Genomic DNA, 72,089 nt, shown 5'->3' with positions numbered 1-72,089 from the left:
TTGGCTAATAAGGAGGTTAAAAAAGTAGTGAGAGAGGCTAAGTTGAAAGCTTATGATGACCTATACACTAAATTAGATAGTAAGGAGGGAGAGAAGCGGGTATACGAACTTGCTAAGATACGGGAGCGGAAAACAAGAAATTTTAATCAAGTTAAGTGCATCAAGAGTGAGGATTCTAAGGTATTGGTGAAGGATGAAGACATTAAGGAAAGATGGAAGAACTATTTTGAGAAACTATTAAATGAGGAATATGGAAATACGACAATAGGGGAAAAAGTAGTCAGTAATACGATAAACCAAGACTATAGGTTCTATCGCAGGATTAGGAACTTTAAAATGAAAATTACACTTAAGAAGATGAAATCAAATAAGGCTTTAGGACCCGATGATATCCCTATTGAAGCTTGGAAGTGTTTGGGTAAAAAGGGGGTTGCTTGATTGACTAGGTTGTTTAGCAAAACTTTGTTGACTATGTACAGGCCAGATGAGTGGAAGAATAGTATTTTAGTGCCAATCTATAAGAATAAAGGAGATGTTCAAAATTGCAACAACTATAGAGGAATCAAGTTAATGTGTCATATAATGAAAGTGTGGGAGAGGGTGATGGAGCGCCGATTGCAAGATATAACAGAGGAGTCAGAAAGTCAATTTAGATTTATGCATGGCAGGTTAACAATGGAGGCGATTTATCTTTTGAGGAGAGTAATAGAAAAGTATAGAGAAAAGAAAAGAGGCATTCATATGGTGTTTATCGACCTTGAGAAAGCATATGATAGAGTGTCCCGGAATATAATATGGTGGGTGTTAGAGAAGAAATAGGTGACAAAAGATTACATTGATGTAATTAGGGACATGTATAAAGAGGTGGTGACCACTATTAGATCGCTTGCTGGAGAGACAAATGAATTCCTATCATGTAGGGTTACACTAAGGATCTACCTTAAATCTTTATCTTTTTGCTTTTGACGAGAAATATTCAGGATGACGTGCCATGGTGTATGCTTTTTACAGACGATATTGTGCTAGTGGATGAGACTAGAGAAAGAGTTAACACAAAGTTGGAGATTTGGAGAAAAGCTCTTGAATCTAAAGGATTCCAGATAGGCAGAACTAAGACAGAATACATGGAGTGTAAATTTAGTAACAGTAACAATGAAAGCAGAGGAGAAGTGAAGATTGAGAACCAAGAACTCCCTAAGAGTGAACATTTTCATTATTTATGGTCAATTATCACAACAGTGGGGGAGATTGATGTAGATGTAGCCCATAGGATTAAGGCGGGATGGTGTAAGTGGAGAAGTGCGTCTCAGGTTCTGTGCGATAAACAAATACCCACTAGACTAAAAGGTAAGTTCTATAGAATGGCTATTAGACCAGCGATGTTGTATAGAACGAAATGTTGGGCAACCAAGAAACAACATGTAGATAAAATGAGTGTGGCTAAGATGAGGATGCTAAGATGGATATGTGACAAGACTAGACAAGACAGAATTAGGATTGAGTGTATTCGGGAATAGGTAGGAGTAATATCGATAGAAGATAAGTCGAAAGAGAATCGATTGAGATGATTTGGTCACATTCCACGAAGACCAACAGAGGCAGTAGTGAAAAGATGCGATGCTGTAACAGTAGATGGGAGTATTAGGAGACGATGTAGACCTAGATTGACGTTGGCTAGCGTTGTAAATAGAGATATAGATCTACTTAATTTGACTAAAGAAATAGTCTTTGATAGGGCCGCGTGGAAAAGAAGGATTCATGTAGCAAACCCCATTTGATGGGACTTAAAACTTGGTTTAGTTTGGTTTAGTTATTTGTCTCTCTTTTTTATAATAATTTTTTATAAGGACTTTTTAGACGTGTTTTGTGTTTGTAGAATGATTATTTGGTACTAGTCATGATACAAGTAAATTTATCTCATAAATGATTGAGATATTTTGACTTTTGTTTGTGAGTTTAAATTAATTTTTAGTTTATTTGTGTTAGTTAGTATTAAAATATGATGGAGGAACTATAAGTAGTTGAATCGTATGTTTGAAAAAAAAAATTATAGTGAAAGTTTGAGTAAGACTTTTTGATAAATAAGTCTAGTTCACATGACCTGCTTGTAATTAGTTCACATGACCTGCTTGTAATTGCTTCCAAAATTAATCGACAATGTAAACTAGGATTAGTGAAAAAAGTAAATGTGTTTTGAACCATAGAGGCCTTTTCAAGAAGTTGACAAATTTGATCTGGCCCAATAATGATGCGCACCTTGGGCCTTCAGTTTATTAAATAAATTTGGGTCACGGAAGAAGTTGATGGGTTGTCATGCCACTGGAACTTTGGGGTTTTCCTTTTCCCTTTTTAAATAGACTAGCTCTCTTCTTCTTCTTCTTCTTCTTCTTCTTCTGCTTCTTTTTCTTTTTTTCTCAATGCTTTAGATTTGTCAAGAGAAAGTAAAGTTAAATGAAAATAAAATTATTTTACTAGTAACTAAACAAAAAAACAATTTTTTGACAAATATCGATTCATTTTCTTCACCTAAACAAAAGAAGAAAAATAATCCCCTTAATTTTCTATTCATATATTTTCTTTATCCTTTTCTTTTCTCTAAGCAAATCTACGATTCAAACACCACTTTTGTTGCAATTCTTCTTTTGTACACCCCTAAAGCATTCACCCAAGAAATATGACATATTCGAAAGAAAACTCTTTAAAAAAAAAAAAATACTGTTTATTACCTGACTACCATGCTAATTTTGACTGTCTAATCAAACTAGTTGTTGCTGTGAAAATGGTGCACGTTTGGCAATTGCTCTTGGGCCAGTTTTTCCAGCTTTTTTTAATTAATTAATAATTATTAAGTATGACAATAAGATTATGAAGAAAGAGATTTTAATCCTGTTTGTTTATCATGTTAATTCTTCCTCCAATTACATAATTCAGTCGGTTACTAATCACACCATATATACATTTTAGGTGCATGACATCATGAATACAAGTAAAAAATATATATTTTTTACTTGGAGCTTAAACCAAGTTATCTAGAAGCCACATAAAGAATTTGCAATTAGGATATAAGTTGTCATTTTAGGGAGGGGAAGGACAAAAAATAATATTTACTATCCCTAGCTTAGCTCACAAGGCTTGAAATTGTAATTGTAGACATTTTCTAACTGTTAGTTCTTTCAGTATGTATTATCTGGAATTTGGATAAATCTCCATTATCAACCTGTATTTAGGCCCGGATGAGTCAAATGATTCGTCCAGATTGTTACAGTAGTTATAACATTGTGCCAAAGCTAACTATACAACTGTCGATTTTCTTACCAATAAAAAACATGACTTGATCATACCATAGTGTAAATCAAAACAAAAAACACAGAATATGCAGCGGATTAAAATGATCAGATCATACCTTCTTGATGATAGAACCTTCTTGGATAAATCACGTGCTTCCAGGAAACTTCTTGATGAACCAACCCAGCAGTGGAGTGATATCACAGATTGAATATCACCCACACTAACCACAGTGTCAAAGACTTGATCGTTGTGTTTTTGGGAGAGAGTCAGTGTATGGGTTGAAACAGACTCAACGTTGTTTTTCTCTTAGATTACCCATAACCATATATCAAATATTTAATATATTATAATATCTATCCATATCAGTTAAGATACAGATAATATCTAATATATATTATATCTATCTATATCAGTTCAAACTGATAACGTCTGTTTCAAGAGTGGTTATCCTAAATAGGTTTGATTTCAAAATCAAAACCTATTTGGATAAGGATTCAAAATCAAATTTAATGGTCATGCCACATGGGCGCCCATTACTAACATCTCCCACTCGCACATGAGTTGGCATGACACTGCCACATCTCTATCTCAATCTCCCCAAAAACGAACAATCTCATACTAGCCAATGCACCGTGCGACCGCTGAGAACACCTGCATGTGGGAGCTCTATACTAGAAACTCAAAATGAGCCAGCATAGAGACATCAACCCAAAAAAGAAAAGAAATAGTGTCTCATATACCCCAGACCCATCTAATTACACCGGTCCAAAAAACATCTCTAATCCCTCAAAAAGAGCATGTTTGACCCTCTAAATTCTTGCAATATATTCACACTCAATTCGTCTCTCATACAGAGCGATATGAGTTGCCGGCAGTGAATATACAACAGTGGTGTAATACTAGATGATCTTCCCTTTGCACTCATGCCATTTAGTTTAGAATTGACCGCTTTCCCAGTGATGTCCCTTAAGGCCGAATCATGCATGACCGCAGGCAACATACCAAAGTAGCAGAACATCAACCCCTTACCTTATGACATAGTCAAAAGTCACAAAAGGGTACATAAATGAAAGTCATATCAATAATGACACGTAAGACTCACACGGTGAGGAAGCAGGGATCCATTCTCTCACCTCATTACTCGGTCGCCAAGCACATATAGTATGAATACATGCTACGGTGGAGTAACTCTTCCATAAAGAGTGACGTCATACTCGATACACCGTACAGATATTAGTCTAGTCGCTTTCTAGCGTCTAACCCGAATTCTCTATTTGCTCGCCTTCTAGGCGCCAAATGAGATCTCGCATCTGGCTAATCATAACAGGCACAACATGGAAAGTGGGTACTAACATCCATGTTTGGTCCTTAACACGACCTCATCTTGGTTATAACCAAGGCGACATACATAGTGGATGATTTAAGCCTCTCTTGGCTCCAAATAAAAATAAACCACCAGTCTCATCCTTGCTCGCTCCCAAGCGCCAAGGGCGATTGCTCGTGTGAGTGAGCCAATCTTGCCTGCTGACATCATCATTTGCTAATCATTATGACACAAACCATAATAGTGTCAACATCCCATCATCTCAAAATAAGTGATCGATTTTAAAAAAAAATTGACCACAGCTTGCGCAATTATGGATTTCAAACATAAGCCTTATCAGCACCTCTTGCGATAAGTATACACAACGGAATCCACCATGTGCGCCTCACATGAAATGATTTAAGATCACTACCTCTTGCGCAATAACCTCTCTAAAGATATTTTTGGTGACCAATTTGCGTTTATTCTTAATGCGCCCAACTAGCGCAGATGCGCCCAACTAGCGCATTGAATTTTACAAGGAGCAAATTAAAATGCTTCTAATATAGCATTTTATCCACAGTCTAATGAGCAAGGTCAATGTCTAAACAACTCAGTTGACCATTTACCAAAGATAACACTTATCATGCCGAATACGCCCACATAGCGTACTTTAGGCTCCCATTACAAAGAAAATCAAGGAATATAGGTCCTCCCAAAGACAATCCGAGGATTCACTCAATAGCTAAGGCTCTGGCTTTTACCGATAGGTAAGTCAATGGATTTGCAATTTTGCATCTAGAATCATTCTAGGATATTCTCTATGTAAGTCATCGAAGACAAACCGAGAATTTTCCTAAAACAATCCCTAAGGATCGTACATCCGAGCATATAAATTACATCACCCATGTCCATCATATCTAAAATAGAGGACTGCCCACCCTAGATGGCGACTACCTTATAAATTCCTGGCTCATAATGACTAAGTAAGGAAAAATTTCTTTTGGACCATTGATCATGCCTCAGTGGTCTTCATCGATCATCGTTGCCCTATCATGGCTTGACGAAATCTAAGAACCACTGTTTGGATAACTGTTTTAGGCTGTAAAAGATTTATTGGAACCAGCAACCTTTTTGCGCTCCTAACTTTTCACCATAAAAGCAGAAGGTAAATCCTTACGGATCTACTTATCCAATTCTCTAATGAAAAAACGGGTCACAATGTCCACAAATCAATGTTCCGAACTTATGTCAATCATAGCCTAAGTCAAAATAACCTCACTCCCCAGGAGGAAGTCTTCTCATGGTCAACACTTTCCTCAATGGTGCGACCATTCGGTATCTAGCGAGCCTTATGCCTCAACAATGACTATCCAAATTACGCATAACTTTATAACAGTTTTGCGTCATAATGGAAAGTCAACCAAATTATAAAAATGGTTAATCCTCAAAGACTTTGTCTTAAACTGCGCAACATTGATCCACTTTCTAAAAACAGGGGACTAGAGCCTTTGGCATTATCCTAGGCTCTTTATCATCTTGCGGAGCAATCATGAATGTTTCCCTCTCAATCACCCAGTGATGACGTGGAAAATTTTCACATTTGCTACCACGCAACTAAGAATGTAGAGTATTCTGCTCTAATGGAGTAATCCATTAGTAGACACATCGCTCCCACTGTCCCTAGGATATTGGAAATTTCTTTCCATTCTCAACTAGGCTACATAGAGCGCTATGCTTGGAATTCTCCATCTTATAGAGTTCCGAAAACTCTATTCACGTCACCTTTACTAATAAAACTTTATGTGACTTAGTTACACTACCACAAAGCTGCTTACCTATATGCACATGACCCGGAGGGTTTGCATGACCGCATACAATAATGCGCCACACGACCCTTTGTGTTTACAAGACAGCATACAATAATGCGCTATAGAACCCTAGGTCTTAACTTCGCAATCTTATGAGAAGTAGAATAAAGATAAGCTGCTTAATGGTTACAGATCGCCCATAGATGGCTCTCTGCTAACCCATTACTCAAAAATGGAGTGTAAAATCTGATATGGAGGGCACTTAGTTAGGGATATAGGCAACAAACTAGTGCAATTCCCAATTGGGAAACATTTGCGCCATTATCTACCTAACATTAACAATATTTAATTCCTTATCTCTACTACACCAGTGTGTTGTTGAGTACTAGGAATAATCAATGTTCTAAGCATCCATCTCTCTTCACAGAGTTTTTCTGAAAAAATAACTCAAATAGATACTCGCCACCTTGGTCAAAACTAAAAGCACAAAAAACTCTTATCTAATTGATCTCGACCTCATATGTGCAATGTCAAAAATCATCTCAAAACTTTTGACTTATGGGAGATCAAATAGTCTTGACTCAGATGCGTATCGTAATCTATAAATGTGTCGAGATTGAGGCTTAGCTATTGTACCCTCACACATATCTAGTCACAAAATATCATAGTGGACTAAATGCGCCAAAACAAATGACCTTCTGCGGCTTTCCTACTTACTTGTGCGCACCCATTGCGAACAAAGTTACACATTCACATGAGAGCAGGATGTCATAAGCGAGTGGGCCCGAGAAGGCCTACTCAAACCATCGTGTCATCATCTCATTAATGTGATTAAGTATAATAAGCCACTGGTTCATGACCAATGTCATAAACTAATTCCAATCATCTTAATGTGTGAGTTCTCGAAGACAAGTTTTAAAGGTTTAGGCCCAACTAGGTAATGACTCACGACTAAGTCATATTCACTAGATCATAAAAAGGATGTCATGGAGATATCAACTGCGCCTAAGTCGCAAATTTAACTAGTAAGTGCTAATCCCCTGCACCTTCAAGTCAATTTTATTCTCCATACACTTTAATACATCTAGTTGAAAGATGACGATACTCCTGTTGCCATCTCTATTTCTCGTTTCATAGTTACTTGCAATTAATTCTACTATCCACAAGAAGGAGAGAATAAGCTATCAACTATGATAGCTCCTGAAGTAACTTAAGCGCGAATTAGGCTAAAGAGTCTAATTCAACACAATGCTCTTACAAGTGATGCGTTAAATTCTTAGAGTCATAACAACCTTGTCTGCCTTAACCTTTTCATTACTATGCTGCAACGTTTGCGCTTAGTGGTAAATGTTATTCAAAACGTTAGCCTAGTAAAGGAATCACACAAAGAAGCACCTCATCCATGTTTCACACTCAAGTGTGGAAACAGTAAGTGTCCACACTTAGACAAGTTGGCAATGCTAATAGATTTTGCAGCCACTAAGCGCTAATCTTTTCACTCAGTGTTAATAGATTTTGCAGCTTCTAAGCGCTAATCTTTTAACTTCATGTGATATTTCAACGCACACTATTATAGTGCATGAAATTTCGCTCAATCCACTCCCAATAATTGGGTAGAGAGCAAAACACTGCTCGTACTGGCTACTCGTCTTACACTTAATGACTAATTTATTTAAGCTCGCATTTCTTGGATGACGTGACTCTTGAATGTTACTTCATCCAATGATGTAACATTATTTACAAGTCAAATTACAAAGTCAATCCGCGCAGCTCATTAGTCAAGATCATATACAGATCTATTGAGGGCTTACTAATTTCATAACTCCAAAACTCGCCAACCAAAACTATGTAGCGTGCCGCTAACTATAGCGCACACATTAGTTTTTGTTGTGCCAAACAAGGCAACAAAAACACGGCGACTTTGAGTCATGTTTCCTTACTTTGGCTCAATTAAGGTTTGACCTAAAGTCTCCAAGACTTTTTCTCATCTAAAGAATGGGATTAGTTTGTTCACATTTGAACATCTCTACTAAGTCTAGGTCAACCAAATTAACTTCCATAAGCTAAATCAATTTAGAGAGAAATTCGCATTGGGATTAATTTGATTAGCATAATATAATTTTGCCGCAAAAATCTAAATTAAATAGTGACAATATTACACAAGTCGCAAGATCGAAAATCCGCTATGCTCGTAATCATCTCTTGCGCCACAAGTGACAATTATCCAAAATTTAGTTTAATTTATGCGCAAAATATTGGTTTTCGGGAGTTAATCTACAAAGATTTCTCTCAACCGAATAACCTCCCACTGACTATGGCATATACAAAGCATGATAAATTCCATACAATAGCATTTTAATGTAAATCTACAAATAACTCATGCTATATTTATTTAATAATGGAATTCTAATAAATAAATAAATAATCATGCTCTTCTAATTACAACATATTACAAACCCAAAAAAAATATGCTGTATTCAATATTTAAATTATGCCATAACAGAAAGTACATCATCCTGAAATTTTCTGGAATTTTCTGGTATTTTCTGGAATTTTAAATAACTAATTAAACACACATAAAATTAGAAATAAAAAATCCAGAAACTAGTAAACAGAAACAATATTCAGATTATGCCATAATTAAAATGTACATTGTTCTGAAATATTCTGAAATTTTTCTGAAATATTCTGGAATTTTAAATGACTAATAAATACACATAAAATTAGAAATAAAAAATCCAGAAACTGATAAAATGAGACAATATTACCAGTAGATATTAAAACATTTCAGAAGTACACAATAAAAATTTCAACCCCAGAAAATTAATCATGCAACACCAGATGCATTTTAAAGCAAAAAAAAAATGCATTATTAACACAGGAAAAATATTACATATTTTTGTAAAATTTTCAAAATTTTACATAATATAGAAAATTAATTCTGAGTCTAAGGGTACCAACTATGCTTAAAACAAAGCTATAACGAATAAATTATGGCCAATTAACGCAATTCAGAATTAAAAAACAAACAAACAGAGCCTTAGAGCCAAGCCAGCGCGGAAAAACGGCTCGGCTCGGCTCGGCGCCGCTCAGCGCAAGTCGGCTCAAGGATCGGCTCGGCGCGCGGCTCAGCCTCGGCTCGGCGCGCGGCTCCAGCACGCGGCGCGCGTGCGGGCGCGGACGGCGCGCGTGCGTGGACAGCACCGCCGACGCGCGCGTGATAGCGCGTGCAGGCGCGTCAGCATGGCATCCCGCGCGTGTAGGCGCGTGGAAGCGCGTGGGCGCGCGTGTCTTCGGCGTGGTGGCGCGTGAAAGCCACGCGCCGCCTTCCAGTGTGCTGACTGTTCCGATTTTTGTACTGCCGGACTCCTTTTTCCAAAATAAAATCATTTATGCTCTTAAAAATGACATTAATGATCATAAAAATAAAATATTTTGGATCTCCACATCTTTTATAAATATACACATGATAAAAGAAAGCACGAAAATATCCATTATTTGCTCTGATACCAATGTAAATCAAAACAAAAAACACAGAATATGCAGCGGATTAAAATGATCAGATCATACCTTCTTGATGATAGAACCTTCTTGGATAAATCACGTGCTTCCAGGAAACTTCTTGATGAACCAACCCAGCAGTGGAGTGATATCACAGATTGAATATCACCCACACTAACCACAGTGTCAAAGACTTGATCGTTGTGTTTTTGGGAGAGAGTCAGTGTATGGGTTGAAACAGACTCAACGTTGTTTTTCTCTTAGATTACCCATAACCATATATCAAATATTTAATATATTATAATATCTATCCATATCAGTTAAGATACAGATAATATCTAATATATATTATATCTATCTATATCAGTTCAAACTGATAACGTCTGTTTCAAGAGTGGTTATCCTAAATAGGTTTGATTTCAAAATCAAAACCTATTTGGATAAGGATTCAAAATCAAATTTAATGGTCATGCCACATGGGCGCCCATTACTAACACATAGCATCTACCTTTTCCTTACTAAAACACGTGTTTGTGTGTCTGTTTATCAGTTTATAAACAGGATTTCATTATATGCTTTTCAAAGAGAAGGTTGAAACATAGTTACTAGTTTGTGGGTGGGTGAGATGCCATGGATCTGAAATGGCAAAACCTCTTACTAAACTATGTGAAATTCAATAGTCTTATCTGTTCGTGGTGACTTAATTCATAGAGATAATTGAAAAACATCCTAAAAAGTTTAAGCAGATGGAAACAGTTGAGTTACATATAATTGCTTTGTGATTTCCATTTATGATGCTATGAAAAAAAATGTACATCAAAATGATATGAATTATATAAAATCTTGAGAGACATAAAGTAAACCTTGATGATTTCACTTATTTCTCATGGATAAAATGTTCAAATACTGAGTTCCATCTTTCATTTGTGGCTTTGAACCATCTTCTGTCTCTTAAGAAGTGCAATGAGGTTCAAAATTTCAAATTAAAAATTATTTGGAAATAATGGCTCTTCCTTCTTGTCCTTTTTCTTAAATATTGATGGCGGCCTGTAACTGTTCCAAAGTTCTCCCTTTCGTTTCAGGAACCACCATAACAATGAACAAGATAGCCAGTAGGTTGATTGCACCATAAAGGATGAAGGTACCTGATAAACACTTAATCAAGCATAAGTCCACATCTCCTATATATGCTTCATCAAAATAACCTTAATTTGTGTTGGAATGATTCTTATTGAGCAGAATGCATAGTTAGTCCTAGTGTTTATCTGAAAACACAAATACCCTAGCGAATCACGCTTTGGAACACATGTTTCAAAACATGGAATATTATCATTCCAAAATGGTGAATTTAGTGATCCGAATTTCAAAGCGATCCCAAAACTTTTTTCCAATGTATTTCCTTAAATGTTTCCTTAGGAGGAAAAAAAATCAAACATAACGAATTAAAATCTAAGGTCAGTCAAGTTTTGATAGGAGAAAATGTCAAAAATGGGTCATGATGCTCATAGAAATGTGTTGCTATATAATTAATTTGGGAAAAAATTATATTTTATTAGATGCTTAATTGTTAAAAGAATATTACTCTAAAAGTGCCTTAAATTGTATAATGTAATCTATTAAAGTCTACACCTATCATACCATATTTTAGAGCATGTGGCGTATTACGTTCCCTTTCCAGTTCAATTGAAAAGGCCAGCTCACACTTTCATCAATATTTCGGTTAACAACTGTGCTTATTTCCTCTCCAGGGACAAGCTCTGCCACACCTTCATCAATGGTTGGGCCTGTGATTGGTGTGCCGTTTGTCTGGCTACAGTATGTTGTGGTCTAGGAAGGTGTGTTGGAACGTGTTCCACATCGCCTCGAGTTGCCCATCTGTGCTGGTTATAAGGCTCCAGTTTCACTCTCCTAAATACTTGGGTTTTAAGAAGTGTGGGCTGGACTTTTCTTGTGCCAAACAAGTTGCTGGATTCTGCTTAAGGTATATTATCTTGATTTTGTTCTGCTCTTTTAGCAAAGATACACAAATTTTATTTTCTTATAATTTATGTTAAAAAATATGTTGGATTGGAAATGGTAGCTGTTAAATTTCCGTACCATAAGAGCTCCAGGTCATGAGATAATTAAAAGTGTAGGACACCAACCATGCAATGAACCAATTCACCAGTGTTGCTAAGCTTCCACCTACCCCTTTTACATTTATAGGGAATATCTACAATAAGAGGAAACTCTCAGCTTGATGAAATCTTCAAATCATAGATGGAAATGATGATTCTGCAGTTTTACATACCTCAGACATTATAACCCAAGGAACTGCTCCCATTCCTACTGAAAATGCTCCTATGTATACCTGACCAAGAAAAACAGTTGTCGTATAGAAAAAATTGATATTGGTGAAAATTTTGGTTTTAGAGAGTTGATAGTATTACCAGTATGCCAGTTACAGCAAGAATTGGTGATGCATTGACTGCTATTTCATGGTCCTGGTCCACACGATGATCATTGCAGTTCAAAATTAAAACCAAAAAAAAAAAAAAAAAAAAAAGAAAAGAAAAAAAAAATTTAGCGAAGCTCTTACTATTAATTGTTTGGAAATTACCTCTAGATAGAATGAAATCGCTGTTAGTGCACAACCTATGACCATTCCTGATCCAGAAACCTAGAACGAAAAAAAATCTGACCTTACTTGAGGAGGAAGTGGAATGGCATATTTGAAGCTAATAGTACTTCATACTAGAATTTACCAATAAAAGGGGTTTTCTTCCAGCTTTGTCGATTAAGGTTGCACCTAGAGCAGCAATAGGAACCTAAAAGAAGGACACTAGAACCAATTCATTGTAAGAAGAGATATCTGGATCTCCAGGGAACTGAGGGAGTGAACGTTGATAACCTGAATACACGCATAGATTATAGTTCCAGTGCTGGAAGGAAATCCTGTGAGATTAGATATGCAATTATTGAAGTTATTGATTATAAATTAAACTAATGTTAACTTAATATTCAGAGTTGAACAGTCGAATTAGCTGTGTAGGAGCTGGAAAATAGAGGTTTAGTGAAGTTATGAACACTACGAAACGTTTAGTAAAGATTCAAAAAAGAATACGGATAGAATCAAGATTTATAACTTCCACAATTTTCTTTCCCCCCTTTCATGTCATAAGGGGCTTGCACCAGGCTGCCATATCTTCTTTTTCTTTTTTCCTTTCGTTCTATTTTTTCATGAGAATTATAAAATCCATTTACCTGCTGTGTCGAAAATACTGGCAACTTTTTCATGAGAATTATAAAATCCATTTACCTGCTGTGTCGAAAATACTGGCAACATAGAAAGAGATTCCACTGAGTCCCCCCAATTGTTGACAAACCATCAGTCCAACTCCAATCTGGTGAAAGGAAACAGTGATAAAAAAATTAGGTGGGAAAAATGATTACAGCTGAGTATCAAACTTTACAGAATGAAAGGTATCAGCTAGGCAATGAAGAAAGATAATTTGTAATAGGTTCAAGAAAAAGAAATAAATTACAAAGACCGAGCGCAAGTATCTTCTTTGAAACAAATCCAGCAGTTTGGCCTTTGGGAGCAGTTGAAGGGTTTTTATGTAATCCTGTCAAGCAATGACATAACCCTGCTTATCATTTTCCAAATTATCTGAAACATTTTCAATGAAGACTGAAGTTTTAGAGTTTAGAAGTATGAACTTGGATTTCAGCTGCCTCCTCAGATATATCAGCATCCTTGCCACGGAGTCTCTGTAGTGCAGCTTCAAAATCTTTCTGACGTCCTATCTTTGCCTGTTTTCATGTTAGGATCATTATCAACCTTTGCCTCTCTGTATTCTCTATAACGATGCCATCATAATAATTCAATTTTTTTTTAGTTCTTACCAACCATCTGGGAGACTCTGGAATCAAAAAGAGACCCAATAGCAGAATGGCACATGGAATTAGCCCTGCAAGCACTTACCAAGTCAGTACCTTGGTATTTGACAGTCGCTCTAATATTCTCTAGTTTTGAATTTGTTTTTCTATGCATATTTTGCCAAGTGCCAGGATTTCACCTATTAATGCTAAAACTCTCCATGTCAGCACTGTTCCAATTATGTAGGAAACAGAGACACCAGCAACAATCATGACCTGTAGAGTATGTTGCGGATCGTGGGCACACCAGGGGACACTCACAAGCAAAAACACAAGAGTTTTAACGTGGTTCGGCAAACCGGCCTACGTCCACGGGAGCGATGTTGTTATATATCAACAAATGGAGGAGATTACACACTCTCAACTCACTGTCTCTCTATATAACACACTCACTCACACTCTCTGACAAACAGAAAATAACTCTCACTAGCTCTCTCTGTTTTGTGCCTTTCTCTCAGCAATGTGTTTTGCCATTTGCCCTGTCTACAACTCACCATCACCATTCCATTTTATACACCTTGGAGTAGGTGGGAGTGCCATTGGGTAGCCTCCATGCTTGACTTCGGCAGCCTCCTTCTTTGACATGGTTGGTAGCCTACTTCCTTGTTGACCAACCAAGGTGTGTTCACAAGACAATTTCCCCTTCACATGGGGTGAATTCAACAAATCACCCCCTCAACCCATGTGAGGTGATCCACTGCACACACTGCTGCTAATCTTGTCACGCCCAAATTCAAAAAAGTCTGCATCTCTTCACTGAGATGCTTGCACCCCCTTGCCTGGAGTGCCCGGCACCCCCTCACTGGGGTGCCATGCAAAGCTTTACTTTGCAACTCTTTGAGATGGCATCTCTCCCTTCCATCCAGTCTTGGAGAGATCCCAATATGTCTCTAATTCAGGAGCAAAAGAAACTTTCTTTCCTGGGACATGCTTTGCTGTCTTGGTCTCTTTGCTCTGAGCTGTCTTTAGAATTGGCCGCAATGGCTCCGTCTTGTGCACCTCCGAACTGCCTCCATGCGTTCTTGTACACTTTGGTTGCCATGTCTGCTGGGCCCTATGTCTCTTCTGTGCATGTCTTGTACGACTTGCCCGGTAAGTGACAGTAGCTCCGTCTGTCACAACCTTCTCCACAAGCCTGTACAGATTCCCCTCCAGTCGTCCATGTAGCATCACCGTATCTCCATGGATGACTTTGAGATTTCCTTTGCTAGATGTGAAGCTATAACCTTTCATGTCTAGCATACTTAAGGAAATTAGATTCTTCTTCAGTCTTGGCACGTGTCGGACTCCATCCAACGTGAAAATTTTTCCATCTTCCATTCTCAGCCGTACTGTTCCCATGCCAACAATCTTACTCACAGTGTTGTTAGCCACTCGAACAATACCTCCATCCTTGGCTTGGTAGGTAGAAAAAAGTTTCTTATCCATGCATATATGATATGTGCTTCCGGAATCTAAGATCCAGTCAGGTTTCGTCATACTCGACGAAACTGTAAATGCATACTCATCCTTAGCATTTACTGCAGCAGCGACATTTGATGAGCTCGCCTGTTCCTTTTGTGCTTTGTCCTCCTTGAGCTTTGCACAGTCTTTTATGAGGTGATCCTCCTGATCACAGTAATAACACTTTCTCCTGAAGCCTGACCTTGATTGCGAACGTCCTCTTGATTTGGATCTACCCCGTCTATCATTGGACCTACCTCTGCCTTGCTCATTTTCTGAGGCAACCATGGCATTTCCTTCTGGGTGTTTGCTACTGCTACCTTCCTGTTTCTTCATCGACTCATGAGAAATGAGCGTAGCAATCACCTCATCAAGTCCAAGAGCATCCTTCCCGTACAATAGAGTTGTCCTGAGATGCTCATATGATGCAGGTAGAGAGACCAGCAAGATCATAGCCCTATCTTCCTCCTGGGTCTTGTCTCCAATGGTGTCCAATTCCATTGTGATCCTATTGAACTCGTCCAGATGTTCTGTGAGGTTCGCACCTTCTGGCATTCTAAGTGTATATAGCTGCCTCTTTAGAGATAACCGGTTTGTCAAAGATTTTGACTTGTACCTCATCTCTAACTTTGCCCATAGCTCCGCCGGATCTACTTCACTGATGACTTCCCGGAGTGTGTTGTTCCCGAGATACAACTGAATTGTACTGTTTGCCAATTCCCTCAACTCCTCCCACTTGTCATCCTTTATGTCTTCCGGTTTGTTGGACTTTTTGAGAAGAGCTTTCACCAGACCTTCTCGTGTTAAAATGTTTTTCACCCTTTGCTGCCACAGGGTAAAGTCATTACTACCATTAAAAGGCTCAATCATGAAACTTGCGCCTTTTCCTGCCATTGTAAATTTCTTCCCTTTTTAAAGAAATTTCGATGTAAGAATCTGACCGTACAGATGGGTCCGGAATATTTCAAATAGTTGGAACGCACTATTGGGTCGCCAAAAACGGACTCCGAATGGCCTAGATCTAGCCAAAACAGTTTCAACGGTTCAGATTTGCTGAATCTGGTGCGCCTGAGAAGCACCAGATAATTCCTCCGGATTGGCAGGTCAACGGCTCGGTCAACGGCGCAGGCGGCGCGGTCAACGGCGGCTTGACGGCTGGTCAACCCGGCTTGGTCAGCGGCTCAGGCTGACTGGGCTGACACGTGTCTGACACGTGTCTGACACGTGGCTGACGTGTCGGCTGACGTGGTACGCGCGTGTATTACACGCGCCTTCCCCCACTCGTCTTCTTCCTCCGTCAGCGCGTGTGGCGCGTGGATGAGAGTGGGACCACGCGCCGGGTGCCTTAACGGCGCGTGTGGGCGCGTGTCGAGACTGTGACTCACGCGCCAACTTCTAGGAGCGCGTGAGGGCGCGTGGAGAGGCTTCTGGGCTCTGTTTTTGCTGTTCTGGACTCCTCTCCTCCTGACCTTCCTCCTGGTATGCTCAAAAGTGGATTTCAACCACTTCGAAATCTGGACACTTTCGGAAAAAACTCGATTTTTCTCCACCCGGGCTCTGATACCAATTGTTGCGGATCGTGGGCACACCAGGGGACACTCACAAGCAAAAACACAAGAGTTTTAACGTGGTTCGGCAAACCGGCCTACGTCCACGGGAGCGATGTTGTTATATATCAACAAATGGAGGAGATTACACACTCTCAACTCACTGTCTCTCTATATAACACACTCACTCACACTCTCTGACAAACAGAAAATAACTCTCACTAGCTCTCTCTGTTTTGTGCCTTTCTCTCAGCAATGTGTTTTGCCATTTGCCCTGTCTACAACTCACCATCACCATTCCATTTTATACACCTTGGAGTAGGTGGGAGTGCCATTGGGTAGCCTCCATGCTTGACTTCGGCAGCCTCCTTCTTTGACATGGTTGGTAGCCTACTTCCTTGTTGACCAACCAAGGTGTGTTCACAAGACAATTTCCCCTTCACATGGGGTGAATTCAACAGAGTAAGAATAAATTAGGTATGGTATTCATTAATTTCTTTTTCTTATTAAGCTGTCAATTTTTATTATTATTTTATTATATAATTTATTTGCTCTACTTTACACATGAGAATGCATACTCAAAAAATCATCGGTGTTTGTCTCTTCCCATGTCCAATATCAAACAGAGTTGTTTCTTGTATTTGTTCAGGTGTGTGAATTTACCTGATTTAGGGTTGTCAACGCTCCTCGCAGACTCGTGGGTGCTATTTCAGCTATAAATACAGGTACCTTGTTACCAATAATACATTGGTGTCAGCAAAGTAAATATTATACATCAGCTCATAAAAATTCTTGTGAATCAAGTAACATGAAGTGACTTATTAGAAAAAGAAAGTGAAATGTACCACATAGGAAAAGACTCCCATTGCATATCCCGTTGCTAGTCTTCCAATGTCCAAAACTAAAGCCCCCTTTTGTAACAACGAAGAAAGAAATATCTGGTTACTGTGTTCTGTGAAATAAGGTCTCATAATGACTTAAAAGAGTAAGATGATACAAACCTCAGCAAAGTATATGGCTAGCCAGCCAGCAACGCAGAAACCGCTAGATACTCTCATTGCCTGCTCTCATTTCATATTTGGCACATCATTACTACTGGTATTTTCAAAGATGCAGGAAGTTCTAGACTGTATAGTGGTTGATAGATCATGGCTTACCCATTTGCGACCAATGAAATCAGCTATGGGTCCACTTGTAATTGCACCAATCATCGCACCAAAAGTCGATATGGAACCAAACAATGAGTACTGCAAAAGGAGAGTTGCAAAATGAAGTTTCAAGTTAAGATTTGAGTGGCTTGCCTTGTGTTGACTTATTCTGAAGGAACAGAAACTAGGTATGACCATTTATCATCCTCATCTATGAATATTGTTTCACTAGCCTTTGTGATTTATGGTTTTTCTGATAGGATATGTGAATAATGGAAATATGTGATGATTATACATCCAGGATAACCTCTTTCACAGGAAGGAAAATTAATGTTTAACAAACCTCTGCTAGTGATAGATCGAGATCGTCCATGATGGCCGACTCAGTAGGTGATGAATAACCTGCCTGAAAACCAACAAATTATGACACCTCAGAATTGCCACCAAAAAATTCTACTTTCCTAAGAAACTTGTTCTGAATTTGTGCTTTAGTTTGTAATGACTTCAACTATTTCTTTCAGCTTTAGTGAACATGAAATGAAGTTTGATTAAATGATTGGCACCTACACAGGTTCCAAATGCATAAGAACCACACACTGCGACAAAGGTACTAAGGTAAACCATCCATTCATGCTCCATAGTACTGCTTTTGTGGCTCTGATCTTTGGCACCATAGCCATCTTCTTCATCAGCTCGAGTCTTGTCTTCTGGTATAAGTGGCTCCCTTATCTCTTCTTGCAAGCTGTTCTCACCTTGCTCTACCTCCTGCCTGTTGTCCATCCTTCCTATCTGGTACGCTTATTTCTATGGCTAAATGTGACCAAGCTAGTAGAAGAAAATTTTTTCTCGTATGTTTAAGAACTAAGGAAGTACATGTGGAAGACTAGTGGATGAAACTTCTTTGTAGGACAAAAAGACAAAAAGAGACGAAGAACCTTTTAAAATTTCTACATTGATTTCTACTCTCTTATCTAATAGTGTCTTGATTTTAGTTAGTTGGCCAAGTGAGCAAAAAAATAAAGTTTGAGACCCATTAAAAAAAAACCAAAAGACGGTCCCACTGCATAAGGCTGCTGTCCTTGATATATTTTAAATATTAATATTAAGATAAATTACAAATATATCTTTTCAGATTTACTTAAAATATAAATTATTTTTTATAATTTGAAAAATTATAAATATTTATCTGTCAGAATTTTTTATTTAACAGAATTAATTAAAAAAGTGAAATTTCTAATTGTTCACCTATATAATAATAAAATTATCTGAATTATTAATTAAAATAAAATTTTAACATTATTAAAAACTGTTAATTAACTTGATAATTTATTAATAAAAGAACTTATTTATTATAAAATTAAAAATCTTAAAAAATATAATATAATTTTTAAAATTATAAAAAATAATTTATAATTTAAATAAATCTCAAGAAGTGTGTTTATCATTTACCCGTAATATTAATACTCATTTGTTCATGTAATCTCTATCTTCAGACTCCCAACTTACCTTTGTCGTCTGTGCATGTCTTAATGTGTCATATTCATTCATTTAATTGTTTGTTTAGTTATATTGATTGTTTGTTTAGTTATATTGAGGTGGTGAAGTATTTTATCAATCCAACTGCTTAGGGAGGTACTGTTTGCTTTGATTTTTATAACATGATTTTGATAAAAAAAAGTGAAAAGTTTGTTTCGTTAATTAGTTTTTAAAATACTATTCAAAACTTAGGTATGTTTGGTTTAATTTTCAAAACTCAATTCTATTTTCGAATTACGATTTGAATCAAAATTTATAATCAAACAAATTTTTAAAATATAATTCAAAATTATTTTCAAAACTCCTTTCTTCTCTTTTTATTTTTATGAAAAATGTTATAGGTCCTAAATTTTCTACTAAATAAAAAACTAAATATCTCACATAGGTGTGACGTCTACAAATTGCAGATCTCACACCCCATGTGAGACATTTGGTCATTTGTTTGGTAAAAAATTTAGTATTTCTAGCATTATCCTTCAAAAACTTAAAACTCAAAACTCAAAACACAATTTTACACTCAAATCATAATTTTAAAATTAAACCAAACGGACCCTTAATGTTCTCTCTCCTCTCTCTCTCTGTCTTTTTTTTTATTATTATTATTATTAATAAATCAATCAACCATTTTTTTCTCTCAATCTCTCCTCTCTCATTCTCTCACATTCTATATATCAACCAATCAATTTTTTTCTTACATCCATCTATTCAACTAAAAAACAAAATTACAAATCATCTAAAAACTATTTTCAAAACTCATAACCAAATAAATTTTCAACTTTCAAAACTCTTTTCAACAATTCATCTTTCAAAATATGATTCAAAACTTATTTTAAAAATTAAACCAAATGGATGACACAGAAAATTAGATAACATACTTTTTACACACTACAACAAAAAGTGTCTTTGGAGACGAAAACTAATGACGAAAATAAATTTTGTCACGAGAGACTTACCTTTTAGTGAAGAAAATAATATTTCGTCTCTAATTGTACCATTTTTAGAGAGAAAAATAAATTTTCGTCACCAATACACATACATAATAAAAAATTAGGTGACTGTAACGCCCTCAAAATAAGACATAATCCAATCATTCAATAAATCCATAAAACATAATAGAAATATCATATTTTCATTCATCAGAGTTTGTATTACGATGGATATTACATGATCGCAACAAAATGAATGCCCTAGGGCTTACAGCTTTCGAAGTCATCGCTTGGTTACAACAAAAGAGTCCTAGCTCTATACATAAAAAGCCCTAGGCTTGAATATACATTTAACATCAAAACGAATAACAAAAGGGAGTCTTCAACTCCAAAATCTCCCAAGCTAAGATCTCGAAGGCGGCATATCACTTGTACTTGAAAAATGGTGTCTCAAGCAGGGAGAGTCAAAGCCCAGTAGAGATATGCTAAACAACATATGAAAATTAACTAAAACATTAGCATCCGATAAATGTTTAATACTTGTAAACCAACTTACACCAAATCCACTACAAATCAACATTGATATCCTAATCAATCCACTCCCCTCTATTTATCAAAATTAATTTATTTACATAGCTCATTGTTATTCAAACAATTTGAAACGAGACTACAACTCATTTATCAACACTTCAATTATAAACATCATTCATACACTTCCATTCACTTGCCATATTACGGAACTACGTCCGAGGGAACCGGCACCCAAATATATATAAGATTTCGGGATTTTCACCCTGAACACTCCAGCCAACTTAATTATCAATGGAGTCCATCCCCGATCTCCTCCCAAACAAGATACATATACAATGTATTTAAACATGTTGTCATATACAATGACCAATTAAATCACATATTCAATGTGTTAATCCAACCGTCATATTCAATGACATAATCCAATTAATTTGTTTCAATTTACCTAATCATCATGCATCTTCTATAACAATCATGGCTGTCCTCCACCGATAGCTCAAAACAGTTATTTCTAAACAGATAAATAAATAGGTGAGTGATTTATCAATTCAACTACACCATTTAATCACATTTTTCCCCAATCTCATAATTTCCAAACCAATTTCATATTTCCACACTTGATTTCATTAATCATATAAATAATTTATTTAATTCAAATTAGGGCATTTTCCCCTTTTAGCTTACATGGTACCCAAGACCCAATTTCACCAGTTATCCCCAAGCAATAACATGTTCAAGACCTCTCATACCCATAGGGAACCCAAATTAGAAAACCCCTCATTCAAACATTTCAATTTCAAACCCTAACTTCACCCAAACTTCCCAAATCCCACCATTTATACCAAATGACAAATATCTATGTTAAAACCCATATAGGAGAGTAAAATATCCCTACCTCAAGTGTAGAAGCCCAAGGGAGAAGAGCCAAGCGCGAGATAAACTTCGAAAGTGATGAAACCAACTTTTACTTGGTTGAAAATGGAGATCTTGAAGAGCTCAATCTTTTTATCAAAGGAAGGAGGGTGAAGAGATCACTAGATCTAGGTCAAGATGTAGAGAAAGAGAGTATTTTAGAGAGAGAGGCTCTCAACTTAGGGTTTTGGAAAGTTTTAGAGAGAGAAAGGATAGAAAAAGTGATTTAAAAAGTCACTTTCGCGATCTGATATACACACAGTTCGCTCGAGCGGAGAGTTTGACGCTCAAGCGTCAGACACATAAATTCAACCCGCTCGAGCGCAATAAAGGCCGCTTGAGCGCCAAGACACAACAGCAAGGCACTACCCGCTTGAGCGCAATGAGACCCACTCGAGCGTAGAATACACTTGCCCACTATTTTACAGACTTTAGACAGTTGCTCAAGCGCCAGAGAGGCCACTCGAGCTCAGACTCCCTCGAGCGTAAGAAACTTCGCTTGAGCATGAAAAACACTTCTGTAGTATTTTTGCAGATGCACAAAGTACTAAATGATTGCAAACCCCGCTCGAGCAGAAGACCAAAATTATGGGCAACAAGGTTCTAAACCAAGTAGTAACCAACCTGTTCTAAACATGCCCAAAACATTCAAAAACCTAAATTCAAAGGGTAAGAAGTGGAAAAGGCATAAACAACAACATTAAACCACAAGAACCTAGTCTGGAACGCCATAAAAGTCGAGTCAAAAATCGGGATTGCTATAACTTCCCCCCCTTAAAGAATTTCGTCCCCGAAATTACAAATTAAGTTCAAAATCAACGTTTGGTCATTCCCAACCATGTTATTCTTACAAATCCAATACCATGACCCATCATTCGGCCATTCATTCACACCGACTCGATACATGAGCCCCACATTGAAACGAAATTCACAATTTCCAAAACATTAACAATGTTTAATCAAAATTCAAATTTTCAAGAAATGTACATGGCATATACAATGCTCCCAAGGTAATACAATACACGTGATATTCCATATTCCCAAACATATGCAATGTGTACAATAAACTCATGTTTCCAAGATGTCTATAACATATACAATGTTCTCATACTTTAAAACATATACAATGCTCATACTTTTCTTTAACAACAATTATAATCTCAATACAAAGTCATACATTAGAAAACAAGTCCGGATACTTCTCTCGGACTTCCATTTCACGCTCCCAAGTCACTTCCTCAACTCCGTGATGTTTCCACAATACCTTGACCAAGGGAATCGTCTGGCCTCGCAAGACTTGGTCCCGTCTATCCAAGACCCTCACCGGTCTCTCCTCATACAAAGCATCCTCATCTACTTCTAAGTCGATCCAATCCAGTACATGTGATGGATCCGGCTCATATTTCCGAAGCATACTAACATGAAACGCATCATGTACTCCGGACAGTTGTGGCGGCAACGCCAAACGGTAGGCAACCTCCCCAACCCGCTCAAGGATCTCAAAAGGGCCAATAAACCGAGGGGACAACTTCTCACTCTTTCCAAATCTCATCAAACCCCGTTGAAGTGATATTTTCAAAAAGACGTGATCTCCCACCTCAAATGACAACAGCCTCCTCCTACAGTCGGCATAACTCTTTTGGCGACTCTGGGCTGTAATCAACCTTTTACGGATAAGTGCCACTTTCTCCGTCGTTTTCCTAACCAACTCTGGACCTAACAAAGGTGCATTACCCACCTTGGCCCAACACACTGGAGATCAACACAGTCGGCCATACAAGGCCTCAAATGGTGCCATGCCAATATTCGATTGGAAACTGTTGTTGTAGGCAAACTCCACTAATGGTAGGTGTCTCTCCCACGACCCGTTAAAGTCAAGGACACAGCCTCGAAGCATATCCTCAAGGATCTGAATAGTGCGCTCGGACTGCCCGTCAGTCTAAGAATGGTAAGCCGTGCGAAAGGTCAATCTAGTGCCCAAGGCACTCTGCAAGCTCTGCCACAACCGGGCAGTGAAACGTAGATCTCTATCTGAGATAAACGACACTGGGACCCCGTGCAACCTCACTATGTCCCGAATATACAAGTCAGCAAGGTAATCTACTGAATCTCTTACGTGCATAGAAATAAAATGCGCTGACTTGGTCAACCAGTCAACTACCACCCAAATGGCATTACTGCCCCGTTGAGTCTTCGGAAGACCCACCACAAAATCTATCGTGACATGCTCCTATTTCCACTCGGCTATGGACAAGGGCTGTAACAAACCCGCTGGCCTCTGATGTTCGGCCTTCACTTGCTGACAAATAAGGCACCTTGATACAAACACCGCCACATCCTTCTTCATACCCCTTCACCAAAACTGGCGACTCAGATCATGATACATCTTTGTGCCTCCCGGATGCACCGCAAGGCGTGAATGATGGAACTCTCGAAGTACTTTGTCATGACCCGAACCTGTCCCTATGGATTAAGGTCATAACCGGCCAGTAATCAAGGGATTACCTATGGCCTCAAACCAAATAAAACATGTTTCATCAGAGTTAAGGGGCCAAAATGGAAGCAAGCTAAGAAAAATTGTCCATAGAGCTGTGCTTACATGGCACATCAAAACATCACAAAAATATACTCATTAATAACCCATACCAAAAAGGAAATAGTTTAAGGTTCTATACACACAGGATCATTCAAGTCTTAGTCAGCCAAACTCAAAGCATATGTGTACAAAGGTGATTCAACATTACCGCCAACATAGTAAAATTATAACAAAAGAACAAAAGGGTAAAACGAAGTCTCATACATGAGACGTTTGGGCTGACTCCTCAAAACTTTGACTGTTCCTCACATACTTCACGAAGGCTGGGTTTGGACATCTCTTGGCTCACCTACAGACATATGAATGAGAGTGAGCGAAAGCCCAGTGAATAATATCAAATAAAGAGAGTACATGAATGAAATTTGAAACAGATATATCAAACGGTCTTAGACCCATTCATGTTTCCAAATGGTGCGTTACACGGCTTCGAGCTTGAACATATCAAACGGCCTTTGGCCCACTTGTTTTTAACCAACGGCCTCGGGCCCAATTCATTCATATCAAACGGCCTCTGGCCCAATCATTCTTATCCAACAGTCTTTGGCCCAATCATTCATGTCCAACGGCCTCTGGCCTAATCATTCATGTCCAACAGCCTCTGGCCCAATCATTCATGTCAAACGTCCTCTGGCCCAATCATTCATGTCCAACGGCCTCTGACCCAATCATTCAGCATGACGAATGTTGTCTACCTTTCAAATTAACAAACTCATAAAACTCGAATATGAGTAAACAATTGGACAAAAGACATACTTCAAATATCTTTACTAAGATATTACTCAGAGTGTTCGGCTGGTGGATTTGCCCTTGAGCTCGACCCTACACATTACATAACATATATGGGTCACAAACGATTCAATCCGTTCTTAATTCACATATTCTTCTTAGGCCTCTTTCTTATCTTCTACATCTATTTATAATGCTTAATGCATGCTTGAGAGTGCTTAGAAATGAAAGGGAACGGAAAATGAAGCACAAAACATCCTTTCAAAGTTTCAGAAACAGGACTCCCCGCTCGAGCGCGGTTTCTGACGCTCGAGTGGACCCATCTGGTCTGCAAAAGTACTGGTTGCCTCATTTTTGCACTCGAGCGTAACTTTGGACGCTCAAGCTGAGAGTCGAAACATGTGACTGACGCTCAAACGTGACTCTCCCCGCTCGAGCGGACATTAATGCCTGCAAAAGTTTTTGGGAACTAACATTTTACGCTCAAGCGACGCTTTCCCCGCTCGAGCAGACATGCCAAATTCTGAAATTTCCAGAATTGTTCTTGAAGCTCAAACTTAACATTCAAAAGCCCAAAACTCGTGTTCTTGGCTCAAAAACGTGGAAACACATCATATATCATGAGTACATAAGCAATATGAGGCCAATTGTTCAAAATCATGATTTAATTCTCAAATCATCTCAATAAAACACATAGCTTCATGATTAAACTTCAATATACATATAACCAAACTCCATAACTTCATGATTTACACATGCATGTGTAATATAGACTTCAATACCATTTCAAATGGCACAAGTGATGTTTATACTCATGAAGCTCAACAAAACCATGCTTGCATGTATGATTCAACACTCAATTTCTCATAATTGACATGCTACATGTTAAATTATGCAAATTCTTGGCAATTCTCTTCATGCATGTACATATCAACTTCAATTTCATCACAATCAATTCAATTCATGTTCTTGATTACCATTTGATTTTGAATTCACAAAATTACAAACTCAAACTCATGAATTTAGTTACCTAGGAGCTCCAATCTTCTATAATGTAGTTAAATCTTGGGTTAATCTTCAAGATCACCAAGCTCCTTGATCAATTCTCTATTTTGAGTTCCCTCTCTCTCTAAATTCAGCACTCTCACTCTCTCTAGAGTGTAATCTCAGCCAAATGAGAGAAATGAGCTCAAAACAATGCTAAAAAATGTAAATAGACGACCTATATATGTTGGCCTAATCAAGTTTGATTAAGGCTAAGTAATTAATCCCAATTTAATCATTCTGAATCTAATTATTTTGATCCAAATCAATTTCTAATTAAATTTCACCGTAGGCTCTAAAAATTATGATAATCACAATGGCGTAATCAATTTTAGTTTCTATGGTCGATAAGGCCTTTAATTTAAATCTTAAAGTAGAAAATCAAACAGATTTTCTTACGGTAAACAGATAGAAATACAAAAACACATATAATCACATAATTATCACACAAGACCACACCAAACATATAATCATAATCATAATCAAGATCAATTAGCATAATACGGAACAGGGTTATCTCATACTTCCTCTCGGCACAACTCTGGCACAAACAAGCGGTCTCGGTATCTCACACTCAGGTCGGGATACACAGTCAAACCTTTCTCTACCTTCCCACTGGAGATATTCTCCCGGAGGGATTCTACCTCAAAGTCACCCTTCTGTGCTTCTAACACTCGATTCACAATCGTAGGTTGTGCAACCACAGAAAACAAGACTATAGATTCAACAGACTCGCCTAGATGCACGTCAAACTCACCAAGAGCACGCAATATCTCTTATTCTTGGATAACAATACAAGCTACATCACTAATGGACTTCCTACTTAGGGCATCAGCCACAACATTGACCTTTCCTGAATGATAATGCAACTCAAAGTCATAATCTTCTATGAACTCCATCCACCTTCTCTGCCTCAAATTCAAGTCTGTGTAAACAGATACTTCAGACTCTTATGATCCGAGAATACCTCAAATCTCTCACCATAAAGATAGTGCCTCTAAATCTTCAAGGCAAATATCATAGTCGCTAACTCTAGGTCGTGAGTAAGGTAGTTCCTCTCGTGTGTTTTCAACTGACGTGAGCCATAGGCTATTACTTTCCTCTCTTACATCAATACCCAATCCAAACCCTCTCGTGAGGCATCACAATACACTGCATAGCCCAAACCCCTCTCTGGAATAATCAAGACTGGAGCGGTGGTAAGCTCTTGGAACGACTTTTCGCAAGTCTCACTCCACACAAATTTGACCCATTTCCGCATCAATCTAGTCAAAGGCGAAGCTAGCCTGGAGAAATCCTTCACAAACCGACGGTAATACCTGGCCAACCCCAAGAAAATACAGATCTCGAAGACATTCTTAGGTTGTGCCCAATCTTGCACTGCCTCTATCTTGAATGAATCTACGGTCACCCCTTCCCTAGATACCACATGGCCTAAGAACTTAACCTCTCTTAGCCAGAACTCACACTTTCCAAACTTAGCATATAGCTTATGGGCTCTAAGCAACTCAAGAACCACTCGCAAGTGTTCCTCGTGCTCCCCCTCAGAAGGTGAATAAATCAGAATGTCATCCACAAAGACGACCACGAAACGATCTAAGAATTCTCAGAAGATTCGGTTCATCAAATCCATGAACACAACCGGTGCATTGGTAAACCCAAAAGCCATCACCAGAAACTCATAATGGCCATACCGCGTACGGAATGCCGTCTTCGGGATATCCTCCTCCCTGACCCTCAACTGATGGTAACCTGATCTCAAGTCTATCTTGGAGAAACAAAGAGATCCCTTCAACTGATCAGACAAATCATCTATATGAGGCATAGGGTACTTGTTCTTAATCATAACCCGGTTCAATTTTCAATAATCAATGCAAAGTCTCAAAGCCCCATCTTTCTTTTTAGCAAAGAGGGTCGGTGCTCCCCAAGGCGAAGTACTAGGGCGAATAAAACCCTTGTCTAGTAACTCTGGGAGTTGAATCTTCAACTCACTCAACTCAGCTGGGGCAAAACGATAAGGTGCCATGGAAATCAGTGTCGTGCCAGGCACTAAGTCAATAGAGAACTCGATCTCTCGATGGGGTAGTAAACTAATAAGATCCTCAGGAAAGACGTCCAAGTACTCACAAACCACTCTTGGCAACTCAATCCGAGTCTCATCACACTCACTACTCATAAAGCTAGCGAGAAGACAACTAAGCTCACTCCGCCCTAGTGGATCATACACCGGCGGTAAAACCCTACCAACCCGATCTCCCAAGAAATGGAAACACTCGTCGCTCAAGGTACATACAGTAACCCTCTAGTGGTAACAATCTATAACAGTCCGGTATGACGATAACCAGTCCATACCCAAAATTACATCAAACCCAAACATATCCATCAACACAAAAGAAAAAGGAAGCCAACGATCGGCGACCTCTATATCACAGCCCCGACACCCCTGTTTCAAAACCATCTCACCCCCAATAGGTGATACCACACAAATAGGAGATACTAACTGCGTCAACTCCAATCTCAAAACAGATGCAAATGTAGAAGATATAAAATAATGGGATGCACCCGTATCAATCAACATATTAGCAATCGAGTTACAAAATAAAAAGGTACCTCTCACAACAGATGGAGCCGGTACAAGATTCGGCGTTGTAACAGCATACACGCGCCCTTAAGGTCTTTGATCTACTTGCTCACCTCTCAGAGCATAAGACTGCTACACAGACTGAGCCAAAGAGGCTCCCTGATTGGCCCTTGAGGCCTGAACTGACTGCACTGGCTGGTAACTCTGTGTCTGCCTCGAACCAAACGCACCAGATGTGCCACTCAACTGCGGGCAAAACCTCTTCAAGTGCCCCGCCTGCCCACACTAATAACAAATAAGCGGCTGGCCTCTGCCCTGACCCTGGCCTTGAGAACGAGCCGAAGATGATGCTGCACGCTGCCTTCCTCTCCTCTGTGGGCAAACTGGAGACTTGTGGCCCATCTAACCACATTTGTAACAGGTGATGTCTCCCTGACCGCCTTTCCTAGAACCCAAACTCGGTACTGGAAAGGTAGACCTCAAATGCGCTCTCTGGGACTGCTGAGGATTAGAACCCCTTTGCCTCTTACCGTCCCCCTGGCCATCCTGACTCCTCCTAGAGCCCCTCATCCTCTCCTCCTCCGCATGCATAATGGTCTCAAGATGGGCTGCAACCTCCACGAGGCGTCCATAATCCCTAATCATGGACCCGGCAACTCTGAACATGAGTCTGGTCCTCAGTTTCTTCTCGAACTCCAAACAACAGCGTTCCTCAGTCGCCACTAATTCTGGTGCAAACTTAGACAAGCTAGTAAAGGTGGCCTCAAACTCAGCCACTGGTGTGTTCAACTGTTTGAGCTGCAAAAATTGATCCCTTAGCTTCTCTCTCACTGTAGCAGGCAAGAACTTGTCCTGGAAAGCTTCAACAAAGGCCTCCCAAGTCCCTCTGATGCGCCCCTGCGCATACTTCTACCACTGACCCGCGTCTCCCTTCAGTTGGAAGGACGCCAAGGTCACTCGCAAGACCCCGTCTTCAATGCCAAGCATCTCAAACGTCTTCGTCATCTGCTCAAGCCACTCATCTGCCTTCAGGGGCTCCTTAGGATCACCCAAAAATTCATCCGGATTCGACCGGAAGAACTCCCTCTTCAAAAAAGACGGCCTTGCCTTAGCTATTTGGGCCTGAACTTGATTCTCAACCTTGAGAATGTCCATAGATTCCCTCAATCCTCTGGCCATTTCACGGGCTAAGGCGCCCATGGCTTACTGACCTACTGGCTCGACCACGTTAGCCTGACCAACTCCCTTCTCTTGTGCTGGAATCTCATCTGGTATAGACATCTCCTGCCTCCAAGGCCTACTACGCCTACCACCACGACCTCGTCCTGACATCCTAATAAAGATAACAAAGGAATTAGCACATTCACAAATGTGCCGAAACTATTTCACTCATGTCCTAACACAATGAACAACAGTAATTCACTCCACATAAGCACATAATCACATAAACACTTACAAATTTCATTTCCGGATAATGATCTCATGTGGCGTTGCTAGAGTTCTAGTTAGAAACGATAGTGATCAAGTGCCTTTCCAACAGGACTCTCAGAAACCCATGGACCCGATCAACATCCTAGAAACTAAATCTCATACCCATATAGTCACATAAACATGTTATCATATCAGCACATAACATTATACTTAAGTCTCCAACAAGCGAGAAAAACCCATTGTGATACTAATCACTTCCCGCGTACCCAAAGTATTCAAACCTGGTACGCTCTGATACCAAGTTATAACGTCCTCAAAATAAGACATAATCCAACCATTTAATAAATCCATAAAACATAATAGAAATATCATCTTTTCATTCATCAGAGTTTGTATTACGATGGATATTACATGATCGCAACAAAATGAATGCCCTACGGGCTTACAGCTTTCGAAGTCATCGCTTGGTTACAACAAAAGAGTCCTAGCTCTATACATAAAAAGCCCTAGGCTTGAATATACATTTAACATCAAAACGAATAACAAAAGGGAGTCTTCAACTCCAAAATCTCCCAAGCTAGGATCTCGGAGGCGGCATATCACTTGTACCTGAAAAATGGTGTCTCAAGCAGGGTGAGCCAAAGCCCAGTAGAGATATGCTACACAACATATGAGAATTAACTAAAACATTAGCATCCGATAAATGTTTAACACTTGTAAACCAACTTACACCAAATCCACTACAAATCAACATTGATATCCTAATCAATCCACTCCGCTTTATTTATCAAAATTAATTTATTTACATAGCTCATTGTTATTCAAAAAATTTGAAACGAGACTACAACTCATTTATCAACACTTCAATCATAAACATCATTCATACATTTCCATTTACTTGCCATTTTACGGAACTATGTCCGAGGGAACCGGCACCCAAATATATATAAGATTTCGGGACTTTTACCCTGGATACTCCGGCAAACTTAATTATCAATGGAGTCTATCCCTTATCTCCTCCCAAACAAGATACATATACAATGTATTTAAACACGCTGTCATATACAATGACCAATTAAATCACATATTTAATGTGTTAATCCAACCGTCATATTCAATGACATAATCCAATTGATTTGTTTCAATTTACCTAATCATCATGCATCTTCTACAACAATCATGGCTATCCTCCATCGATAGCCCAAAACAGTTATTTCTAAACAGATAAATAAATCTATCAAACAGATGATTTATCAACTTTACCATAGGTGAGTGATTTATCAATTCAACTACACCATTTAATCACATTTTTCCCCAATCTCATAATTTCCAAACCAATTTCATATTTCCACACTTGATTTCATTAATCATACAAATAATTTATTTAATTCAAATTAGGGCATTTTCCCCCTTTAGCTTACATGGTACCCAAGACCCAATTTCACCAGTTATCCCCAAGCAATAACATGTTCAAGACCTCTCATACCCATAGGGAACCCAAATTAGAAAACCCCTCATTCAAACATTTCAATTTCAAACCCTAACTTCACTCAAACTTCCCAAATCTCACCATTTATACCAAATGACAAATATCTATGTTAAAACCCATATAGGAGAGTAAAATATCCCTACCTCAAGTGTAGAAGCCCAAGGGAGAAGAGCCAAGCACGAGATAAACTTCAAAAGTGATGAAACCAACTTTTACTTGGTTGAAAATGGAGATCTTAAGAGCTCAATCCTTTTATCAAAGGAAGGAGGGTGAAGAGATCACTAGATCTAGGTCAAAATGTAGAGACGGAGTCTCTCAACTTAGGGTTTTGAAAAGTTTTAGAGAGAGAAAGGATAGAAAAAATGATTTATAAAGTCACTTTCGCGATCTGATATACGCACAGTCCGCTCGAGCAGAGAGTTTGACGCTCGAGCGTCAGACACATAAATTCGACCTGCTCAATTGCAATAAAGGCTGCTCGAGCGCCAAGACACAACAGCAAGGCACTACCCGCTCGAGCGCAATGAGACCCACTCGAGCATAGAATACACTCGCCTAGTATTTTACAGACTTCAGACAGTCGCTCGAGCTCCAGAGGAGCCGCTCGAGCATAAGAAACTCCGCTCGAGCGTGAAAAACACTTATGTAGTATTTTCGCAGACGCACAAAGTACTGAATGATTGTAAACCCCACTCGAGCGCAAGAAGGCCCGCTCGAGCGGAAGACCAAAATTCTGGGCAATGAGGTTCTAAACCAAGTAGCAAGCAACTTGTTCTAAACATGCCCAAGACATTCAAAGACCCAAATTCAAAGGGTAAGAAGAGGAAAAGACATAAACAACAACATTAAACCACAAGACCCAAGTCCAAAACGCCATAAAAATCGGGTCAAAAACCGGGATCGCTGTAGTGACGAAATTATTTTTGGTCATAATTTTTATTTTTTTCGTCACTAAAATTTTTTCCCGCCATTGAAAAATTTGGAGGGAATTATTTCACCAAATTAGTGACAAAAAATTTCGACTCTATTAAAAAATATTATTAGTGAGGATAAATATTTGTCACCAAATACTTCAATATATAAAATTACATAATTTTATGTTTTGGAGACAAAAATCTATTCCTCACCAAATCCATTCTCTTAACCCAAATATGGCACTCATTCACAAATCTTAGGGCTATGAACGGCAGGGTTTCCTTTCGGTTCTCCTCGCTCTCTTTTGGGTGTTGTAGACACTCCATTTTTGACCGTCCTGAAGACTTGGACGTCACCGTTTGAACACCCAGTGATCATCCCTTGTTTGTGTTCGTTTGGAGTTCCCGGAGCTCTCGGCTACACGCCTTGCCTCAGGATCTCCGAACTTGACTGTTTAGTGTCTGGTTTTGCACCAAACACTTGTGTTTTGCCTTGGAGGGGCAGGGAATGCCTTGTGAGGCATCCCCACACATCACCGGCCATGGCCAGAGGCCACCGGCTGGTGTTTTGTTGCCATCGGCAATCTATATTGCCGGTCGGCACTATTTGTTGCCGGTCGGCACTCAATTTTGTCAAAATGACATTTTTGGGCAGCCGACTACTGTTCATCTGCTTTTGTAGATATTTTATTGCAGATGTCTTGCATTTGGCTCCCCTCCATACACGTGTATGGAGGGATCTCTCTCTTTAGAAGCTTGTCTTGTAAGCTTTACAAGACAAAAAGCTCTATAAGAGGAGCCCTCCTCCCCCTTGTTTAGGTTAGAGATTTTAGACAGCCATATTAGGGTTTTGAGTTCTAGGGTTAGGATTGATACACATTCTATCTCTATATCTCTCTCTCTTTTACCTTTGTGTGTGTTTAAGTGTGTTTGTGTCTTACTATTGCACACAAACACATAGTGTTTCACCTTTCCTTGGTTCCTTGAAAAACCAGAGGTTGTTCTTGGTGTTCTTGGGTGGTTTTGAGCTTGAAGAACCAGCTGGTCCACCATTTGTGAAGAAAGTCAACAAGGGTAAGAACCTAGTCCATTTATTCCCCATTTTTGCATTGTATTTTTACCTATCTTAAAATTGTTTTTGAGCTTGGTGTATAATATAAAAAAGTTCTGTTTTTAGGCCCTCTAAATAGTTTGTTTAGAGTGTTTTGTGGTTTGGAGGTGTTTGACCCCTCTTAGGCCTTGAGAGGCCCCATTTTGTGCTATTTTGAGTGAGCTCCGAGACCTTGGTGTTTGGGCCACCTCACCACTGAAATCTTAAGGGATTTCAGAGGTGAGGATGGTGCCTTGAGGTCCCAAGAAGGAGAGGGCCACCCCCTCTCCTTATTGTCCTTGAAATGAACCATTTTTGGCCTCTTGAGGGAGCATCTAGCTAGGCTTCATGTTGACCATGCCTTGGCTATTTTTTGTGCCTATTATATCATAATATGCCTCTGTTTATTGTTGGTTTTGGTACACCATGCATGCTTAGCATACCTATCTTGTAATGCCATGTTTAGGCCTTAACATGCCTTAGGTTGTAAACCTTTGTTCAAGCTTGTTTTAGGTCTAGTTTTGTGAAGCTTCTATGCTTATTTTAACATGCTAGAGGTCTGTCCATAGTTATTTGGGTCGGCCATGGCATGCATTGTATAGCCCCTTTGCATTTTTGGCTTGTTGGCCTTAAGTGTGTGAATGTATAGCATGCATCCTTGCCTTAATTTAGTGGGTTGGGACCATTTGTCATGTAATTTCAGTCCCTTTGACATGCTTGTATGCTTGCCTTGGACACCTCTTTAATGCTTTGAAAGCTTGTGTAGCATGTTCCATGTTTTGGCCATTGTACATGCCTTTGAATTTGAGCCACTTAGATGCCATCTAGGGGGTCCCCTTTGCATGGTCTAGGTCTGCCTTGAACCTATTTTAAGTCCTCTTAGCCTTGTGAGGCTTGGTTGGCTTGGTCATGGTTCAAGCCCCTTTGACTTGCTTCAAGTACTTGGGCCATTTATTGCATGCTTAGTCTATTTTGTTTGCTTGGTTTGGCACCATCTTTACATGATTTTCAATGCTTACCTTGCATGCCATATGTCCATGATTACCCTCTTTCAAATGTGTTTGAGAGTTGTCCCATTTGTGCCTAAGTGTTGGCCCTTAATCATGTGCATGTGTGCATGTGTATTTGGTCTTTTATTTTGGTCACTTTGGCCACTGTTTTGGGCCTTATTAGAGCTGCCCAAATCATGTTAGTCCATCTTTTTGTTTGTTGCATGTACTCCTTGTATGTTGTAGCATATTAGTGAGTTGTTGAATAATTGAACTTGCATGATTGAATGAAGTCACATGTTTGTTTACATGCTTAAACACCCACATTGTGCCTTGCATGCTTGTTGGTTGCGTTATCTCATGCCTTGTATGCTTGTTTGCGTAGTTTGTGTGCCGAGTGTACATCACTCACATTGCATTGCTATGTCGCATGCTAGCTCGCATGATTAGGATTGCATTGCATTAGCATGCATACTCTACCTCTTGACCAAGTCATGATGGAGGTCGAGTCCCATTGGTTTGTTGGTTTGCATTGCATTTGACATCAAAACGTGCACACTTGGTCTTTTGGGCCATCACGCATGGAAATACACGATTGATGGTCCGAGAACCAAGGAACATGTTCCTTTGATTCATTAACATGATAAGGGACATGATTGGTGCATATATGCCTTGAATTGTATTGTCATGCTCTGCCTTGCCCTCTGTTGCTGTCAATTGCAGATTCTGCAGGAGCTTTCTGCCGACCGGCAGTTCTAAGTGCCGACCGGCAATCCTCCCTCTGCCGATAGCTTTACCAATGGCCGGTGATCACATGCCACTGCCGGTGAGCATTCTACCCAGCCGATGGCATTCTCCAGTATCCAGAGAAGCAATCTGAAGTTTTGGCAGCCTCCAGAGGAGTAAAGAAAGGAAAACAGAGGCAGCCTATGCATGGCGGTGCACTTCCGAGCAAGACCCAAGCACACATTGCATTGGGTTCTCTTCCCGAGGCAGTTTACTGTTTTTCCTAGCTTAGTTAGTTTGTTAGCTAATTAGGCAATTTGTAATATTTAATTAGCTTGTAGGTTAATTATCTGTATTATTCTTTTGGTCCCTCCGAGCGAGGACGAATCTGTAATAAGTGTGGGTGAGTGTGTGAATGTCTTCCAACCCCCACTTCTTTCTTCCCTTTTATTTACCTGCTTATGATGGTAGATTAGGGCATGTTTAAATTAGCATACCTTATGCTATGCATGCGTGCATTCATACATTTGTCCCGCATGCACCGGGCTCGGTACATCATTCTAACTGTATTTGTACTTCAATTTCAAATTGAATACGTGATAGTTGTAGCATTTCACATACCATGTTTAGGTTAGCCGAGCCTATCTAATTGCATCTTGTATGTGCTGCATTAGTCAATTTAACATGAACTAGGATCACGCATGTTTGCTAACTAGTTTATTGTTTTGGCACGGAGTACATTGTAAGTATTTATGCTTTAGCATACCGCATGCGTGTGAATGTTAAAATGGCAGCATGATTACCATGTGGCTAGATGCTTATGTGATAAACTGTTTGAATGCCTGTGGGTGAAGGTTGGATTGTTTGAGTTGGAAAAACTCGTTGAAATCCGTATTTTAGCCTACTTGCGAGTAGCAAATTCCAAAACATTTTCCGAAATAAACGGATCTGCAATGTTTCTTTCCAAATTAGGCAATCTAGTCTATACTTGTTTGCTGTGCACATAACATAGTAATTCTAGGCTAATAAATGGAATAAGAACACATAACGTTTTCAAAAACGGATATCATGGTTAGTAGAGGCCGATATTCGGATCGGACGAGAGGGGGTGCTCATAGCTGACCTTCCCCAATCGTACCCTAGCTCCCGAGCCGAGGCAACTCTGGTGATGACGGACATGTGGCCTTCGGCACCGAGTCAGGGTTTCCTAAATTCCCCCATAAAAAATATTTAGGTGGCGACTCTGTATCTGGCAAAAGCAGTCCATGTTTGGCACTTCTTTTCAAAAAATCTGTTTCTCAAAACGATTTGCCGGATTTGGACTCTTTGGTTCAAGATTAAGAACCGTGACAATTTGAGAGTCCGAGCTGTAGTAACCCCAAATGAACAGAACGGGACTCACCCTCCCGGGCGTTCGGGGACGTCTACAGGTGTCACTGGTTTTGAACCACTTTTCGGTGTCGCTGGTTTCGGCAGCTTTCAGACTCTCTCTGTCCAGCAATCGCAGTGGTGAATAGCGAAGGACACAAATCCGGTGAGTATTTCCTCAGACTCTCTCTCGCTCTGCTACTTCTCTGTTTGTTTCTCTCTTCTACTATTCTCTTTCTCTCCCTCTTCTCTTCCTCTTCTGCTGCAGTGGCAAAGACGGATCTCCCAAAATGTTGAATTTTTTTTTTTTTTGCTGTGTATGAAACTAGAAAGAAACCCAGAAAGAGTCACTATTCTCCAAAAAAAATTTACTTTTAAAGAGAATCCATAAACAATGTGACAAATATTGCATGCCATAATTTTTTGTTTTATCTTTTAAAATATGATGAAGTGCAATGCACAAAACAGAACTAGTAAGACACCAAAAACAAGTTTTGGAAAATATGGGCACTCGCTGATTTCCGCATCATTTGCTTATGTTGCTTTGAGAAGATGTCCAGAGCATAGTTATAGACCAGCTTTATATCTAAGCTATCAAGAGATTTGATCTCTTGGAGAAGCACTTTAGGAACCTGAAGATGCGCCTGTGAGAGTTCAAAAATTTCAGTACATTAGTCAAAGGAGGACAGCACACTTCCATCTAACAGTATAGAAACTTTGCAATTTCTTCCAGCTCAATTCTAGAATTCATTGACAAAGCATTATCTTCAAAACTAGGATACACAAACAACCAGCCTTATAGGTAGTAGTTCCCAGTGATCTCTCAGCTCTCATGTTAATGAGAGAAAAAGAGAGAGATGGTGGGGGTTATAGATTTTGGTAGAAATGGGTTGAGTTTTAGGTGGGGTTTTGGAATTGTGATAATCTACTTGTTATGTTTTCAATTAAATGACTGATAATGTTGTTAATTGTTATGGTAAAACTATAATGGTCGATATATATACTTTGGTCAAATCATGTTCCTAAGATTCGAAAAACAGAGCAATTACATTGAAAGCAGCTAGCTACCAATTTTAATTGAGAAAAACAGAGCAATATATATTCTCTTCTTCTTCTTTTTTTTCTTTTTTTTTTCTTTTTTTTTTTTTGGAATCTTTGAAAACATAGAGATCATCTGTTTTGAATGAACCAATTACATCCTCTCTCTCTTGCATTGTTTTGAATGGACCAGATCATATGTTGGAGTTGGCATGTCAATATGGAGATCACCTAGAAAACCTTGCGAACACCAACTTAATATATTAGGAAGCTCTAAATATAAAACTTCTTCAACCTGGAAAGAAATGGAACTAAAATAAAAGAGTTCCAATGAGGTAGCCATGTTTTGTATTCTTTGCTGTCAATCAGAAAGATAAGTTTCAATGGGTATATTGTTTGTTTATATCAGATACAGAAGTGAATTGAATTGGGTTTTCTATTTGTTACTAGGATAAAAACCATAATGAATTTATATATATTTATTTCTTAAGCAAATTTGAAAATTAATTGAATTGGGTTTTGGATTCTTTGCTGCGGACATATGTATTATATGTATATATATCTATGTAAATCATTTGAATTGGGTTTTGTTTATTTGCTAAAAATAAAAATAAAAAAGTTCAAGTATGCAATGAATTTTGAATTTTTTTTTTTCTTTTCATTTGTTTTCTCAACAACTTAATACTTTCTTATTTATTAGTTTTTGTTCAACTTTGAATGTATATGTTGGTAGTGAACGGTGAGAGGGTGAGATGGAATTGTGTAAGGTTTAGGAAGTTAGTTTGTGAATGTGGGAAAGACTATAGCACTGGTGTTTGGAGGTTGCTTGGTCATGTTGCGATTAAGATATTTGACTGGATTGCTTAAGAACAATAGCTAATATATTTTGAAGTTGGAGGTATTCATTAAAATATGCACAATACTTTGTCACATGAAACAAAATTGACGATTTAATTAAAAACAAGAAATAAAGTTCTGTGAAATAGTGTCTTTTGCAGATGTGGTTCTAATCTTGCATCACATCGTCAACGAGTGCTTTAATCCTTTCAGAAATCCAAAAGTAGTGTTAACATTCTTGGCTCCTTGTATTAGTAGATAATGACAAGTTGATGCAAAATTGTCATCTTGATTAACAATGAATTGTGGGATTCAAGGGTTGGAAATCTGCCATATAGTTTAATTAGCACCCTTACTGCAGATTTTAGGGATAAATGGTATCTAACTAATATGCCTCATAATTTAATGGGTGGCAGTACTGATCTTCAGTATAATGTGTTAGCATTCTTCTACTGAAATAATTCCAATCTTTTTTTTTCTTTTTTTCTTTTTTTCTTTTTTTGAAACATTTCTACCCAAAGGATTCTAATTTCTAAGCATATTAAGATGTTTATGACTTTTTGTCCTGGGGTTCAAGATATAAATTGTTACATGACTGGAGGTGGTCTTGTTAGCCTTCCTTTTTTATGGCATCCTTGTACCCAAGACTTTATGTAAGGAAGCACATAGCTGCTTGGGACAAAGTACTGATGGTCTGTCACCAAATTAGCAGGAAGTGAACTTTTCCATAGAAATGTAGATGTGCTAAGGGAAACTATGAATGGTGAATCAACATATACTGTCTTCCTTATCATTTCTTCTTCCTCCATGGTATTCTATATAGCCTAATCCAGCACAGACACTCTATTATGTCATTCATGGACTATGGCAATGTTGTGAGCACACAGTCAATGAATGTATGGCTGAGGAAAGAATGCACATTCGCGGAGGTGATGCCCCATTTATTATTCTGATGGAGTATATAGTAAGGAAGAAAAATTTATGTAAAAACAAAATTAAAAGATATGTGTTTTGAGTTGGGAACCAAGTGCTCAGAACTTTTGACCTTTCACTTTCTCTATTTTTATATAATAAAAATTTCTTGAAAGGAAAATACTAAGTTTTTTGATTTATAGATTGAACTTGTCTCCAATTAGGTCTAGGCCTATATATAAACTAAACCCTTTCACAAGTGAACCACGTTTGTGAGCGCTAAGGGAGATGTAGCAACCCTCACTTTACTCTAGTCATGCTTGCATGTATTTACATGATCTTGTCTTGTTAAATTGCATTTACAAACCTTGATTTGTTTCGCATAAGTGTTGCCTGCATGCCTTATTCTTTGCTTGGTGTGAGTTTAGCCGAGGTCATCTTAAGCCTAGGTTACACCTTTGAACTTCTTACACCTAGGACCATCTTGGAACCACTTTAGTTGACCTCCACCCTCACCCTGACATGTTGGCCAAGATGTCATTATCTAGGCCGAGGTGTTCATCACCAAGGCCGAGATGTGTATTGTCTAGGCCGAGATGTTATACCAAAGTGATCTTGTCCCTAGACTAGTACGACCTAGACCGAGGTGTGGCACATCTAGGCCAAGGTGTGGCACAGCTAGGCCAAGTGTTGTCCTTCCTAGCCGAGATCATTGAGACCTTACTTGCCAAAGCTTTGTCCTAGCCGAGATCAGTACTCGCCAAAGTGCCCTGTCACCTTACTTGTTGCTTACACTTTGTCATGCTCTTGTCTTATCAATCTATCACCTTTTGAGGAGAACCAATTAGTCGTTGCCACGTGTCCCAGCAGAGGGTTAAGTCAGCTGGCAGAGTTAGAAACATATCATTTTATGTCATATCCTTTGCATGGTAGAGAGAGAAGCTCTAGGAAAAGGAAAGGAAGTTGGAGTGAGAGAGAGTTAGATCACAAGCTTGATCTTTAGAGTTTAAGTCGTTTGATCCGTGTTTTGAGGTTAGAATCTTGATTTACTCTTGTTATTCTTTATATTGATCCGATTGCATTGCATGATCTAGCATGATTCATGAGCCATGCATTGATTTAAAGTTGTTTTAGAAAGAGAAATCAATGTTCTTATGTTTTTGAGATAAAACCATGTTTTGATCCTAAAGTTTGTAACAAGTTCTATGATTTTGTGTTTGTTTCCATGAAATCTTCAAGTATGGGTACCCAGGTCCACGTTTTCAAACTCATCTCATGAAAACTCAGATTTCGAATGAAGAAGTTATGATTTTAGCATTTCATGTTCTTGTTCTTCATGTTCTTCAAGAGGGAAACCCAGATTTTCCCAGACTTCATTTCTTTGAATGTGGTCGTCGGGAACACACCTCGGCCAAGAGGTGTGGGACCTCGGCCTAGACCTGGTTAGTACCCAACATGTTTTCCCGAGATGAATAGGCAGTGTTTTAACTTCCCAGCGTGTTCTGCTTTGACTTGACCTAGTTTTGAAAGAAATGCCGAGATCCTTTCCTGTCATGTAAAGCTTGTTTTGAGAATACATTTCATATCCATCTTTAAGCATCTCTTCGTGTCTTCTTGAAGTGCATTCAGTAGACTTTATTATGTGTTTGTAGGACTTGGGCCCTTGCTTGTAATTCCTACACTTGAAGAACTATGTGAGTGGTATTTTTAATAAAGCTGTGTTATAATGTTTTGATAAAAGCTTTGCTTTGCTTTGTTTTGGAAAAGTATTTGATCAAGCATGAATGATTGTCCCTAGTTTTGTATCACGTATCATATTTTTTTTGATGACATTCTGGGAAAGTCCTTAGTGCCAGGGGACTATAATGCAACTGCACCTTTGTTTTGCCACTGACGGTTTTTCGCGTGGGTTTTGTTTGTCCAAAATGTCATCCTTTGGTATTATGTAGATGTTATTAACATCCAAGAAGCTTTGAAAGATTTGATAGATGAACTTGATTCATCCCTTTGATTTGTAAAGTTATGATATGTATTATTTTGGAAAAAGATCTCGGATATCATTCATGCAAAACCTTTATTACTTATATCATTCACTGAGTATCCAAGCTCACCCTCTCTGTATACATGTAGGTGATGAGCAGGAAGGCGGCGACGCCTAGATGATTAATTGCAACTTGTTTTGGATTCGCATTTTTGTAGCATCTTGAAGATCATGCTTCTTGGCTTTGTAATTCATGTAGTTTGTTTATGTCGGCTTGAGAAACCTTTTGATCAAGATATATTTTGTACTCTATTTTAAATTGTATTCAAGTTGTAAGACCTTGATAAGTTGTATGTCATTTCATTTAATCTATGCACAGCTCTTATGGACTAATTAGATTTAAACTTATTGCTTCCGCATATGTAGGCCCCATATGTATACTTTGATTGTGTGTGAATCCTTGTAAGTTGGCCTTTGGTAATCTCGGATTACTGGCCATCACGGCACCATCCTACTAGGGGCAGAATGGGGTCGTGACAGATTGGTATCAAAGCACGAGTTTCTCATAGTACGTTATTCACACACTTTGAGTCCTAAAGAGCATAGGATTTCCCTTAGAATGATATTAAGATTACATCATATTGCTTGCTACTTGACAAGATGTGCATCATCTCGGCATGATTATTTGTTACTTGCATACATGTCTATTTGCTCATTTAGTTTTAAAGTCATATTTTACATACTCTTAGCATCATGAGAAGGGGTAGACCTCCAGTTGGCCGAGATCATTCAGAGGACAGATTGGACAGATTAGAAAGGTTGGTCGAAGGTTTGGTCCGTGAGTTGCGACAACCTAGGCCACAGGACACGGGCACTACTTCTACTCAGGCCGAGCAGACAAACAACCAACATGCAGCTCCACCTCCTCCAGTGCCACAAGTGCCTCAACCGCCAGCCTTATATGGGGATGACACGATAACTTTGATCAAAGAGTTCAAGAAGATGAACCCGCCAAGATTCCAAGGGGATATAGAGCTGACGAAAGTCGAAGCGTGGGTCTTGAAAATGGAGAAGTTGTTTGAGATTTTTCCCAGTATCGATGCTCAGAAGGTGTCATTGGCAGCATTCACGTTAGATGACGACGCACGAAGATGGTGGGTGATGGTCCGAGAAGGTAATCCGGGTTTGACTTGGGCCAGATTTTTGGAGTTGTTTTACAACAAGCATTTTCCCCTTAGTGTCCGAGATCGCAAGACCACAGAGTTTCAGACTCTGACACAAGGAAACAAGACGGTGGCAGAATACGATCGTACTTTTACTGAGTTGGCGAGATATGCGCCTCACATGGTTGACGACAAATACCGAAAGGCTAGGAAGTTTGAAAGTGGATTGCGTGGACCGATACAGGATCAAGTGAATATGCTCAACATGCCGACTTACGCCGAAGTGTTAGACAAGGCCATCCTGGCAGAAGCTAACTTGAACCGATATCAAAGTTCCAGAGAGAGCCAGAAGAAAAGGCAGAATTATGATAATCGCCGAGTTCCGTTTAACGCCAAGAAGAAGACGAATGTGGGTAGCTCCAACAACTCGAATCAAGAGGGTGATACTAAGCCGATGTGTTCAAGTTGTGGGAAGCCACATTTCGGGATCTGTCGTTAGGTATCAGGGGCTTGCTTCGAATGTGGCGAGATGGGTCACCAAGTGAAAGACTGCCCGAAGGCAAAGGCTGTTAAAGGTAAGAAGAATGGGAACACCTCGGGTCCGGCGTAGAAAGGCAATATCGGGAAAGGACAGATGAGGCAGGGCAGAGGTTTGCTCTAGTGCCAGGAGACACCCAAAGCGCCGAGACAGTAGTGTCAGGTACCCTCCCAATTTGTTCTCAAGATGCATACATATTGATTGATTTGGGTTCTACGCATTCATTTGTATCTACTAAGTTTGCCGAGAAGTTGAATAGGAAACTAGAACCTCTTGGTTATGTGTTATCTGTATCTGCTCCATCTGGGAGAACTATGATTGTTGCATCCATTTATAGGGCATGTGATGTTGTGATAGAGGACGTAGAATTGTTGGTTGATTTGATGTTGTTAAGCCTGACTCATTTTGATGTTATATTGGGGATAGATTGGTTAGTAACGAATCATGCATCCATAAATTGTGTTTCCAAAAGTGTCACGTTGAAACCCTCAAACCAAATCGAGGTTACATTTCAGGGAAAAGGGGTAGTATCTCCACCTTACTTGATCTCATCCATGAGAGCTTATAAGTTGATCAAAAAGGGGTGTCAAGGTTATCGGTGTAGTATACTAAGTGATTCGAATGGAAGCGTTGAGTTAGCCAACATCCCGATTGTTAGAGAGTTCCCCGACGTCTTTCCAAATGATTTGCCTGGTCACTTGGTCGATAGGGAAATAGAATTTACTGTTGACGTTATGTCGAGAACCCAGCCTATCTCTAAAACACCGTATAGAATGGCCCCAGCCGAACTTAGGGAGTTGAAGGTGCAATTACAAGAGTTGTTAGACAAGGTTTTTGTTAGGCCGAGCACTTCACCCTAGGGAGCCCCAGTTCTATTTGTTAAAAAAAAGGATGGTACACTTCACCTTTGTATTGACTACTGAGAACTGAACAAGGTAACCATTAAGAACAAGTACCCATTGCCGAGGATCGATGATTTACTTGATCAACTACAGGGGGCACGAGTCTTTTCTAAGATCGATCTCAGGTCGGGCTACCACCAGCTCAAGGTTAAAGCCGAGGATATTAAGAAGACTGCTTTTCGGACAAGGTATGGTCACTACGAATTTTTGGTTATGCCTTTTGGAGTGACTAATGCTCCTGCAGCATTCATGGACTTGATGAACAGAGTCTTTAAACCTTACCTGGACGAGTTTGTGGTTGTCTTCATCGACGATATATTGATCTATTCCAAGAGTGAAGTTAAGCATGAGAAGCATCTAAGACTTGCCTTACAGATTTTGAGGGACAGGAAATTGTATGCCAAGCTTAGCAAGTGTGAGTTTTGGCTTTTCAGCATTTCATTTTTAGGACACGTGATTAATGAAGAAGGTGTTTCAATTGATCCTAGTAAGATCGAAGCCGTCGTGAATTGGCCGACACCGACCAATGTGTCCGAGGTTTGTAGTTTTCTAGGTTTGGCCGGTTATTACAGAAAGTTTGTGAAGGACTTTTCAAAGATTGCAATACCTTTGACACAACTAACTTAGAAAGGAGTGGCGTATGAATGGACCAAGGATAGGGAATCAGCCTTCCAGGAGCTAAAGACAAGGTTAGTCACAGCACCAGTTCTTGTACTGCCGACAAGTAATGAGGAATTCCAGATTTATAGTGATGCTTCTTATAAGAGTTTGGGATGTGTGTTAATGCAAGGGGGTAAAGTTATAGCATATGCATCGCGTCAATTGAAACTTCGTGAAAAGAATTATCCTACCCATGATTTAGAACTAGCAGCCGTAGTGTTTGCTTTGAAGATTTGACGTCATTACTTATATGGAGCCTCTTGCCAAGTTTTCACAGACCACAAGAGTTTGAAGTACTTGTTCACCCAGAAGGAATTAAATATGAGGCAGAGAAGATGGCTTGAATTATTGAAAGATTACGACATACAGATTCAGTATCATCCAGGTAAAGTAAACTCAGTGGACGATGCGTTGAGCAAGAAGTTAGTTAGGAGTTCAGCTTATTTGTCAATGATTTCAGTGGAGCCGACTATCATTGAGGAAGTGAAGGCCAGACATATGGAAGACAGATTCTTCAGGAAGGTGATTGATGAGATTGTCACTAAGCCGAGGTCAGGGTATACTGTTGAAAATCAGGAACTCAAGTTTGAAGGAAGATTGTGCGTAGCCGACGTCCCAGAGTTGAAAAAGAAGATTTTGCAGGAAGCCCATGGTTCCAAGTTTGCCGTGCATCCAGGGAGCACCAAGATGTACCAAGACATGAAGCAAACCTTTTGGTGGCTAAACATGAAGAGAGAGGTAGCAGAGTTTGTATCTCAGTGTCTGTATTGCCAGCAAGTGAAAGCAGAACATCAGAGAGCAGCAGGACTTCTTCAACCTTTGTCAGTTCTTGAATGGAAATGGGAATATATCTCCATGAATTTTGTGGTTAGTTTGCCGAAGACACAAAAAGGTATGGACTCGATTTGGGTTATCATTGACAGATTAACTAAGTCAGCACACTTCTTGCCTGTTCAGACTACTTTCAATGCTGACCGACTTACTGTACTGTATATGAATGAGATCGTTAGACTTCATGGAGTGCCGATGTCCATTGTATCAGATCGAGATCTGAAGTTTGTTCTAGATTTTGGCAGAGTTTACAAAGGGCCTTGGGAACCGAGTTGAAGTTTAGCACAACTTTCCACCCCCAGACCGATGGACAAACAGAAATAACAATTCAGACACTCGAAGATATGCTCAGATTATGTGTGTTGGATTTTAAGGGAAGTTGGGAAGTGCATCTACCATTAGTAGAATTCGCTTACAACAACAGTTATCAAGCTAGCATTGGCATGGCGCCGTATGAAGCTTTGTATGGGAGGAAGTGCAGATCGCCAATATGTTGGACTGAAGTAGGAGATACAGCTTTGATTGGTCCCGAGCTAGTTCAAGTTACAACCGATAAAATTAAGCTCATTCGACAAAGGATCAGAACTGCTCAAAGTCGACAGAAGAGCTATGCCGATCAGAGAAGAAGAGAGTTAGAATTTGAAGTTGGGGATCATGTATTCCTGAAGGTTTCGCCGATGAAAGGAGTTTCAAGATTTGGGAAGAAAGGTAAGTTAGCACCTCGTTACATCGGGCCATTTGAAATTCTTAAGAGGGTTAACCCAGCTGCCTATAGACTTGCTTTGCCACCCGAACTAAGTCAAGTTCACAATGTGTTCCATATCTTGATGTTGAGGAAATATATTCGGGATCCCCTGCATGTGATTGACCATTTCAGGATTGGGGTTAATGAAGATTTAGGTTATGAGGAGAAGCCGATACGAATTCTTGACAGGCAAGTGAAATAGTTGAGGAACAAGTCGATACCGATGGTATAGGTTGAATGGAATGAGCATTATGGTAAGGATACCACATGGGAAATGGAAGAAGAAATGAAAACCCGACATCCGGAGTTGTTTTTGGGGCAAGGTAACTTAAGTTTGGGGACTGTCACGACCCAAGCCCGCCCCTATGGGTTTAGCACCGTAACCGGCCAGTAATCCAAGATTACCGAAGGCCTACTTAACAGTAATACAGTAAAACAGAGTACAGGGGCATAGCGGAAGCCAAAACAGTAAATAAACAATGTCCAATGAGCTGTGACAGTCTGTATGCCAAAAAGACTTCTCGTACACATATACATGAGCAGTACAGAACAGTATGTACATATATACAATCATTCAGTTCAGGGACCTAATCCCTATTAAACAGTACGGTAACAGTCTATACAGTTATACAAAACAAATACAGAGACAGACGGGAAGATTAAAACACCCCTAAGCCATAACTTGACGGGCTCGGAACCTCACAGTGAGGCATAGTGGTTGGCTTGACAAAATTGGAGCTTACCCCGACGCTTCTAACCACGGTCTGGTGCCTGTACACCTACATATATATATGAGCAATGAGCTAAAGCCTAGTGAATAACGTAATGTGTAAAGAGGTTAAGAATGAATGTCCTTACAGTAATGAAAACAGTTCGTTAATTCAGTATATCAGTCATTCAGTCATATAGGGTACATCCATTAGCATAACAGTACAATAAACAGTAGGTCTTAAAAGACCGAACAGTAAATGATTGCCATCAATCAGTAACAGTAGTGGTTCCAACAAGGGAACCGACAGAGATCTCTATAACAGTAACAGTAAACAGTAGTTGCTAAGGATGCCATAATACAGTTCAGAATATAGGACATACATTCATTCAATTAACAGTATCAGTTCAGAAAGCAGTACAGTTCAATTGTTCAGAAGATAATCATTTTGAACATATCTTTACACAGTTGTTACTCACAGAGTTCTGGGCTACAGTAAAGCTAGAGCGCGTCCCCAGTCACCAACCCTACACAGTTACAGATTGAACACACGCTAAGCTACACAGTTGGGAAAGATAATAACTTAATCCCTAATTTGCCTCGGTGTGTTCTACATCTATATCCTCATTAAGGTGCCTTAAACTAGGCCTAAGAATGCCTAGGATGGGATGAGGATGCAAAGACGCATTCAGAAAACATTTTCAGAATTTTTAGAAAACAGGGGTCACGCTCGAGCGTAGATTACTCCGCTCGAGCGGACATGCGGACAAAGGTTTCCGCTCGAGCGTAGACTTACCCACTCGAGCGTTCTACAAAACAGTCAAAAGTGCTGGATAAGTGAAAATCATGCTCGATTGGGCACTCGACACCCGCTCGAGCATGAGACACAATGTCCCGCGCGAGCGTCAATTATTCCGCTCGAGCGGACTTCAAAACAGTGCAAAGTACTGGGAGCACAAATTTCATGCTCGAGCGCCAGTCACCCCGCTCGAGCGTGAGTTCAAAATCTGGAATTTCCAGATTTGAACCTCAAGCTCAAATTCAACTTTTAAAACATAAATTTCGATCCTCTTGGGCCAATTTTCCAGAAAACATCCCAAAACTCATAGTTTAACATGATTCCAAGGCTCAATTGTAAAATCAAAGCCCAAGGGTGTTTTAAACAACTCAATTTCAAACCAATTTTCAAGAATATAATTCAAACATAACATGCATGAATTTAAACCATTTTAAAGCTTTAATTTCAAGCTCTAATGAGCCAATTCTTCCAAGGACAAGATGAAATCATGGACTTAAACACAATATGAACATGCATATAACATTTTACCATGAAATCAACTCACAACTCAACAATTCAAACATGCATGCATGGAATGAGCTCCAATTCAACATTATTAGACTAAGACATGACTTGGCTCCTCAATTAGACATGAACCATGCAAGAATCAACTTAAACACAACAATGAGAGGTTGAATTTCCTTACCTAAGTCTTCAATCACAAGACTAGAAGCTTAATTAGACAATTGTCCTTCAATTCTTCAAGTTCTCTAAGCCAACTCTCAAGAACACTCACTTCTCTCCCTCTCTCCCTCTTGGTCGGCAAGTCTAAGAAAGAATGGGCTGATGAAGTGTTGTATTGTTAGCATTAGAGATCAACTAAGAGGCTCATGGAAGTCCACTAGGTGGCAAAATGGCAATTAAGTCCAACGCTTGTAATTTAACTCATTTTAATCCAATTTAATCAAGTGTTGTATTGTTAGCATTAGAGATCAACTAAGAGGCTCATGGAAGTCCACTAGGTGGCAAAATGGCAATTAAGTCCAACTCTTGTAATTTAACTCATTTTAATCCAATTTAATCATACCAAATCACATTTTAACTGAATATGCCATAAAATCACATTAATTCTAAGGATCACAAATCATCAATCAATTTCAGATTCGGCCGCCGATAAGGCCTTCAATTCACAATTTAAACACAAAGGCATGAACAGATAATCAAACAGTCAACAGATAGACATACAATTAAACAGATATACTTAATCAATTCAGTTCTAGATTTCAGTCAGTCAGTTCAGTACTTCAATCAATTCAGTTACCAATCATAATCAGTCTCAGTTTAGTAGTAATTAGTGGTTAATCGGTAACAGTGACGAGGGTTGTTACAGGGACCAAACTTCTTTAAGGAGAGTAGGGTGTAACAACCCTCACTTTACTCTAGTCATGCTTGCATGTATTTACATGATCTTCTCTTGTTAAGTTGCATTTACAAACCTTGATTTATTTCGCATAAATGTTGCTTGCATGCCTTGTTCCTTGCTTGGTGTGAGTTTAGCCGAGGTCATTTTAAGCCTAGGTTACATCTTTGAACTTCTTACACCTAGGACCATCTTGGAACCACTTTGGTTGACCTCCACCCTCACCCTGACATGTTGGCCGAGATGTCATTATCTAGGCTGAGGTGTTCATCACCAAGGCCGAGATGTTATACCAAAGTGATCTTGTCCCTGGACTGGTACGACCTAGACCGAGGTGTGGCACATCTAAGCCAAGGTGTGGCACAGCTAGGCCAAGTGTTGTCCTTCCTAGCCGAGATCATTGAGACCTTACTTGCTGAAGCTTTGTCCTAGCCGAGATCAGTACCCGCCAAAGTGCCTTGTCACCTTACTTGTTGCTTACACTTTGTCATGCTCTTGTCTTATCAATCTATCACCTTTTGAAGGGAACCAATTAGCCGTTGCCACGTGTCCTAGCAGAGGGTTAAGTCAGCCGGCAGAGTTAGAAACATATCATTTTGTGTCATATCCTTTGCATAGTAGAGAGAGAAGCTCTAGGAAGAGGAGAGGAAGTTGGAGTGAGAGAGAGCTAGATCCCAAGCTTGATCTTTAGAGTTTGAGTCGTTTAATCCGTGTTTTGAGGTTAGAATCTTGATTTACTCTTGTTATTCTTTATATTGATCCGATTGCATTGCATGATCTAGCATGATTCATGAGCCATGCATTGATTTAAAGTTGTTTTAGAAAGAGAAAGTGATGTTCTTCTGTTCTTGAGATAAAACCATGTTTTGATCCTAAAGTTTGTAACAAGTTCCATGATTTTGTGTTTGTTTCCATGAAATCTTCGAGTATGGGTACCCAGGTCCACGTTTTCAAACTCATCTCATGAAAACTCAGATTTCGAATGAAGAAGTTATGATTTTAGCATTTCATGTTCTTGTTCTTCATGTTCTTCAAGAGGGAAACCCAGATTTTCCCAGACTTCATTTCTTTGAATGTGGTCATCGGGAACACACCTCGGCCAAGAGGTGTGTGACCTCAGCCTAGACCTGGTTAGTACCCAGCATGTTTTCCCGAGATGAATAGGCAGTGTTTTAACTTCCTAGCATGTTCTCCTTTGACTTGACCTAGTTTTGAAAGAAATGCCGGGATCCTTTCTTGTCATGTAAAGCTTGTTTTGAGAATGCATTTCATATCCATCTTTAAGCATCTCTTCGTGTCTTCTTGAAGTGCATTCAGTAGCCTTTATTATGTGTTTGTAGGACTTGGGCCCTTGCTTGTAATTCCTACACCCGAAGAACTATGTGAGTGGTATTTTTAATAAAGCTATGTTATAATGTTTTGATAAAAGCTTTGCTTTGCTTTGTTTTGGAAAAGTATTTGATCAAGCATGAATGATTGTCCCTAGTTTTGTATCACGTATCATATTTTTTTTGATGACATTCTGGGAAAGTCCTTAGTGCCAGGGGACTATAATGCAACTGCACCTTTGTTTTGGAAGTCCTTAGTACCAGGGGACTGTAATGCAACTGCACCTTTGTTTTGGAGGTCCTTAGTGCCATGGGACTATAATGCAATTGCACCTTTGTTTTGCTACTGACAGTTTTCCGCGTGGGTTTGTTTTGCAACTGCACCTTTGGTATTATGTAGATGTTATTAACATCCGAGAAACTTTGAAAGATTTGATAGATGAACTTGATTCATCCCTTTGATTTGTAAAGTTATGATATGTATTGTTTTGGAAAAAAATCTCGGATATCATTCATGCAAAACCTGTATTACTTATATCATTCACTGAGTATCCAAGCTCAACCTCTCTATATATATGTAGGTGATGAGCACGAAGGCGGCGACGCCTAGATGATTAATTGCAACTTGTTTTGGATTCGCATTTTTGTAGCATCTTGAAGATCATGCTTCTTGGCTTTGTAATTCATGTATTTTGTTTATGTCGGCTTAAGAAACCTTTTGATCAAGATGTATTTTTTACTCTATTTTAAATTGTATTCAAGTTGTAAGACCTTGATAAGTTGTATGTCATTTCATTTAATCTATGCACAGCTCTTATGGACTAATTAGATTAAAACTTATTGCTTCCGCATATGTAGGCCCCATATGTATACTCTGATTGTGTGTGAATCCTTGTAAGTTGGCCTTTGGTAAACTCAGATTACTGGCCATCACGGCACCATCCTACTAGGGGCGGAATGGGGTCGTGACAGGAGAAGTCCAACTTGAATACAACGGTGACATCCCTTTAATCTAGGCTTGAATCAAGGTGCTATGGTCACTTTCACTATCACAATGTCCCTACTAATATCTATAAACACTTAAATCTAATTTGTGATATTCTAATAATAGCCAACCCCCACAACCACTTTCCTTTATGCGATCAACATTACCAACCTCCGACATTAATATAACAACACATTTTCTTCCATCATACTCCAAGTGGGGTGTGGATACGTGTCACACCCTAAACTTGCCCCTAAAAGTTTGGGCATGACCTATTCAGAAACGGACATTTAACCTGATATACATAACATACGGGGCCTGAATTGAAGCGTTAAATACCATAAAATAACATAAAACAATCAACATTCAGCTACTACTATTATGCCAGGATCACAAACATCATAACAGATAAATAATATACAGAAACATGCACCTGAGCATCGGTGATATACATACACACATACAGACCCAGCCCTATAGTTGGGCGTAACAAAACATTGAAGTTAGGGAAGCTATATACATTAAACCTTAGACAGAGAATTAAAGTACAGCCAACATCTTAACAAAACTTCACAAAAATGCAAGGGCTTTATCAGGGTGCCTGGACACACTAAGGTTGGCAAAAGAAAAGCGAGCATCAGGGGTTTAGTCTGACCTCCAAATTGCTTACCTATAGAACAGACATAACACAAAGTGAACGAAGCTCAGTGAATAATAGTACGTAAATAATCCAATGATTAACTTGAAACACAAGATATGTAAAGGCAGAGAACTTATAGTTAAACTTATCCTGTAATTGTTTTCAGAACGGCCATAGGCCCAGTCCTTAAACTGAATGGCTTCAAGCCCTTGAACAGAGTGGCATTAAGCTCAGAATGCAGAACGGCCTCAACCTTGTTCATTGTACGGATTCAAGAGGTGACTCGTACGGATTCTAGAGGTAACTTAGTTCCGCACAGCACTTTGTTTCATACTAGAAAATACAGATTGGCCTCAGGCCTAGCAGATCATACAGAATGGCCATAGGCCCAGATTGGCTTTAAGCCCAGTTCATGTATGTATAGATTCAAGAGGTGTCTCGCACGGATTCTAGAGGTGACTCGCATTACAGCACTTAGTTCCGTACAGCACTTTGTTCCATACCAGAAATCATTAGGTCTTAAAGACCGGACAATTCATATCATGTCATAACATAACATAACCGGAACGGATAAACAGAAACAAAATAAGAATAGTAACTATTACAGAGAGCACATAACAATGTTAAACCTTTGCATTCATATCGTGGGTTCTGAACGACCTCGGGTTCATATGTAACACAACAGAATTATTTCGGATTCATACGAATACATATAGCTTTTCCAATTATTTTGATTCTTCGGAGATATCCATACCCGATGACTTATAACTGAACGGCCTCAGGCCCATTAGTGGCAAAACGGTATGCTCTCATATTTACACTGAAACCGTTATTCAAGAACGAACATAAGTCCCCTTTTATTCATTAAAAACGACGTAATTTACTTACAGAGAATAGAATGTTCATATTAACTGTTAATCAGAATCATACAGAGGTATACACATTTGTTTAATCGTTCATGTCACCGTTTCATCGTATTCGTTAATTCAGTCAGAGTACAACATCCATAGTATAGGTCGTTCTCGACAATTTTATATAAATGTTAACATAACCACTTACGAAGCACAGAACGTTAATAACATTAATTATTAACGGTAAGTAAAATGTACGTCTACTGTACTATTACTCACAGTGCTGCAGTGAAGTGCTTGCTCCTCCCGGGTTATGACCTACACACAGGCACAACTTATACATTAATTCTTTTTCCTTCTTAATTCATTTTCTGACTTATTTCACTTCGCCTGAATTTACAAATATCTTAAAAACATCAAATACAGATTTTAGCAATATTAGAGGGTCAAGCACGTAAAACGGAGCAACCCGTATTTTTCAGCATGGGTCGCACGTACGGTTGTGACCCCCGGACGTGCGGTAAAGGTTCCCGCACGTGCGGCAGTCATGCCCCGCACGTGCCTTTTAGACAGTAGCCAAAACCTCAAAATTCCTCATTTCCCGCACGTGCGGCCATGACTCCCGCACGTGCGGCTGGGGTTCCCACACGTGCGGCCATGACCTCCGCACATGCGGCGATTTGCTCAATCTGCACAATCCAAAATTCAGTAAGGTTCTATTTTTTGTAGGTATTTCTAGAACTCTAAAACCTGTCCATAAGTTGCTAGTATATGGTCCCAAACTCATGTGAATAAGAATCACAACGCATACATCAATTGAGTATAAGTTAGATCATTAATCTTAAGTTCATAAACACACTCAATCTCATGAGATTTCTAACTTTACTCACACATATAGACACATATGCACAAAGCCATGCCACATAATTGAATTCAAGCAAGTCAATTGACGGAATAGAGTGTAGTTTCTCATAGATACTTCAAATCAAGTCAAAACATTCAAAAGTAAGGTTATCTTGCCAATTCACTTCTTACACACACATAGAACCACAATTCCAACCCTTAAGTGACATGATTATGAGGATATCTCACACCAATTAGGAAAAGAAGAGTTGTAGGAGTTAATTAAAATAAACATCTACATACCTTAAGCTTAAGTTCTCAAATTCCCAACCTTCTTGATGATCTTCTCCCTCTACCTTTCAACCCTTCTCTCCCCTAATCTTTTCTCTCAGGAACTACTTTACAATTGAGGCTTCTAAGTCAATGTTGGAGCATAACTATATATATATATATATATATAAGGCGAATAAAACAAAAATCAACCAGTTTAATCATCCCAAATCAAATTCCTACGAACATGCTTATTATTACTTAAAAATTATGATGATTCCAAATATAAAATCAGTTTCGGATTACCAAGCCTCTAAGGCCCTCAATTTTTGATTTAAACATTCTAATTGTGACAGATACTTTCCTTACCAAACAGATATAGGTTCAATTCATAAGATACATGTGCTTAAACTTAATTTCTCGTGGAATATTTTCATTAAGGATTTAAATGCACAGAATAAGGGACTCAAAATATACCAAGAACATGTGCGAGGGTCGGGTTATTACAATACGGGTTGGGTTCACGTTAGGCCTAAACTTGAAATTATGTTTTATTTTTTCCTATGTAGGAGCAAATTGAGGCAAAAAAATCTATTTTCATCAGAAGAAGCTGAAGAACAAGCTAAAAAGGAATCTGCAAAAACATTTGTACCTAGTGAGGCTCCAAGTACCCCAGAGGTTCCAAAGGAAGAGCAAGCACCTAAACCAGTTGCTCCGATGCCAGAGCAAATTATAGCTATCAAGGTATCATCCACATTGTATCTTTTTTCTTTATTTCTTCTCATCTATCGATTCCATATTTTTAATGAATTAAGGCAGAACCCTAAACTAGAATGGTAGAAGATTTTCATTTGCCACATATAAGTAGTTGACAATTCTAATATGCAAATTTCCCTCAAGTTTTCTGTGATTAACGAATTGAGTTTTGTTGTCCTATCAACTACAACATTGGCCCATCTTTGGTATGACTTGGCTCTATTTTTCACAAGACTTGGTTCTGAAGCAATATTTATTTTGATCCTCTTCTTGCTTCATAGAAGGTCAATCTAAAGGATAATTTAAAGGAAAATAAAGATTTCTAGTGTTTTCCTACTAGAGGAAAAGCACTCGCGTTCTGAGACACAAGCTTAACATATCTCAAAACCTAACTATCATTATTGATTTAACATGGCTGTTCAAGTAAATGAAATAAATCACATATTTTCAAAAACACACATTAATGTGTACTAATTGGGCGTTGTTTTTTTTTTTTGTTGTTGTTGTAAGTTGCTAGGTGTTTTTGGAGTGCTGCTGCTATTTTTGGAGTGCTGCAGCTGCTGTTAGTTGCTAGTTGTTGCTGCAGAAAATCTGGTGCTGCTACAGAAATGAAGTGCTGCTAGCTGCTGTTATTGCTGCTAGTTGCTAGATATGAAAAGCTTTGCTATTCTTTGGGTCAATTTGGATGAAGACTCACTCCCTGGGCAGGTTTTACTCTGTGCATAACTTTGTGGCAAATCTACAGCAGGTAAGGAAGTCCATTGGGTTAGGTAGATGAGTTTGAGTTGGGTGCTTGGGAATATGATTAGTTTGTTCTGCTGAAGAAGTTGGCATGATTGCCATGTTTTTTCTTGCTTTGGATCAAATCTTCAGATTAGATTTTGGGAATGCAGGGGATGGTTTTGGTGATTGGCCGCTTGTATCTCTTTTGGTTGTTATTTGGCTGCTTGTATTGTTTTTTGGTTGCTTGTATTTACTATCTCTTTTACTTTATTTGTCTTACTTTCTGTAATTATTTCTATTACATGATGATAAGATTAAGCCTCTATCCTATGTAGCGGTGCACTTGTATGTCTCCTGTAAGGTAATTACTGGATTTTGTGACACTGATGCTTTTGCATGTCTTCGTGTTACATGGATCTTGTTCAATTTGATGGGCTGTATTGAACAAAATACACTTAAAAGAGTGTTGGGCTTAGTTTGGTTTGATTTGTGATTTTTTTTTTAAGTTAAGTATTTCCCTTTTGGAATTAAATTTTTCGGCACTTCTCATTTCTGTTGTTTTACTTGAGGTACTGCAAAGAAAGGCCTCTACTCCTTGGGAATGTTGGTATGGGTGCTAGACTGTGCACTTACTATCAGAAATCTAACCCAGGCGATCAAACTGGGAACTTGTTGAGTAATGGAAACAACAGTTTGGGAAGATGAATGATCTGTTACAACTATAACTTTTGTGTAATCTTCATGTTAAATATAGTTACGTTTATGTGAATGTTTTTCTTTGAACACTTATTAGTTATGCTGTGTTTTTCTTTGAATGTTTTGGCCTCAGGTTTTGTGGATCTTGTAATCGAGTTTGATCTTAAGGTGACTCTTTTTAAAGGCCTTAGACAGGAATTGACGAGCAGGTATCTTCTACACATTAATATATATATATATATATACACGCATGTACACAATCACACACGTGGACGAGGTTAAGCGTGAGCCTACTGAAAACCCATAATGCTCTTAAGAGGTTGAGAGTGAACCTACTGAAAACCCAGATATGTTATATTTGTTGTATGGGTTGTCGGTAGAGGTTGCGGGTGAACCTACTGAAAACCCATGTATATTGTTTATTTATTGTAGCATTATTGAAAACCCATATATGTTAAATGGAAATGCAACATCAAGAAAAAAGAAAAAGAAACATAACCAATTAAATATCTAATACTAAGGCTGTTCAAAAATCCGTTTAAACCGGTAATTCGGACCGAACCAGACCGAATCATACGGTTTGGTTCGGTTCTATTAAGAATTGGTTCGGTTTCGGATTAAGAAATATGAGAACCGTAAAAATAGTTCAGTTAATGGATTTTATGAAAAAACCGCGGTTCGAACCGAACCGAACCGAATTTTAAAAGATATATATATATATAATATCAAGTTTTATTTTTATTAATTAGTTTTTTATAATTTTAATGATATTACGATGGTATATATATGTAATATTATGTAATGCCTTAATATTATTAATTTTTATCATGAGTTAAATGTAATTAGTTTGAGTAATTATTTTGCTAATATTAACAATTTATTATTGTAAATAGAAATTTTTGGAACCGTAAACCAAACCGAAACCGAACCGTTTTTTCGGTTTGGTTCTGGTCCGGTTTTGCAAGTGTAACGTACTGGTCTGGTTCTCAAAATCACAGAACCGTTAGGATCGGTTCGGTTCTTGGATTTTCTCATAACCGAACCAATTCGGACCGTGTACACCCCTGTTTAATACATCTTCATAAGTCATAATAATATATGCATGGATATAGGACGAGACTCTCGATTTGAAAACTATGTAGAAAAATACACTTTTTATATTAAATCCAAAAATGCACTTTTCCAATACTTAGGCTTGAAAATAGGCCACTAGGGGCTAAAATCATGAAAAACCCATGAAAAGGCCCGAAGACACACCTAACACCTCGGGAGAGACCAATGTAAGTTGTGAAAACTTATGGAACTAGCACGGGACTCCCGGTGTGACAACTAAGTGAAAAAATGCACATTTTCCAACTCTTAAGCTTGAAAATAGGCCATCGGGGGCCAAAATCATTAAACAACCACGAGAAGGCATGGGGAACACCTCAATCACCTCGGAAGCAACCATTGTAACTTGTGTAAACTTACGGAATTAGCATGAGACTCCCGGTTTGAAAACTAAATCCAAAAATGAATTTTCCTAACACTTAAGCTTGTAAATAGGCCATCGGGGGCCAAAATCGTTAAACAACCACGAGAAGGTCCAAGGAACACCTCAATCACCTCAGAAGCAACCATTGTAACTTGTGTAAACTTACGGAACTAGCACGGGACTCTCGGTTTGAAAACTAAGTTTAAAAATGAATTTTCCCAACACTTAAGCTTGTAAATAGGCCATCGGGGTCCAAAATCGTTAAACAACCACGAGAAGGCCCGAGGAATACCTCAATCACTTCGGAAGCAACCATTGTAACCTGTGTAAACTTGCAGAACTAGCACGGGACTTCCGGTTTGAAAACTATCCAAAAATGAATTTTCCCAACACTTAAGCTTGTAAATAGACCATCAGGGGCTAAAATCGTGTAACAGGCATAGGAAGGCCCAGGGAACACCTCGGGAGGAAGCAATGTAAGTTGTGGAAACTTACGGAACTAACACGAGATTCCCAATTTGAAAACTAAGTCGAAAAATGCATGTTAAATTGTATATTTAATTGATAATATAATAATTGTCTAACTTGCATTATTTTTTTTCTTTTTCTTTTTCTTTTTCTTTTTCTTTTTCTTTTTTTGCAGATTCGAGATTTGATATGGACATGTTTGGTAATTTGGAGAGTAGAAGCTAGCTTATTTTGTGTTTTTGTTCTTATTACCTTACATGTATTTTGGTTACATTGTAAATTTTATATTTTTATTGGTATTACAAGACATGTTTGGTAAGCCGCATTTGATATTATATTTTGTATTAATATTAGTAGATATGTTTTTTGTGAATATTAGGAGACATGTTTGATAATTCGCATGCAGTTGATATTGTATTTTTGTGGATAATGCTAAAATTCGATTGTAATTTTTATGAAAATGAATAGATTTTTGTATTGATTTGTAATAGATATTTTATTGAACAGGTTATTGAAATGCGTAGGAAATTTTTAGTAAAAAGAAAATTTTTAATTTGAAAATAGTACTCCCATTTTAAAAAAATTTAATTATTATTAGCGACGAAATAAAAAATGTCACTATTAGTTTTCAAAAAACATAACGAATAATTTTGTTACTAATGATATAGCACCAAACAAATAATTTCGTCACATTTGCTCAATATTTCGTCGCTAAATTGAAATATTTTGTGACAAAATATTTTTTGTCATTGAAGAATTTTCTTTTCTACTTATTTTAGTGACGAGTTTTTTTGTCACCTTAATCTATATCATTGGTGAGGAAAACTTTCGTCACTAAAATCTATTTGGTGATGAAATATTTCGTCGCCAAAAATAATTAAAATAAAATATTATCTAATTTTAGTGACAAAATTGATGTTATAGATGATGAAAATTTTAGTGATAAAATTGATGTTATAGATGATGAAAAATGCAACATTTGGCCAAAAATGAAAAATGCAACATTTTGAGACGAAACTATTTTTCGTCACCAGGTACTTTCAGCGACAACGTATAGGCAACAAACGTGGTGACAAAAAATTTTCGTCACAGATCACTTTAGTGACGAAAATTTGATATTTGGAGACAAAATCAGTCTGTCACCAAAAACCTTTTTTGTTGGAGTGACAATTGCTTTTGGATATGTTCTTCTCGTCTGAAACTGTTATTGTAATTGAAGAAACAACACTTCTTCTAGGTGCACAAAAACTGATCAAAGATCCAGTCATAACACTCACAAATGGGTGGGACTCATCCTTTGTGAGAGTTTTTTGTGACTTATTTTGTAATTCGTTTCTATGCGTGTCTTTAATTGATTGTTAGAAGGCGTAGTGGTTTCATTTTCATGGATGGAAATAGTGCACCAGATCTCACTCCATTCCGCATCAGTTTTTATAATTAAAAAAAAAAGTTTGTATAGCTTTTTCCTTACTACAATTAGATATGTATCCGATTCATTTATCTCATCCTCATCCACAAGCTTACTGGCAAACTGCATGATGTTTATGAACATGATCAACAGTGTGTTGCTAGCTGTTCTGTCTGTGGTCATATCTGAGACTATCTGAAATACATAGCTGGAAGATGCTAAAAAGAAAGTGAAAACTGTCCTATCCTTGTTAAATTCTATATAAAAAAATATATACATATATATGATGGCTAGAGCAAATTTTCTCAGATTACTTTCTTGCATGAAACAGATGGAAAGTGCATATGCGGTCAAAGTATCCCAAAGCTATTCTTGAAATGAAGTGATTTGATTGGCATCCAACTCAACACCGTCGCGATGCAGGTGAGCAGCTACTGTTTTAATTGTGTTGCTCTAAAGTCAGAAAAATTCAATTGAATTTCATCAAGTTATAGTGACAGACCAAATTCGATTTTGATGTCTTAGTTTGGTTTGTTTAATCTTGAATTAAGTTAATATACAAGAAATAATCGACCCCATATGTCCCTAACATGTGGTGTTTGGATATATATGACAAAGCCCTACCCAACCAAAAAAAAAAAAGAAAGATTAAGCTAGAGCATCTATGTGGTGTTGTACAATCTTCACCTACCATTCTTCAACACGATCAGAAATCCGAATATGAGAATTGGTAGTTGAATTCATTGTAAGAAAAAGATAAGAGGAAAGAAAAGAAGAAAATAGGAGAGAAGGAGATAAGTGGTAAATTGGGAAGTTGTTAAGAATGCTTTCAATAGCTAATGTAAATATGTAATGATATTTTGTACAAGGAGAAGCTAGAAATTATATGAGAAATTATGGCAAAGGAATTATTTGAGAAAAAGCTTTCAACTAGCTACGGTATTTGTCTATCTTATCAAAGGATTGCTGGATATCAAAAAATATTTCTTGGGCTCTATTAACTCCTGGTTCTGCATGCTTTTATTGCAAACATAGTGTGGTTGGAAAAGTCTCCTCAATTATTGTCATTGATTTGGACTTCACTTAAAACTATAAGCCCACGTTTAATAAATTAGTAATATAAGAATGAAATTATATATGCAGCAGTATGAGAATTTATATGATGTTTGATTATGATAAGATATAATATGAGATAAGTCCTATTGAATGGACGGATATGAAATTAATAATATCATCATTTGGTTGGAGGAACAGTATCATGATATACTAATTTCACTGATTTTTATCAATTAAACATATGATTAGATAAAAAGACATCGAGTTTAGGTGGGCTTCGTAGTGATTACCAATTTCGGTCCCCTTCTAGGCTGCATATCATTGAAAGAATCAATCGCATTGAAGGTAATGCTCACAAACAAAGTTGTTTTCACTGGAGATTCAACTAGCAGCACCTTTGAATGGTTGGTTTTACAACTTCCTTTGCTCATGATGGGTCAGACTCACAAGGCAAGGACTATGGGACAAAATTTAGGGTATACTACCCATAGGTCCTAATAGTTGGACTTATAATTCTCATCAAGTCCTATTAAAAATAAATCTTGACAAAATTATCTTTAAAAATAATTTTTTTGTGACAATTTTTTACATATGTCGCTAAAAATTGACAATTAGTGACTTTTTTTGTCATGATTTTTATAAATTGTCACTAAAATTTGCAATTAGTAACTTTTTTTATGATAAATTTTTTCTATATGACCTATTAGACAATAAATTCACTTATTAAGATGTACATGTAAGTACTTCAAAAAATAAGCAATTATGATTAGTGAAAAGAGTAAATGTGTATTGAACTATAGAGGCCTTTTCAAGAAGTTGACAAATTTGTCTGGCCCAATAATAATACGCACGTTTGGGCCTTCCGTTTAATAAATAAATTTGGGTCACCAAAGAAGTTGATGGGTTGTCATGCCACAGCAATTTGGGGTTTTCCTTTTTCCTTTATAGATAGACTCATTCTTTTTTTCTTTTCTTTTTTAATGTTTTAGATTTGTCAAGAGAAAGTAAAATTAAATGAAAATATAATTATTTTACAAGTAACTAAACATATATTTTTTTTGGGGGGACAAATATCGATTCATTTTCTTAACCTAAACAAAAGAAGAAAAATAACTGCTTAATTTCTGTTCATATATTTTCTTCATCTTTTTCTTTTCTCTAAGCAAATCTAAGATTCAAACACTACTTTAGTTGCAATTCTTCTTTTGTACACCCCTAAAGCATTCAACCAAGAAAATATAACATATTTAAAAATAAAATTCTTTAAAAAAAAACTGTTTATTACATGACTACCATGCTAATTTTGACCTATGAAAATGGTGATGGTTTGGCAATTGTTCTTGGGCCAGTTTTTCCAGGATTTTTTAATTAATAAATAATTATTAAGCATGAAAATAAGATTATGAAGAAAGGGATTTTAATCCTGTTTATTTACCATGTCAATTCTTCCTCCAATTACATAATCCAGGTGGTTAGTAATCACACCAAATATGCATTTTAGGTGCATGACATCATGCATACAAGTAAAATATATACTTTTTACTTGGAGCTTAAACCAAGTTATATAGAAGCCACATAAAGAATTTGCAATTAGGATATAAGTTGACATTGTAGGGAGGGGAAGGACAAAAAATAATATTTACCATCCATAGCTTAGCTCACATTGGATACATATATCTTTCAACAATTTGTATGCTAAGTCAAATATCAATATTTATATATTCAAGAGTATCGGTATGGCGCAATGAATCTCATTCAATTGCGTCAAATATATAGAGGGTATTGCGTGATGGATCTCTTTCAATTGCGTCAAATATATAGAGAGATAGCGATATCTATATTCATATTTTATTAGTATCAGTATCAATGGCGGCAAAAGATTGACCTCCTTCATCAATATCTTCAATTGAGAGAGATAGATACCTATATTCAAGTATTTGTATCAATATCAGTGGATTTGCATCACACACACACAGAATGGTAAGAACATCCAAAAAAAGATTATAACAAATCAATAACCTAAAATGTATAGTACACCCAAAGAAAGAATAACCCAACAATATGCTTGCAGAATCGCCAATGCAGGACCTTAAGGCCTTCCAAACAAAGCTGCTACTAAAAATCATGCTCTATTTTTCCTAAATTTTTTTAAGTAAAAATAAAAAAATAAAATCAACTGGGGCTATACACCTATATTTCACTTTACAGTGGGAGTTGGGATTCCAAATTCAGGAACCACACAATCTCCATTAACAAATGAATCAAAGATGAACAATACAACTGGTAGCAAAAAGAATCATTCAAGACTTCCAAGTGGTCCAACCAACCAACCATCCTCTGAATCACCTCAATTTTCATCTGCCACCTGAAATTTCCTCTCCTTGTTTCTGTTTAGAAGAAGAAGGCCGGTCAATCTCAACCGTGTATGAATGGTATCCACAAGAACTTGACAGATTACTCGAACCACCACCACCACCACTGCTGCTCGTTGTTCTCTCAATATCATCAATATTCGCAATCAGAGAAATCGGTCTTTCAGGGATAGATGGAACTGGTAAATCTGTGTCTAAAATCTTCACAACTTGGTCCATTGTCGGCCTAGCATATAACTGTGGGTGAGAACATAGTACTGCAACCAACACATACTTCTCCATAACTTCTGGAGGACCCAAATCTCTCATACCATCTTCAATCACATCTAAAGCTCTCCCTTTCCTCACTAATGACCACGCCCACTCAGTCACAAGAGTGGGTTGGTCTTCATTAACCGCCATAAGCGCTTTCTTCCCACTCAAAAGCTCAAGAAACACTACTCCATAGCTGTAAACATCGCTCCTCTCTGTCAACTGCCCATATAAAGCGTACTCAGGGGCCACATAGCCCATTGTCCCAGCTACTCTAGTGCTCAAATGTGTCATCCCCTCTGGTGTAAACTTTGCAAGCCCAAAATCAGCCACTTTGGGCTCAAACTTCTCATCCAAAAGTATATTACTCGCTTTGATATCTCTATGAATAATAGCCGGTTGAGCACCATAGTGCAAATAAGCTAACCCATGAGCTGTGCCAAGCGCAATCTTTTGGCGAATTGGCCAGCTTAGCTTATTCACATTCAACCCAAATAGGTGATCATGAAGACTACCATTCTTCATCAAATCACACACAATTATCCTCTGGTGGCCTTCTAATGGAGTCGTTGCGGTGCAATACCCTCTCAAAGCCACAAGATTCATATGTCGAACGCTGGCAATCACCTCTACTTCATGTGTGAAACTCGCATCGCCTGCCAATGAACAATTCTTGAATCTCTTCAATGCAACTTCAGACCCATCTGGTAATACCCCTTTGTACACATTCCCATACCCTCCACTTCCAATTATGTTTTCCCTAGAAAAATTCTTAGTTGATTGCTTGATTTCATCAAATGTGTACCTAACCAAAGTAGTACTTCCACTAATTGAATCCAACCCAGAAGCCAAACTAGTTCCGGTCCTGGAAATCGTCCTCTGCTGCCTCGGTTTCCATCTTTTTCGCCGAAAATACCAAAACCCACCAAAACCCAGAACCAAAACAAGTCCACAACAAACCACACCAACAACAATTACAATCTTTCGCTGCTTACCACTCGAATCAGACCTAGTGAAATCGAGAGAAAACAAGCATTTCGCAGTACCTTCATCGGTAGGACCCAAATAGTTAGCAAATGCGGCAGCATAAATCGACGGGTAAGCCGTGCAATCGGAGACGTTTCCAACCGAATTACCGGTCAGATACGAGGCCTGAAGGCTGGAGAGGCTGGTGGTGCATGACGCGCATGGCGAGCCGTTTTCTAGGGACTGGTTACAGGCCGAAACGACGGCGTTCAATGAGGATTTGGAGACATTGCCTTCGAATTCAAATCGGGTCGTGATGTTCATGCAACCCTCGGCGATCCAGCTGGTGTTGAACCCGCAGGACTTGCGGATATCGAATTTCGGGTCGGATTCGTTGACTATGGCTTGGTAGGAGTCCCAACAGGATTCGGCTTGGTCGATCGGCGGCAAGAAATTGTTGGTGGCCCGGAGGTACTCCGACTGGACTAGCCGAAGACCTTGTAGGATATGTTGACACTCGCCGTTTAAATCGAGGGTTGGTTGTTTTGTGCCCTTTAGGAGCTGATGAAGAATATCGAAGTTGAGAGAGCATGAGGCGGCGGCGGCAGTGTTGGTGGTGGTGGTGTTTTGGGCGGCGGCGGAGGAGGAGAGAGAAGAGAGGGTAAGTTGTAGAGAGAGAAAGAGGAGGAGGGACATCTCCAAAAAGTTTGAGAATAGGGGCTGTTTGGGTGAACAACATGTGGAGAACTTAATATAATCAGTACACCCGATAAAGACAGACAAGATGGTAGTTTTTGACTGGGAAACGCGAGGGAGAGAGTTGTTTCTGGGAAAGCGGTTTTTTTATCATTTTTGGGGATACTGGACACCCAAACTGGGCTCTGATGCTGTGATCTGCGGTTTTTCCTTTTTTTTCTTTGTTTTTTTTTTTTTTTTTTTTTTTTTATAACTAGAAGTCATTCTATGCTCCGGCAGAGCACGTTAGTAGTGTAGTCAACCAATAGGAATGCATATTATGAGAGCCCAGTAATTGTGGGCCAAGTAAGGCAGAAGCCCGTTTAAAATGGGGTGAATAGGTCTAAGCCCACTGCATTGCGTATTTGTCGAGTAAATACTCGATTGAGCTTGAAAGTTGTGAAGCGCCGAATAACAAGTGCTGCGTTGAATAGAAGAGTCGAATATTTCAAGAGAGTCGGCATGGACCCATCGAATGGGACCAGAATGTCCCTATCAAGGAAGTAAAGTAAGAAGAACTATCAAGATGATGATGAAAGGCTAAGCTACATGGAGTGAAAATCGAGGACAATAACTCTATAAAAGGAAGAGAAATGTTAAAGAAAGAGGTATGTGTTAAAACACTTAGACCTCAAGAAATTAGTAAAACAGACCAACCATCTTACAGAAACTAACTAGACCGTCAGAGTGCTAATTTCGACACCACAGTCCGAAACTTATTCTTAGTTCAAGTCGCAGATGTGAAAATTACTTTAAGGCTTGTCTGGACAGCATGAGTACTCCATATCCACTTTTCCACACATATAATAAAAATAAAAAATGCGGTAATGAAAATATTTTTCAAATTTTATGAAATTTTAAGAAGAAAAAAAAATGTATTTTTTCTTCTAGCATCTTGGCCATCCTCATTAATAACCCCCTCTAACTACCACTGTTGACTGCCTTTAGGAATGGCAACGGGGCGAGGCCGGGGATGCCACTCCCCGTCCCCGATCCCTGAAGGTAAAAAAATCCCCGTCCTCGGTCCCGATCCCTGACGGGGAACCTATCACTTCCCCCACCCCCGTCCCCTAACGGGGATCGGGTTTCCCTGACCCCAAAAATTTCCCGACAGATCTGTTCAACACACAAGAACCCAAAAAAAAAAAAAAAAAAAAAAAAATCTGTCTAATGGACGACAGAACAAATCTGTTCAACAAAACCACACAACATCATCAACAACAACAGATATATATATATAACAATCATCAAAAAAAATTAATCATAGATATATATATACATATATACACAACAATCATCAAAAAAAATTGTTCATCACAGACGGATGGAGGGCTTCACTTCTTTAGATATGTTCAGACGGAGGGCTTCACAATCGGACGAAGGGCTTCCCGGATGGAGGGCTTCTTCTTCTTCAGATCTGTTCAGACGGAGAGCTTCACGATCTGACGGACGGAGGGCTTCACGGACGGAGGGAGAATGAGAGAGATGAGACGAGATGAGACTGAGATTTGAGTCAGTGAGTGAGGGAGAGGGAGATGATAGCCACGGTGAGAGAGAGAGAGACAGAGAGACAGAGGAAGTGAAACTGAAAAATAGGTTTGGTTTATATATATATATAGGGGTAAAAGAGTAATTTCACTTCAGGGATAAAACAGGGACGAGGACGGGCCGGGGCTGGGACACTTAACCCTGTCCCCGGCCCGAAATTGATCGGGGATTAATTTTTGAATACCATCCCCTCTCCGTTGGAGATATTTTTCGGGAAAAAACCGCTCAAATCAGGGTCGGGGAGTCGGGTCCCCGTAGGGCCAGGTTTAAATTACCATCCCTACCGCCTTGGACTACCATCTCATACCAATGATCTGAATGACTTGATATCCATTAAGAAAAATCAGCATTCTTGCCTTCTCCATATGCTCCAATTTTTCGAAGGTTCAACCAAATAAAATCTCATTTTAATGCTTAACGTGAACTTTTTTAAAAAAATTAAACTACTTTTGTTCAAAACAAAAAATAAAAATAAACTGCTAATGCAAACGCTACATAGTTATTAAGAAAATTTAGTTACATAAATTTAAGCTAAAAATCTAGCTAGAAAACTAACATCATCCAAGTTTCACATTAATATATGATTTGTTGATGTCACATTTTATATAATATTAATCACATTATTTATTGAGTTCTTATTTAAAATTTACTAATACTAATATTTTGCGTCATTCGTTACATGTGATCAGTGCCGGCTCTGGACATGGGCCAACAAGGCCATGACCTAGGGCCCCTTCAAATAGATCCAAAAAAAGGACCCCTTCTATTATGATTTAGTGTAAAATATTAGGTATGTTTTAAGTTTAAAAAAAATTAAAGAATGTCCAAACTAATTTAAAATGAATTGACCTATTAAAAAATTGAAAGGTCCATTCAAAAAAATTAACATTGTTATCCATTGAAAATAGACCCAAAAAAGGGTCCTCCTATTATAGTTTATTGTAATATATTAGGTATATTTTAAATCCAAAAAAAAATTAAGGAAGACCCAAACTAACTTAATATAAATTGACCCATTAAAAAACTGAAAGGCTCATTTAAAATGATTAGCATTGTCATCAATTGAAAATAATTTTGCAAAAAAAAAAAAAACTAGATTACGCAAGTATGATTGATTTATTTGTTTCAAAAAATACAAGAAGAGCGAAGATCAAACGACACTTATTAATTGTTGTAATGTAATACTAAGTATTTTTTGTGATTTTAACACAAATTTTTTATTTTTTATCTTCATTTTTTTCCATTCAATGAAAAAAAAATGTGAAAAGCCTCAAAAATTTATTAGTTAATTATTGATTTTGAGCCCAAAAATCTCAAGGCCGGGTCTGCATGTGATTAGGGTGACATAAAGTAGCGTAGGTGATTGGTGTTCAAATATAATCATCACACCGTCACTATTGGTTGAAAACACTATTGGCATAGCATTCCGCAGCATAAGATAATATCTCATCTAACTACTTGACGTAACTTCTACTGAAATATAGCCATACAAAAAGAATAATGCTTGGGACCCTTTTGGGGGTCACCCCCTCACCCCCTTTGCCACGTGGCAGGGGGTGATTGGAGGAGCAGGAAAAAAAAAAAAAAGAAAAAGAAAAGGTAACCAATGAGAGAGAGAGGGGGTCAAAGGGGGTGGGTGGAAAAGGGGGATGAATCATTACTCATACAAAAAACTAATGGATAATGTTTTTTTATTTTCGGGTAATTTTATTTTCGGGGTTTGGATATTTAAGATTGTTTTTAAAAAGTAGGTAAAAAATTAATTTTTTTATTTTTTTTGAAAAATATATAAAAAAATCAAGAAGTGATATGATTTAGCCTCCGTTTAGAAAGTGGGTTGGTTTTTTTGCTTTTTAACTTTTTTGATTATTTTAGTCTGGGCTTAAAAGCTTGGTTTGGGAAGGGTTTTTTGGTTTTTTGGCTTTTTTGAGTTTTTTTGTGAGAGAAGAATGTAATGATTATGGGTTGGATGTGATATTTTGTTTGTTATGACTAAAATAGTTTATTTTGTTTTTTGTGACTAAAATAGTCAAAAAAAAAAAACCTACAAACCCACTTGCCAAACACATGCTTAAAAGAAGTTAAAAGTTTGAACTTTTTGAAGCCTTAATGGACTTGGACATATAAAGATTGTCGGCAGTATCATCCATAACGGGCCGGGCTCAATCAACTCTCTCAAAATTAGGATTAGCTCATGCTCCGCTGCATTGCTTAAGAAAGTAAGCAAAGTGTAAACATACTTAAAATGAGTAATGTTAAAGATCGATATTTTAGATTCATAAATTTTTTTATAATGATAGGGTATAGAAAGTAGGTCTTATATTATTAGATGTGTAATTAATTAAAAGTTGACACTTATTATACTACCTCAATATGGGTCAAATTGTGAGAATTTTTTTTTTAGATCTCAAATATTTTTCATTTAAAAATTTATTAAAATTTTAAATCAAGTTTAAATAACTTCTCAGTCAACTTGATTCGATTATAAGTATTATAAAAATAAAATTAATCACATTTAACTCGATTAAAACTTATTTGAGTTCGACTTAAAAAGTAAACAAGTAAAATTTAAACAAATTATCACTTGATTTGTTCGGCTTGTTGCTTTGCCACCTCAAGAAGCCCTGCTGGATAGGGCTGTTCAAAAATCCGTTCAAACCGATAATCCGGACCGAACCAAACCGAATTATACGGTTTGATTCGGTTCTATTAAGAATTGGTTCGGTTACGGATTAAGAAATATGAGAACCGTAAAAACGGTTCGGTTAATAGATTTTATGAAAAAACCGCGGTTCGAACCGAACCGAACCGAATTTAAAAATAAAATAAAATATATATATATATAATATCAAGTTTTATTTTTATTAATTGATTTTTTATAATTTTAATGATATTAGGATGGTATATATATGTAATATTAAGTAATGCCTTAATATTATTAGTTTTTATCATGAGTTAAATGTAATTAGTTTGAATAATTATTTTGCTAACATTAATAAATTATTCTTGTAAATAGAAATTTTTGGAACCGTAAACCAAACCGAAACCGAACCGTTTTTTCGGTTTGGTTCTGGTCCGGTTTTACAAGTGTAACGGTCTGGTCTGGTTCTCAAAATCACAGAACCGTTAGGATTGGTTCGGTTCTTGGATTTTCTCAGAACCGAACCAATCCGGACCGTGTACACCCCTACTGCTGGAGACCCCCAGCAGGGAATGACCCCCAGCACCCCCACCTCCACGTGGGGGGCTGGCAATGGCCAAAAACTTAAAAAAAAAAAAAAAAAAAAAATTGTTTTTTTTGGACCAATCAGTGAGGACCCCCAGTACCCCCACTGGGGGTCTCAAGCTTTATTGCCTCAAGAAATAAAAGGATTTAAAAAAACTTGAAGAAGCTAGATTCAAAGAAAAAAAGAAGAAGCTAGATTCAAATGATGCCTAAATGTCATGACTTGAATGTCAAAATATTCAGCCCGACTTTAACATTTAAATTGAGGTTTGTTGTTACAATATCAATGTTTATGTGTATGTGAGAGAGAGTACAAACTTCTAAATTCACCAGCTTTATTTTTTAATACTCATTATACGTATGTATTGTAAACTTTGTATCTTGTGTAGAATTATTTGTCCACGAATATAGAAAAACAAATTAATAAATGTATTTAATAGTTTCTGCGAGAGAGATCCAAAAGAACAAAGAAAAATGGGAAAAAAACAAGAAGCAAACGATATAAAGGAGGGGGTTAGTTATAAAGTGGAAAGCCAATGCCTAACAAATCAAACATAAATTGATAAGTTGGAAGCCCACACCAACCTGACTATAAAAAGATGACACAACTTGTTCCGGAATCAAGCACATAGAAGGTGACTTTTTCAAAAAAAAATGTATATACATAACATGATAGATTAATGAGAGAAATGATAATCACATCCATAGTTGGTGTAGAGAGAAAAAAGTTTATGAATTGATAATTATTGGATAGTTGGAGAAAATTTTAATACTTAAATCAGTACAAGAATAAAATTGTTAAAGTGAATTCACTCACCAGGTTGTAGTTAGGGGTACACTTTAGGCAGACTCAACTCGAACAATATGAATCAAGCTCGAATTGTTTTAAGGTTTAGACAAGATATTTTTAAATTCGGTATGGACTTGAACAAAAATTCCAAAGCCTGAATTAAATTTGAACGGGTTTGGACAAAGACGTCAAACAACTCGAGTAATCCGAAGCCCGAATTATACATATATAGATATATAAAAAATATTAAATATATGTATAAATTATTGGTCATTACATGATATTAAAGTAATTTAGATTATTAAATCATTTTGAATATATATTATATATACAAACAACATAAAATCTTACTTTTTTTTTTTTATTTTCACTCATAAATTGTAAGGACTACTATAACGGTATCTCTCTTACATTATATAAATTATTTGTTTTGATGGTATTAATGATTTTCTATATATATATATATATATAAAGTCAAATTTTAATAATTTAATAATGTAGTTGTAAAAAAAAAAATTTGAAATTCATTTACAATTCGAGTAATTCAGGCAACTCGGGTTTAACTAAGGTCGGGCTTGGCCAGGTAATCTCAAGTTACAATTTGAGCCTGGACAAGTCTTAGCACAACTTGAACTAAGCTTAAACAACCTCTCAACCCGACTGAACCTGCCCGAATTGCACCCTAGTTATAGTTATTGATTTTACATACCTCTCCCCCTTAGGGTTGGAGAATATTTATGTCATATGTTAATTTGTTCTCCAAGTTTTATAACTGCCTTTGGAGTAAACGTGTTCACTGTTTGATTGAAGTGATTTTTGTGAACAATTCAACACTGAACCAAGCACTCTGTTTGGTTTTGAATTTTTAAAAATAATTTGTTAAGTTTTTAATTCATATTTTTGTAGTTTTTGAGATTTTTTAAAATATTTTAATCAATTTTTTTAAAAAAAAATTAGATCCAATTAATCTTGATATACTTAACAAGTATAAAATTTGTGTAAAAAATTTATTGAATACAACAAAATATGAAAATTTATTGAATTTTCTTAATTTTTGTATTTTTTTTATTTAGTGATTTTTTTTAAAAAAATACAAAAATTATAATTTTTAAGTGTATTTAGATTAGATGTATGTAAAAAAAATTTAAAAATTACGCAAAATATTAAAAAAATTCACCCAAAAAAATCAAAAATCAAAAAATTCAATTTTTAGAAAGTCAACGTAAATCAAACAATGTGATTATTATGCTAATTTAGAAAACCAAAATAGACGAAGTACATGACTAAATATTGGGGTGGTTTGGGATGTTTGGCCTGTTTTTTATCTTTTTGGATTAAAAAATTGAGGAAAAAAATAAGGATGTTTGGAT

General features: G+C 38.0%; 2 protein-coding genes and 1 long non-coding RNA gene across 5 annotated transcripts; 1 reads left to right on the top strand and 2 right to left on the bottom strand.

The window, feature by feature from the left end:
• Positions 1 to 10,664: 10,664 nt before the first annotated feature.
• Positions 10,665 to 18,969, bottom strand: LOC114270139 (sugar transporter ERD6-like 7). Of its 3 annotated transcripts, none has more exons than XM_082906320.1 (18): positions 18,527 to 18,969; positions 18,303 to 18,365; positions 17,969 to 18,058; positions 17,813 to 17,872; positions 17,657 to 17,722; positions 17,475 to 17,540; positions 13,962 to 14,037; positions 13,789 to 13,853; positions 13,603 to 13,695; positions 13,428 to 13,508; positions 13,202 to 13,286; positions 12,794 to 12,837; positions 12,648 to 12,710; positions 12,503 to 12,562; positions 12,333 to 12,386; positions 12,194 to 12,253; positions 12,001 to 12,115; positions 10,665 to 11,048 (listed from the first exon to the last, which is right to left on the bottom strand). In XM_082906320.1, exons 1-18 carry the CDS (start codon positions 18,737 to 18,739, stop codon positions 10,933 to 10,935), a joined length of 1,470 nt encoding a protein of 489 aa, XP_082762446.1. In that variant the 5' UTR covers positions 18,740 to 18,969; the 3' UTR covers positions 10,665 to 10,932. The 3 variants fall into 3 exon arrangements, with proteins under 3 accessions (XP_082762446.1, XP_082762448.1, XP_082762447.1); XM_082906322.1 differs by having other exon boundaries at positions 18,523 to 18,650; XM_082906321.1 differs by lacking the exon at positions 12,001 to 12,115 and having other exon boundaries at positions 18,527 to 18,961.
• A 17,806-nt stretch (positions 18,970 to 36,775) lies between these two features.
• On the top strand, positions 36,776 to 55,322 carry LOC114270137 (uncharacterized). Its single transcript, XR_014350977.1, has 2 exons — positions 36,776 to 36,984; positions 54,819 to 55,322. It is a non-coding gene; the product is annotated as an uncharacterized LOC114270137 (long non-coding RNA).
• Positions 55,323 to 62,808: 7,486 nt separating this feature from the next.
• Positions 62,809 to 65,278, bottom strand: LOC114270136 (putative LRR receptor-like serine/threonine-protein kinase RKF3). The gene has a single exon (XM_028211540.2). The coding sequence runs from the start codon at positions 65,114 to 65,116 to the stop codon at positions 63,185 to 63,187; it is 1,932 nt and encodes a 643-aa protein (XP_028067341.2). The 5' UTR covers positions 65,117 to 65,278; the 3' UTR covers positions 62,809 to 63,184.
• Positions 65,279 to 72,089: the final 6,811 nt, after the last annotated feature.

Source organism: Camellia sinensis, chromosome 14, assembly GCF_055761805.1.
Source record: "Camellia sinensis isolate YWXY chromosome 14, ASM5576180v1, whole genome shotgun sequence".
Lineage (NCBI taxonomy): Eukaryota > Viridiplantae > Streptophyta > Magnoliopsida > Ericales > Theaceae > Camellia > Camellia sinensis.
Note: the sequence above shows the minus strand (reverse complement) of the source record. Positions and strands in the feature narration are given on the sequence as shown.

Bases quoted from the DNA above. Each gene is read 5' to 3' on its own strand.
- LOC114270139 (XM_082906320.1), bottom strand. From the start codon at position 18,739: ATGGACAACAGGCAGGAGGTAGAGCAAGGTGAGAACAGCTTGCAAGAA. The intron at 17,873-17,968 runs GTAAGCCATGAT...AAATGAGAGCAG, and splicing joins ATTTCATTGGTCGCAAATGG to GCAATGAGAGTATCTAGCGG. The intron at 12,387-12,502 runs GTAATTTCCAAA...CGTGTGGACCAG, and splicing joins CGATTTCATTCTATCTAGAG to GACCATGAAATAGCAGTCAA.
- LOC114270136 (XM_028211540.2), bottom strand. From the start codon at position 65,116: ATGTCCCTCCTCCTCTTTCTCTCTCTACAACTTACCCTCTCTTCTCTC.